Source organism: Taudactylus pleione, unplaced genomic scaffold (assembly GCF_031769625.1).
Source record: "Taudactylus pleione unplaced genomic scaffold, aTauple2 ptg000282l, whole genome shotgun sequence".
NCBI classification, from domain to species: Eukaryota; Metazoa; Chordata; class Amphibia; order Anura; family Myobatrachidae; genus Taudactylus; species Taudactylus pleione.
In genome coordinates this window covers 12,774,878-12,832,439 of record NW_028284684.1, presented here as the reverse complement: position 1 = coordinate 12,832,439, position 57,562 = coordinate 12,774,878, and the positions used below count along the sequence as shown (strand labels likewise).

Below are 57,562 nucleotides of genomic sequence, written 5' to 3'. Positions count from 1 at the left end.
TATAGAAAACATAGTGGGACTTGAATGCACAATAGCATACTATAGAAAATAATAGTGGGACCTGAATGCACAATAGCATACTATAGATTAAATAGTGGGACCTGAATGCACAATAGCATGCTATAGAAAACATAGTGGGACCTGAATGCACAATAGAATACTGTAGATTAAATAGTGGGACCTGAATGCACAATAGCATACTATAGATTAAATAGTGGGACCTGAATGCACAATAGCATACTATAGATTAAATAGTGGGACCTGAATGCACAGTAGCATGCTATAGAAAACATAGTGGGACCTGAATGCACAATAGCATACTATAGAAAATAATAGTGGGACCTGAATGCACAATAGCATACTATAGAAAAAATAGTGGGACCTGAATGCACAATAGCATACTATAGAAAAAATAGTGGGACCTGAATGCACAATAGCATACTATAGAATACATAGTGGGACCTGAATGCACAATAGCATACTATAGAATACATAGTGGGACCTGAATGCACAATAGCATACTATAGAAAATAATAGTGGGACCTGAGGGCCTGATTCAGAGCCGGACGCTCTGACCAGAGCGCTAGCTCTGAATCAGGGCCCTCCTACCTAAAAATGGAGCAGCCTCCTGGCCACTCGCATAGCTGTGGGTGACCACCCACAGCATATGCGAGCAGCCAAAAAGATGGTCGCGATGGTCAAGACCATCGCGACCATCGGGCTTGCAACGAGACCCTGCGGTAGGGTCTCGGTGACCGCAAGCCCTGGAGTGATTTTGGCTCTATCAGAGCCAAAATCACTCCCACTGACATCACTAGTGATGTCAGTGGGGCCGGACCCAGACGGTAGGCACTCCCATGGGAACGCCTCCATCTGGCAGCCACGCCCCCGACATGCCCACCAAAGGGGGCGTGCTGTCAGTCTCCATTGACAGCACGCCCCCTTTGGTGCGAGACCCGGAGCGACAGCTTGGCTGTCGCTGTCCGGGTCTCGCGCATGTGCACGACGGAGCTCCCTCCGTCGTGCGCATGCGCATTGGGGTAACATCGACACGCTTGCGAGCGTCCTGCGCTCGCGAGCAGGTCTGAATGACTCCCTGAATGCACAATAGCATACTATAGAAAGCATAGTGGGACCTGAATGCACAATAGCATACTATAGAAAACATAGTGGGACTTGAATGCACAATAGCATACTATAGAAAATAATAGTGGGACCTGAATGCACAATAGCATACTATAGATTAAATAGTGGGACCTGAATGCACAATAGCATGCTATAGAAAACATAGTGGGACCTGAATGCACAATAGCATACTATAGAAAATAATAGTGGGACCTGAATGCACAATAGCATACTATAGAAAATAATAGTGGGACCTGAATGCACAATAGCATACTATAGAAAAAATAGTGGGACCTGAATGCACAATAGCATACTATAGAAAAAATAGTGGGACCTGAATGCACAATAGCATACTATAGAATACATAGTGGGACCTGAATGCACAATAGCATACTATAGAATACATAGTGGGACCTGAATGCACAATAGCATACTATAGAAAATAATAGTGGGACCTGAGGGCCTGATTCAGAGCCGGACGCTCTGACCAGAGCGCTAGCTCTGAATCAGGGCCCTCCTACCTAAAAATGGAGCAGCCTCCTGGCCACTCGCATAGCTGTGGGTGACCACCCACAGCATATGCGAGCAGCCAAAAAGATGGTTGCGATGGTCAAGACCATCGCGACCATCGGGCTTGCGACGAGACCCTGCGGTAGGGTCTCGGTGACCACAAGCCCTGGAGTGATTTTGGCTCTATCAGAGCCAAAATCACTCCCACTGACATCACTAGTGATGTCAGTGGGGCCGGACCCAGACGGTAGGCACTCCAATGGGAACGCCTCCATCTGGCAGCCACGCCCCCGACATGCCCACCAAAGGGGGCGTGCTGTCAGTCTCCATTGACAGCACGCCCCCCTTGGTGCGAGACCCGGAGCGACAGCCCTCCGTCGTGCGCATGCGCATTGGGGTAACATCGACCCGCTTGCGAGCGTCCTGCGCTCGCGAGCGGGTCTGAATGATTCCCTGAATGCACAATAGCATACTATAGAAAACATAGTGGGACCTGAATGCACAATAGCATACTATAGAAAACATAGTGGGACTTGAATGCACAATAGCATACTATAGAAAATAATAGTGGGACCTGAATGCACAATAGCATACTATAGAAAAAATAGTGGGACCTGAATGCACAATAGCATACTATAGAAAACATAGTGGGACCTGAATGCACAATAGCATACTATAGAAAAAATAGTGGGACCTGAATGCACAATAGCATACTATAGAATAAATAGTGGGACCTGAATGCACAATAGCATACTATAGAATAAATAGTGGGACCTGAATGCACAATAGCATACTATAGAAAATATAGTGGGACCTGAATGCACAATAGAATACTATAGAAAATAATAGTGGGACCTGAATGCACAATAGCATACTATAGAAAATATAGTGGGACCTGAATGCACAATAGCATACTAAAGAAAATAATAGTGGAACCTGAATGCATAATAGCATACTATAGAAAATATAGTGGGACTTGAATGCACAGTAGCATGCTATAGAAAAAATAGTGGGGCCTGAATGCACAATAGCATACTATAGAAAAAATAGTGGGACCTGAATGCACAATAGCATACTATAGAAAATAATAGTGGGACCTGAATGCACAATAGCATACTATAGAAAATACAGTGGGACCTGAATACACAATAGAATACCATAGAAAAAATAGTGGGACCTGAATGCACAATAGCATACTATAGAAAAAATAGTGGGACCTGAATGCACAATAGCATACTATAGAATAAATAGTGGGACCTGAATGCACAATAGCATACTATAGAAAAAATAGTGGGACCTGTATGCACAATAGAATACTATAGAAAATAATAGTGTGACCTGAATGCACAATAGCATACTATAGAATAAATAGTGGGTCCTGAATGCACAATAGCATACTAAAGAAAAAATAGTGGGACCTGAATGCACAATAGCATACTATAGAAAAAATAGTGGGTGTTTCTGATACCTCACATTTATTATGTAATATATTTGTGTGGTTAGTCATATACTGGGTGGTTGCACTGTGCCATATTTGAGCCTGTGGGCCTGATTCAGACCCGCTTGCGAGCGCTGAGCACTCGCAAGCGGGTCAGTGGTGCCCTAGTGCGCAAGGCTTTGCTAGCTGAAACGCGTTGGTGACTATTCTGAGGAAGTGCTGTTCCAGACCTCAGCTGAGAGGGTGGATTCCTGAGCCCAGTAGGTACCCGGTTGTTACAACTTTATATGCTTGATGGTGTTATTATACACCGCAAAGTCTGGTACGCAGCATTATTATTTTAAACACATTGTCAGTGAATAAATTGTATCACACTATTGTGGCCCTCCTTTGTCTCCTCTTTTTCTTTGAGGAACAAGGAGGCACCACGGTGGGTGTGAGGAAATCAACAAGTGACGATTTGGGCAGACCAGTTTTATTTTCAAGAAGAGGATTTAGAAGCATGAATTTTATGTTGATATGAACATACAGTAATATCCGTTTTTCAGACTTGACCTATTTACTATTGTGGTGGTTACAAATATATCACCATACCATTAGTGATTTCCCCATTGAAGGTTCTGCGCAAGGTTTACCTGTGTATTGTTATTTGTATTTCTTTGGTGTTGGGTGTACACCTTTTAAACCTGTTGAAGCATTTCCCTCGTATACGTGAAGCGCTCGGATTATCAACCCTTTTTTTATTACGTGGGTAAAGGAACTGGTCTCTCAGGGGTACGCTCTCTCATTTCGCAGAAGGCCTCCCCACCAATTTTTCTGCCCTCAGACAGGGACAAAGCCTTACAGATCCAGAAAGTCACACATTCCTTGCTCCAAGCAGGGGTCCTAGTACCGTTCCCGTTACTCCAGAGGGGGACGGGCTATTACTCTACTCTCTTTCTGGTTCAAAAGCTGAATGGATCCCATCGGCCTATCCTCTAGCTCAAATCCCTGAACAAATTCCTTAGGGTACCTCGGTTCAGAATGGAACCCTACGCTCCATCATATTGGCTATGGAACCTGGGGATTTTATGGTATCGCTGGATATTCAGGACGCATACCTACATGTATCGATTGCTTCCTTTCACCAGCGTTATCTCCGGTTTGCTAACATTTCTAGTTTCGGGCTCTGCCCTTTGGCCTGTCTACAGCACCTCAGGTGTTTACCAAAGTTATGGCTATCATGGTGGCCCATCTGTGGGGACAGGGTGTGCGACTGCTACCATACCTGGACGACCTCCTGTTGTTAGCAGGATCTCCAGGGGTACTCTACCACCATCTGCAGCTAACGATTTCTGTTCTTCAGACACACGGATGTTTAATCAATTGGCAGAAGTCGCCCCTGATGCCATCCCAGAAGATGCTCCATCTGGGAGCCCTATTGGATTCTCAACAGCAGAGAATCTTTCTGACTGCAGACAAGATATCCAGTTTACAGATGCGAATACGCAGATGTCTCCACAATCGCCTGGTGTCAATCCACTGCAAGTTCTGGGGTCCATGTTGTCAACATTCGACATGGTGGAACATGCTCAGATTCATTCCAGGCTTCTGCAGAGACTGATCCTCTCCAGGTGGGATGGATTACCCCATCAAATAAAGGCACAGACGATGGTTATCTCTCCAGAGGTGCGTCTGTCCCTATTCTGGTGGTTGCAGATGGATCATCTCGCCAGGGGATGCCCCTTTTGGATCCCGGACTGGGTGATCCTGATGCCAGTCTCTGGGGTTGGGGCACAGTAACCGGTCCACACTCTTTTCAGGGTCGTTGGAGTCCGGTTGAATCGGCTCTTCCAATCAACATGTTGGAACTTTGGGCTATTTCCAGGGCCCTCCAGCTGGCCAGACACGTACTTCAGGGGAAAACCGTACAAGTTCAGTCAGACAACGCCACAACCATGGCGTACATCAACCATCAAGGAGGTACTCGAAGTCAGGCGGCAATGACAGAGGTGTCACACATTCTGACATGGGTGGAAGGTCATCTCCCAGCCATATCGGCAGTGTTCATACCAGGAGTGCTCAATTGGGAAGCGGACTTCCTCAGCCATCATGAAGGGGAATGGTCTCTTCATCAAGAAGTGTTTCAGCTCCTCGTGGACAAGTGGAGTCTCCGAGAGGTGGACCTGATGGCCTCCAGACACAACCGCAAACTGCCTGTGTACGGGTCCAGGACAAGAGATGCCGAGGCACTCTTGGTATTCGCTTTGTCAGTCATGTGGACCTTCCAGTTTGCGTACCTGTTTCCTCCAGTCTCCCCTCTTCCTCGAGTTCTAAGGAAGTTCAAACAAGATGGAGGCACGGTCCTGCTGGTGGCTCCAGCATGGCCCAGACGTCATTGGTACTCAGATCTTCGGAGTCTCAACATAGACACTCCGTTCCTGTTGCCTCAACGTCCGGACCTGTTGTCTCAGGGTCCTTGCCTTCACCCGGATCTGGGTCGTCTGTCGTTGACGGCGTGGCTCTTCAGACATCCCTTTTAAGGTCCAAAGGTTTCTCCAGCTCTGTAGTGAATACTATGCTCAGGGCACGGAAGCCAGCTTTCTGCTAGGATCTACCACAGAGTGTGGCATTCCTATTTTCAATGGTGTCGTCCTAGAGGTTATGATCCTCTAGTGTTCTGGATACCTAGAGTTTTGGCTTTCCTGCAGGCGGGTTTAGATCTTGGTCTCCGCCTCGCCTCACTGAAGGTGCTTGTGTCTGCCCTGTCAGTTTGGTTTCAGCCCAGGATTGCTCCTCTTCCAGATATTCGCACATCCCTGCAGGGTGTCCTCCGGATTCAACCTCCCTTTGTCCCTCCAGTAGCTCATTGGGACTTGGCTGTGGTTTTTCGGGCCCTCCAGGGCCCTCCATTTGAACCCTTGGAATCGGTGGACCTCAAGTGGATGACAGCGAAGATTCTTTTTCTTCTGGACATAGCTTTCACCAGAAGAGTATCAGATTTAGGGGAACTCTCCTGTCGCTCCCCATTTCTTATTATCCACCAGGACAGGGCTGTGCTTCGGACTCGCCCTGGGATCCTTCCGAAGGTTGTTTCTAGTTTCCACATTAATGAGGAAATTATAGTCCCGGCATTCCAACCTCCAAACCTCTCAGCAGGTGAGGCCTCGTTGGATTTGGTACATGCCCTCAGACTTTATGTGGACCGTACCAGTTCCCTTCGGAAATCAGACTCCTTGTTTGTACTCTACGGATTTCACAAGAAGGGATGGCCAGCCAATAAACAGACATTGGCTAGATGGCTTCGTATGACTATATCTGAGGCTTACACTCAGATATAGTTCTGCCTTCTGTTACTGCTCATTCTACTCGGTCTGTGGGTCCCTCGTGGGCAGCTCGCCATGGCGCCTCGGCTGTTCAGCTTTGTAAGGCGGCCACGTAGTCTTCTGTCCAGACCTTTCTAAGGTTTTATGCCTTTGATACCTTTGCCTCTAAGGATGCTTCCTTTTCGCATCGGATTCTCCTCTCAGCTCAGGAGCGTCCCCGTCCTTAAAAGGACTGCTTTCGGACAGTCCCAAGGTGTCTCCCTGTGGAGCCTATGGACCCTGAAGAAGAAAATGAGGGTTATGGTAAGAACTTACCTTTGTTAACTGTCTTCTTCGAAGTCCATAGGGTCCAAAGGGCACCTATCCTGACGCACCTGGCTTCAGATGGGCTTCGCTCTGGTCACTGGTTTTCCGTCTCCTATGTGAGAATGGGATTTTTGTGTGTTCCAGACTTCCTTCTCTCTCTTATCCTTTTCCGGCCTTTGGCTTGTTACGAACTGAAGTGCCTCTGGCTCGGGGGCAGGGTATAGGGAGAGTGGCCCAGTGCATCCTGGGGGTTGAAAATTAACTGCGTGGTGTCCGGATGTCCAAGCCATCACCTACACCCCAAGGTCTCCCTGTGGACCCTATGGACTTCGAAGAAAGAGAGTTAACAAAGGTAAGTTCTTACCATAACTCTCATTTTTTTTGCTTTACTCCCACCTCAGAATCAGACCCATTACAAGCTTTGACTATTTTCTCCCTTACATTTCTCCCATGTAATTAATTTCCTACCACCACCTGTACACAGCTCCTGTAGTTGACTTTAGTTGAAAATACATTTCCAATCACCCTCTCATGTAATTTAATCCCCCTTTCTGAAATTCTCTTACGTAATTTATCCCCCAATACAATCATTCTCCCTCCTACCCCATTCCAAATAATGAATTACAGAGCCACGGGACAGCAGGACTGTGAAATTTGTATATACAGAATCATACTATAGCTGTATAGTAGAACTTGTATTCACAGTTGCATACCATGTATAAAAAGTTTTATACCATAGATAGATGTACAGTAGCAAACCATACAAACTATATTTAAACTTGTATGCACAGAAGCATGTCATATAAACTATTATTGAACTTGAATTCACTATAGCATATAATGTAGCCGTACTTTTATGTATATACTATACTACACATACCTTAGTAATCCATTGCCTTTATCCTCTTCCTCACCTTGCTCATTCTCCTGGTTGCTGCCAACATCAGCCCTGACCCAGGCCCACCATTTGCTCATACTCCTCCTTCAACCAATCCTTTCCCACCAACGTGCACCGCCAACCTCATTGTTATTCCCCATAACCACATTTCCTTCTGTGCATTCCAGAATGCTAGATCATCTGATACAATCCATCTACATAATTTTCTTCTTCAACTCCCTCAGTCTCATAGCCCCCTTCCTCAAACACTGCTTTCTCAGCCTCTCTTTCCTATGGTAGTCTCTCACCTACACTACTTGTTTTGGAAACTGCCAAGGTGTAGGAACAGGTGTCATACTGTCTCCATGTTGCACAATGTCATCCCCCGGAACTATCTCACTTCTTTATCTTAAGTTCATTCACTTCTTTTCTTGAAAAAAAACATTGCTTGACTCTCTCTCCATCCACTTTCTTATTGACTCTGTAATCTAGCTTCTACACTTCTCTGAAACTGCCCTAACAAAAGATCTGCTCTTTGCCAAGTCAAAAGGTTACTTCACCCTGCTCATACTTCTTGAGTTTTTCACTATTGACTGCCCTCTTCTCCCCGACACCCTTGACTCCCATAGCCTGCACAGCATTGTCCTGCTCCATCTTATCAGATGCATGCTACTCTCCATTCCCTTTATCTATCAGGGTTCTTCAAGACCTTGTTCTTGGCCTTCTGCTTCTCTTTCTCTGTGATCTCACATTTCTCTAGTCTCCACTAACATCGCTATGCAGGTGACATTCAAATATATTTTTAATCGCCTGACATTTCACCTTTTTTCACCACGTGTCCAACTGCCTCTGTCCTCTGCATCCAGATGTCTTAATGCTACCTTAAACTTAACCTGTCCAAAACTGAGCTCATCATCACTCTCTACCCTGTTTTCACACCCACTTTCTCAGTGTGATCAACTTTACGCTCAGCTACACCACACATCCAGCCCCGCAAGCAGACTTGTTGCCTTCTCCTTCATAACATTGCCAGAATACTCCCCTTTATTTAACCATCACTCTAGTCCATTCACTGTCTCTCATCTTCACTACTGCAACCTCCTTTTATGTGGTATTCCCCTCACCCGCCTTTCTACTCCACAATTCATCCTGATTGCCTTGACAAGTCTATTTTCCTCTCTTACCACTCCTCATGTATTGTATAATATTGTAAATCTCTTCCCTGACTTCCCATTCCTTCTAATATTTAGTTCAATATGTTCATCCTTGCCTACAAATCTCACCAACACTTCCCGTAATACATCTCTGACATTGTGACGAGATGGATCCCAGTTCGACTTTCCTGCTTCGTGTGTGACCTACGCTTCTCCTTTTCTCTAATAACCGCATCTCACTTCTGCCTCCAAGAATAATAATAAGAATAATTCTGCCCTGTTCCCACCTTTGTAACTCTCTGCCTTGTCTGATCAGACTATGGGGCTGATTCATCATTGCATGTGCAATGCTGAACGTAGATTCCCGATTATTGTGAAACTGCGCATGCGCTGGATCAGTTCTGTGAATGTGCAGAACAGGTCTTGAGTGATTGTACCCAGCCCCTTCTATGCCTCTGCCTGATTGACAGGCAGAGGCATTTAAGGGGCGGTACGGGGATGGCTGGCGTTCCCAGAAACAGGGGCGTGTCTGGCCCGTTTCCCGGGAGTGGCAAGGCCAGGAGCTGCGTCCAACGATGTAGTTTCCTTGCCTACCAAGCCGGCCTGCCTGTGTAAGCTGAGGCTTACTCAGCTGGCCGGAGACGTCCACCATCACGACCGATGGTCGCAATGGTGATCCCAGCCTGCGACTTCGGTCGCAGTGCTGGGATCGCAAATGCAGTAGAGGATGTCATACACCTACTGCAGCATTTGCATATTTGCTTGTGTGCAGCTTTGCAATTCCGTCCTCTGCTGAATTAGCCCCTATATCCCAAACTCCATCAATCACGTCCATCAATCATGTGCTCTCTTAAAACCCAAACACTTACTATTCCCTATCCTATCCCCGTAGACTACTCTACATGCACCCCTCAAATGCCCATTCATGTTCCCTTTGTTCCTAATACACTCTCCCTCTCCATCTAACGTGTAAGCTCTAACAGGCTCAATCATCTCAAGACTGTGCCATCTTCGTCTACCTTGTATGTACCTGTGTGTTTGTTTGTTTTCTATGCAAAATTTGTGGTACCTTACAAATAACCAATGTTGATGATGAAGTTATTAATTTGCTAAATATAGTAATGAGACATTTTTAGGAACAAATTAAATGGTCAGGGCCGTAACTAGGGTAGTGCGACTTGTGCCATGGCACAGGGCACTGCAGGTCAGTGGGCGCTGTTTGGGCATGTCATTTTTCCTGTTTATTATCATTCTCACTTGTAGCTTCCTTTTCTTTTATCCCCAGCATCTCCTGCCCTCCCCTACCTCTTCCCTGGCCCTTCCCCGTGAAGCCATGGCTGTTTTTCAGGTGCACGGTCTTATGTCCCTATTTAAAAAATGGAGGGAGGGGGGCGCCAATGCTCTTTCTGGCACAGGGCACCAAAAAATATGAGATATGGTAAGAACTTACCTTTGTTATCTCTATTTCTACGAAGTCCATAGGGTTCCACAGGATACCTTGGAGGTATAGGTGATGACGTCAGGCATCGGGCACCATTGAGTTAAGTTTTCAGCCTCCCAGGATGCACTAGAGTCCCCCTCCTATACCCCGCCCCCGAGCTAAGGCATCTCAGTTACGTACCAAGCCATAGGCCGGAGGAGGAGAAGGAAGAGAGAGAAAAAAGATCTGGACACACACAAGAATCACATTCTCACCAGAGGGAGACGGAAAAACTGGTGACCTGAGCAAAGCCCATCTGCAGCACAGGTGCGACAGGGCGGGAGTCCTGTGGAACCCTATGGACTTTGTAGAAATAGAGATAACAAAGGTAAGTTCTTACCATATCTCATATTTTCTACTTCAGGGTCCATAGGGTATCCACAGGATACCTTGGGGATGTCCCAAAGCAGTATCCTTTAAGGGTGGGGACGCTCCTGTGCTGAAAGGAGAATCCGACGCCCGAAGGAAGCATCCTGAGAGGCAAAGGTGTCAAACGCGTAATACCTCACAAAGGTATGGTCAGAGGACCACGTGGTCGCCTTGCAGATCTGGACTGCAGAAGCACCACGTCGAGCTGCCCACGAAGGACCCACAGACCTAGTGGAATGAGCCCTCACAGAAGGTGGAACCGGCAGGCCTTCCTGAAGATAAGCTTCTGAAATTGCCATACGGATCCAAGCTGCCAAAGTTTGCTTTGAAGCAGGCCAACCCTTCTTACGGAAGCCATAGAGGACAAACAAGGCGTCCGACTTCCTAAATGAAGAAGTGCGGTCAACATAAGTCCTTAAGGCCCGCACAACATCCAAAGTGGCCTCACCCACTGAAAGGCCAGGTGAGTTAAAAGCCGGCACAACGATTTCCTTGTTAATATGAAACCGGGAAACAACCTTGGGAAGAAAATCAGGACGAGTGCGCAGCACTGCCCTGTTCCCATGAAAAATCAAGAAAAGGGGTCTACAAGAGAGTGCCTCTAAATCAGAAACACGTCTGGCCGAAGCTATGGCCAGAAGGAAAACAGTCTTAGCTGTTAGCCATTTAAGATCCACTGAGCCCAGTGGTTCAAACGGCGGTCCTTGGAGAGCCCTCAGGACCACAGCCAAGTCCCAAGGCGCCACAGGTGGAACAAATGGCGGCTGAATTCGCAGAACACCTTGCATAAAGGTGCGCACATCAGGGATTGTAGCAATCCTATGATGAAACCAGACAGACAGGGCAGAAACCTGCACCTTCAAAGAAGCAAGGCGAAGCCCATGGTCTAGTCCCGCTTGGAGGAAGGCTAGCACTCTAGACAGACGAAACTCCCGAGGTGCATAACCTCTCGGTCGACACCACTGGAAGAACGTATGCCACACACGATGGTATATCCTCGCGGAAGACGGTTTCGAGCTCTTAGCATGGTCCGCACTACAGAGCTTGAAAACTCCCTGGACCTTAACATGGCCGTCTCAACAGCCACGCCGTCAAAGATAGCCGAGTCAGGTCCGGGTGAAGACAAGGACCCTGTGACAGAAGGTCCGGTCGTAGCGGCAACCGCAGAGGACTGTCCACGGACAGACCCTGAAGGTCTGAGAACCAGTGCCGTCTGGGCCATGCGGGTGCTATCAACAGGAGCGTCCCTCCGTCCTGTTTGAATTTTGGGATTACCCGCGGAAGAAGGGAAAACGGGGGAAACAGATAAGCGAACCGGAACGTCCACTGGATGGACAGAGCATCCACCAGAGACGCCTTTTCGTCTCTTGTGCGAGACCCGTACACCGGCAACTTGTTGTTGTGCCAGGACGCCATGAGGTCGATCTCTGGAAGACCCCACCTGTCCACCAGCAGTTGAAAAACGTCCGGGTGCAGGGACCATTCCCCCGGATGAACGTCCTGGCGACTGAGAAAGTCCGCCTCCCAGTTTAGCACTCCCGGAATGAATACTGCTGATATTGGCTGGGAAATTGCACTCCGCCCATACCAGGATCCGGGACACCTCTGCGAGAGCCGCCCGACTTCGGGTTCCTCCTTGCCGAGTTATGTAGGCCACGGTGGTAGCGTTGTCCGACTGAACCTGCACTGGGTGACCTTGGAGAACCCGATGTGCCTGCTGGAGAGCATTGAACACCGCGCGAAGCTCCAAGATGTTTATTGGAAGCTCCGTTTCTGCCTGAGTCCACCTGCCCTGGAACAAGTGTGGACCCGAGACTGCTCCCCAGCCCCGAAGACTGGCGTCCGTCAATAGGACCCAATTCGCCACCCAGAACGGACGACCCTTGTTGAGATGGGTCGTCTGCAACCACCAGGCTAGGGACAGGCGAACCTCCGGAGTGAGCACCATCATCTGGGATTTGAGACTCTGAGGCAGTCCATTCCATTTGGACAGGATCAGGTGCTGCAGAGGTCTGGAGTGAAACTGGGCATATTCCACCATGTCGAATACCGACACCATGGAGCCCAGTAACCTCATCGCCGAGTGCAAAGACACCCGGCGGCTCTGCAGACAACTGCGCACCCTCAACTGCAAGGCAGCGATCTTTTCCCCCGTCACAAAGATCCTTTGCTGTCCGGAGTCCAATTAGGCTCCGAGGTGCAGAATCCGCTGAGACGGGATCAGGGTGGACTTCTGCCAGTTTATTAACCAGCCGTGCCGTTGCAGTACCGCAATGGTCAGGTCCAAGTGGCGTAGAAGGAGCTCTGGAGATCCTGCCACCAAGAGAAGGTCGTCCAAGTACGGTAACATGCGGACTCCCTGCAGCCGCAGGGAAGCCGCCATGACCGCCATCACCTTGGTGAAAACACGTGGTGCTGTCGCCAGGCCAAAAGGTAACGCCCGGAACTGAAAGTGGTCGTTTGCGGATTGCAAACCTGAGGAACTGTTGATGACGTAACAGAATAGGGACATGCAGGTAAGCGTCCTGTATGTCCAACGACACCATGTAGTCCCCAGGTTCCAGCGCCAGAATGATGGACCGTAGGGTCTCCATCCGAAACTTCGGCATCCGCAAAGACTTGTTGAGAGCTTTGAGGTTGAGTATCGGACGATACGACCCATTGGGTTTCTGCACAAAAAGGAATTGGAATAGAAACCCTGGCCCCTCTGGGAGAATGGAACAGGCACTATAACTCCAGCCTGGAGCATAGTGTGCAAGACCTTCCGCAGTTCCAAGGCTTTGTTCCGGTCTGATGGCAGACCCGTGGTGCAAAATCGAGACGGGGGTCTGTGCCGGGAGAGGGCGTACCCGTGAGAAACCACCTAGAGAACCCAAGTGTCTGTCGTGGTGACTGACCAACACCGGGTGAACTGCAGCAGGCGGCCTCCCACTTTGGGATCCCCCAAAAGGAGGCCCGGACCGTCAGGCCGCAGGCTTGTCATCTGGCTTAGGGGCCGGACGTCTGGTACTCCAGGCCTGCTTCCGGGGCTTGGCTGATTTTTTGGGGCCAGCCTGTCGGGGAAAGGACTGCGGCTTAGGCCTACCCTGGGCCCTATAAGGCCGAAAGGACGACGTACCTGAACCGGAAGGAACTGCAGCAGACGGGAGACATGCCGATTTAGCTGCCGCCAGTGTGGCTACTATTTTGTCCAGTCCAGACCAAATAGAACTTTTTAAAAGGCAACGCTTCCAAGCCCTTTTTGGAATCTGCGTCCGCCTTCCAAGATCGCAGCCATCAGGTGCGACGAGCAGCTACAGCTGCCGAAGAAATCCGAGACGCCAGAGTGCTGATATCCAAGGCCGCTTCGTTAATATAAGTGGCCGAATCCCGGAGATTGCCGATCAACTCCGTCTGTTCAGCCGAACAGTCGGAATCGAAGGACGCCTCCAAAGTATCAGCCCAGCGCTCCATAGCTCTGGCAACCCAACAAATGGCCATAGCCGTCTAGCTGCCCCCCCCCCGCAAGGGAATAAACGGACTTTAGGCAGATCTCCACCTTGCGGTCCGTAGCATCCTTTAGGGAAGACATGGATGGCATGGGTAATGTGGCACTACGGACTAGGCGTGTCACAAGAGAATCCACCTGTGGAGGGGATTCCGACTTACAAAAATAATTATCCGCAAACGGATAAGCCACCGCCAAACGCCTCTGCGGCTGATACCGTTTGCCAGGCTGTTTCCAGGCCTCCTCTAAATGGTCCACCAATTGACCCCAAAGAGGAAACACTGTGGCGTCACCCTTAATATCCTTAAAAAAGGCATATTTATTTTTGGACACCGGAGGATCTTCGTCCTCAATCACCAAAGCTGTGCGGACTGCTCGAATAAGTCCAGGAATATACAGCTTGGACCTAGCGTCCGCCTCTTTAGTACGGAGAGGTTCCTGGTCCAAAAGATCCAGAATCTCCCCATCATCAGACGTCACGTCATCATCCTCATAAGGAGCAGACAGAGACGCCACCGGCCGTTTATGTGGCCGCAACACAGACTCCCCTTGTAACACATCCGACAAGTGCTGTACAGAACTAGTCAGGGAATTAACCCACGCAGGCTCCTGAGAGACCTGGGGAGGGGAAATAGGGAGACTGTGGGGTACCATCAATTGTCTCGGGAAACCCTGCATGGGTGACGACACCACTGATTGCTGGGACAATCCCATCTGTGAGAACGCAGGCTGCGGAGCTAACTGGCCCACCAGGGTTGTAAGCGCTTTGGCAAAACAAGCCCAGGGCGGCTCCTGTACCGGTGCTGTGACCGTAATTGGCCGCGCCAATAAATAACACTGCCGGCATAGCCCTTCCACGCTACCCTCCCCCTCCACTATAGGTACCTTACACGTAGTACACTGAAGCTGGAGAGGAAAGTCACTCTCGGACATGATGGAAAGTATGTGACCCCTCTCACCAATACTTAGTTAGTATAGCGAGAATCACCCTGCAAGCACCGCACCGCAAGGGCTTTAGCAGAAAGAACAGGGACAGTGATAAGGCTGACAGTAAGAAAGTAAAGTACAGGCAGCAGCGCTAGCACAGTCACATACAATGCACAGAAAATTAAATCCTGCACTATCAGCGCTGATACTCAACTACGCAGACACAGAGTCTGGTAGGACACAGCGCTGCATACACAGACCTGACCAAGCGGAGAAGAGGTATGCCGGGAGACCCAGACCACGATTCCTCCGTCTAAGCCTTCCAGCAGCGTTCACCATGCGTTACTGAAGATGGCCACCGAGGAGCATAGAGGAGGCTGGCCTGGGGGAGGAGCGCTTCCACAGGGCCAGTCGGCTGTTATTGAGGTCATGCAGGCCTATGAATGCTCATCACTCACAGGTCTTGATGCCCAAGGCATTGTGCAAGGACATCATGGAAGCCAGCAGGTGTGGCCAACACCTACTCTATCAGGAGAAGCTGCCAGTACTTGTCACTGTCCAGCAATTGATTGGTAGATTGGATTGTAATAGGATATATCAATTACAGAGAAAATATTAGTGGCATAAATGTTCCTCAGTGAGATTATAGTGTAGCTATCTCATACAATTGTCATGAATTCTTCACTTAGTGGAAAAGATTATGCAAGCCATGACCTAGTTAGTGCATACATATTGTCACTCAAGAGTATTCTTGTTAATTTTCCATATACCATTTCCAGAGCCGTAACTAGACTTTCTACTTCAGGGTCCATAGGGTATCCACAGGATACCTTGGAGGTATAGGTGATGACGTCAGGCATCGGGCACCATTGAGTTAAGTTTTCAGCCTCCCAGGATGCACTAGGGTCCCCCTCCTATACCCCGCCCCCGAGCCAAGGCATCTCAGTTTCGTGTGGTGCCCGGCCGGAGTCGTATGCACCTGCTAGAGGCTTAGAAGAGCCCCTGAAGTTTTCTTCATTGCAGCTGTGGCTGCACATCTGGAAATACAGCATGGACAGTCAGTACTGACGTCCATGCTGTCTTCCCTATACCCCCGCCGGTACCAGAACGCCGGTACCGATCCGGGGATGCTGGTAAGCATCTGGGGTCACAGCTAGCGGTGACCCCAGATGTTCTGGGCCATGGCCGGATCTAAGGGGGACTACAGGTAAGCAGCAGGGGTCCCGCGGTGGGACCCTGCTGAACGTGGTCCAAAAGTCCCCAGGCAGGGGGCTCCCTGGGGACTGGCCGCAGCGTAGAGCCAGGTGTTAACCTGCGCTTCCACTACCCCCCTGGGACAGTGGACCGCGGCAGAGCGGTAGTGCTGCGGCGTCCCAGGGGTTAAATGCATGCCAGGGGAGCGCGCCTTCCCTGTCTCACAGCCGGCGCCTCCCCCGCTGCACACAGCCCTCTCTGCACAAGACTAATGCACACTCATCAGTCCTAAATGACCCCAGAAAAATGAAAGAGCATGTGTACGTACCAAGAGACTGCATGGAAAGTTATGGAGAGGCTCTCTATACTACAGGTGGTAGGGTCTATGAGCCTGATTCAGAGCCGGACGCTATTTGCAGACGGTCGTTCAGGAAAAGGGGGTGGCTATTCAAATGAACCGTTTGCTCTTTGCGATCTGTTCACGCCTCCATGTCTGAACGAGCGAACAAATCTTGCGGTCGTTTTTTGGATAACTACGCCCACTGGCCGTTCGCATCCTACGTCATGTCCGCTATTTATTAGATTAATCGAGTACATCGACCAGCGTATGAACTGCTCGCTATTCTTGTGGTTGGTTTTTCCTACCACAATCTTGCGAACAGTACTATAAAATAACCCAGTGACGTGGTCAATGACGCTGCTGTATTAATTATGCACACCCATAAAACGCCCGTTTTGACCTTTAAGCACACCTGCGTTCTGATCTCCACTCCCCGTTTTCAAGCACCTTCCCCTGTTACCACCCACATACGCCTCCTCCTGTCACTCAAAATTGCAGGCATTTGCTATTTAGCGAACAAACGATTTTCGGCCACACTGACTGGTTCGCGCATGCGTATTACGATCCGTACGCATGCGCAGTTGGGCAAACATCGCTCGGAACGAACGAGCGGCCACTTACGAGTTCAATAGATGGCACAGACTGTAGAAAATAGCAACTCCATGGGGTCTATTCAGCAATTATTTTTTACCTAAAAAATGCAGAAATCATTTCCACATTTTTTATGTAAATCCCCTATTCAGCAATGATAACGATAACGCAATTATCTTCTCCACTAATTTACATCTCACAGAGTACCGCGCTGTAGGGATCAGCCATTGACCTCTACAGTGCTTTAACGCTTTTTGCTATTCAACAAAGCAAAAAGCGTTAAATTACTCGATAAATCATTACTTTATATAACGCCATCTCAGAATGGCGTTATATGAAGAAAATGCATTAAATTGCCCGAAAACTGCAGGGACAGAGGGAAATTTTCCCATAAGTCCCTGCAGCATCGTGTAACACAGCCCAGTGTCCGTCTCTGCTTCCCGATGACTACTGGTAAGTAAGACCAATTAGAGCCTGTTAAACCTGCCGAAATTGATTGACATTTGTATACATGCTTTACATTAGCCTGTATACATGTACAGTAATGGCCAAAAGTTTTGAGAATGACACAAATATTGGTTTTCACAATTAGACCTTTTTGTCAATTACATTAAGTTTATGCAAAGAGGCAATATTTGCAGTGTTGCCCCTTCATTTTCAAGACCTCTGCAATTCGCCCTGGCATGCTGTCAATCAACTTCTGGGCAACATACTGACTGATGGTCGCCCATTCTTGCCTGATCAATGCTTGGAGTTTGTCAGAATATGTGGGTTTTTGTTTGTCTACCCGCCTCTTTTTACCACACATTCTCAATGGGACTAAGGTTTGGGGAGTTTCCTGGCCATGGGCACAAAATGTTGATGTTTTGTTCTCCGTGCCACTTAGTTATCACTTTTGCCTTATGGCAAGGTGCTCCATCATGCTGGAAAAGCCATTGTTCATCACCAAACTGTTCTTGCATGATTGGGAGAAGTTGCTCTTGGAGGATGTTTTGGTACCAGTCTTTATTCATGCCTGTGTTCTAAGGTAAAATTGTGAGTGAGCCCACTCCCTTGGCTGGGAAGCAACCCCACACATGAATGGTCTCAGGATGCTTTACTGTTGGCATGACACATTTGGCCATGGCTGTATATTTATGTGCTAATATATTTACCATTTATATAGAAATGTTAAATATAAAAGCACATAAATATACATGTATACATGCTAATATAAAGTCTGTATACACATGTCAATCACTTTGGACAGGCTGTAATTGAACTTACCCGTCTGCGGTCAGCTCAAAGCCCGGACAGAGACTGTTCGGAAAGGCATGACTGAGCATGTGCAGTAGCAGAAACAGAAGGTATTGTTTTCGGAAACCGATAACAATGCCTTCTGTAACATCGCAGGGACAGCGTGTTACTGCAACCGCTGTCCCTGCATAAAATAATGCTGAATAGCATCCATAATTTTTAATAATTCTTAAAAAATCGTGACGCTGTTGCCCAATAATATTCTGGGCAACCTCGTCACTTTTGCTAGACCCCCATATCTAAAAACTCTGAGCACCCATTTTGTAAAGTATATAAAAATTGTATAGCTATTCATCTGTGTTACTCTAAAACATTTTAAATGGTTCTAGGTACTTCCCTGACTGTAGTTTGAATTTACAATGATGCAGACTTGTTTACTTTCTACATGTCCTATAGATCTGTAGCTTGAAGGTGATGACTTGATAAGAATATTTGATATTAGCATGAAAAAGACAAAACATGGGTCACCACAGTATGCTCTGGGTGTTGCAGCAAGCAGGATATTTTATTTAGGAAGGGGCTGTTCTTCCGGTGCTGGGAGGAGACGGAAGGTTGGGCTCAGTCAGCCTCATAGATTGTATCACAGTACAGATACAGAGAGCAGACACAGAGAATTCTGGCTGTGGTGTAGCTGAAAGAGACGTCTTCTGTTGCCATCTGCTCCACCACATCTGCTGCTGGGACATGGATCGCCTGCGATCGAAGCTACCCTGGTGTCTCACGTTCCTGCTGCTGGTCTCAGGGGCGCTCTGTGCTCAGGCTACCAGGAACCGGGGACATGAGAAGCAGAACAACTCTTTCCGCAAAGCAGCCACCGGCTTCTACCAGACCATGAGTAATACATTCGGCGAGGACAACGTGAGAGCGGTGCAGAAGGTGGGACATGATACTGCCTCTGGTATTTTAAGATAAATGTAAAATCTGGTGCGTTAGGGGAAGGGACATGGCAGGTACCGTGACAAGCATATGTCTTTACCCTCGTTCATTTACATTAGGATGCATCAGCCATATCATGGGCATTGCAGACCGTTTATTCTGCATATCGTGTGAAGAAGCCTTCCTCCATTTCCTATACATTAGGTGACATGCACATCATCGTGTGTGAGTAATTGGTGTGCACACGCTGTATGCTTTCTTTGGCCTTGATGCAATAAATACATAGCAATTGTGGAACTCTGTATTTGCATGTTGTAATTGCCTAGTACTATAGGGCATGATTCATAGTCAATGTAAATCGCTTACTTGTACTTTTAATTTATCGTGTATGTGATGCTGATATATGTATAAACTACAGTATTTGATAGATAACCATAAATGGTGAGTACCTCAGTTCACGCTCCAGTGTTCAGTGAGTGCATTACACAGAATAAAACAAGTATAACTATTATGGCTGTTAGACATTTGTGACCTGTATAAAAGCATGGCCATTGATTTCCCCAGTGACTTACAGGAGGTTGTCCAATTAAATGTGACTTTTTGTTGCAACAAGCCCAACATCGCTAATTTTACTGCACTCTCCTATGAGGTAAAATAAGTGATGTTGCAGTCACAAAGTGTCACCGTTAAGTATCGCCTTGCTGTTTCAACGGCACATAACCAACAATGCGTTTGATCAACCCTTCCCCAATATTAGCTTTATACTTTACAGAAGAGTGTACATTATTCCGCATATATGGCCTGATTCAGAGTTGTTAGCTAATGCTGCTGTGTGAATATAGGCAAATGTTGCAGACGCGGAGGAATGTACTGAGACACCCACCTGCGTCTTTGCATCCCAAGAATCTGTGTCCAAACATTGGTCGCAGATCCTTCGAATATCGGTCTTCTGAGTAACCCTATGATTGTGCATAATGGCCGTGGGACTAAGACGCTGGAGGTGTTTTTATTGTGTATGGAATCGCAGACGCAGGATGTGACACTCCCCACCCCCCCCCCCAAAACTGTTGCAACATGCTCACGTTCTTTTCCGCCACTCCCAGTTACCTCCCGCAAACACTCCCTTACTGCCAATAACGCTGCGAGTAAATGGTCACTGCTAGCGTCTACGGTAATGTACTTTGACACATACGCAGTTTACCTATAATTGCTAAATCCGTAAATATCGGCACTAGGGAGGGAGATTAGAGTTAGGGGGAGGGGAGGATTAGGGTACTTACCCTAGTAGGGATCTTCATCTGCCGGCCTTCCGATGTCGAGATTTCATCCGCCGGGCTTCGATCCGGCTGTATTACGTACCAATTCTCTGTAGCTTCAGAGCCCAAGGATGCTACAGTTGCAGTAATAACATGGAGGGGGCAATATTACAGCTTCCTGTTGGCCACATCCGTTGGTTTAAGTAATGCTGCTGTCATAATGGAAGTGAAGCTCTAATTACTCTGAGAATAGTAAGTGTTGGTAGAGAGGGTTAATGTATGTTAGTGTGTGTTTCAGTCACTGTTATTGTAGATCTGTGTGCACTTTGCATCTGTTAATGTAAATCGGAGTATTAGTGTGTGATAAAGATTCATTTATCCTCTAGTGTGAAATATTACACATTAGAGGTAATCAGTGATGCCAATGTCTCCTAAAATACATTCTGCAGCTTATGATTTAGGGATTTCTCTGTTTAAATGATTAGCTCGGAATTTCTCTAGTGCTATTTATCCATTTACTTTAAAATATTTGTTTAGGACAGTGGGCCTGAAAAATCATGTTCACCAAGAGGACAGACTCTATTCAACCCTTGCCTGACAGTGCATTTTCATAACTTTTTTCCTGTTTGTGCCTTCTATGTAGAAAAGCCTTTGTTGATATGACGTGCTTTTTTTTTTTTTTTTTTTTTTCAATTGCATGTAATATAAAATAGTATGTGAGTAACAGGCTGAACGTATACCAGTTTGTGTGACATACCTTGCATGAATTAGCTCAGCTCACACAAATGTGAGAATCCGAATCTCTCAAAGACTAGATAGGTTGAATGGTGTGTGACGCAGCGTTCTTATATAGGCAAAGCCCAGTAAAGGCATGTTCCAAAGGCATAGGTGGAGCATGGGAAGTGCTCCCACTAACGCAGTGTTTCCCAAACAGTGCCAGTAGTGGTTAGTGCCGTGTATGGTTCAGTAACAAATTATCGTGGCCGACTTCTTTAAAGCCCCCTGCTCTACACTCCATTCACCACCGCCTCTATTCACTTTCATTTCCGCTTGGCTTCCTTACAAATGGAGTCCTCACTAGTCCCTGACTCCACCCCCCCCCCTCCCCCCTAATGTCTGCCCTCTCATCTGTCTCTTTTCAGCCTCTGTCTTTGTATTGATCTCTCTCACTCCACCACGTATGTGTACCCGCCTCTCTGTCTTACCATATGTGCCTTCCCCCCCCCCCCAGCTTTGTGTATATGTCTTCCATTAGCCTCCAATCCCATACATTCCCCATCTTTCTCCCATATGTTCACACAACTGATTGCCCGCTTACACCACACCTTCTCCCCTCCTTGTGCCTTTCTTTCCTCCTCTGCTTCTCGATGTGATTGACAAAATCATTGCTGGTAGGTTGGGGTCCCAATCCCACAATACATTTTTTTAGAAACCTTGGAGTTAATTTGCTTACCAGCGGCTTCTAAAACCCGGCACTTCTGATCATGTCATGCCTGAAATTTAAAAGGGCAATGAATTTACTAGCAAAACACTGCTTCTAAAAACATTGCTCTTTTAAATTTCGAACATAAACACGATCAGAAATGCTGGGTTTTAGAACTTGACGCTTAATATATAAAACCCTTCATGTTTTAGGGGCCCAGGACAATGGCACCCTGACACTTGGGTTCCCTTCTAAAAGAAAATATTACTGCCACTAAGGCCATTGACACCTTGATATTAAAGAAATTGTTTCTGGTTTCCTTAAAAGTAAACTATGTTGGTGATCTTAACTGTGCTGTTGTAGTGTGATCAGACACATGTATGTGTATTGTGTATAATTGAGTACTGTGCACTCATTAGAAAGAGAAGACTTGCTTCCGCAGGTAGTGTCTGGGACCCCCGTGGATGCCCTATGTGGGTCAGATGACTACAGCAGAACTCGCACAGCTAATCGTACCTCCTTTAGAGCCAAGCAGGGATTCACTCCTTTGTTTCCTCCATGGGAGTTACGGAAGCCACGGGAAGCAACATTGCTCCTCCTGACGTCTGCGATTTTCCCCCTTTGGCCTCCGTGTCACTGGGTGACCAGAGTGTGGAAAGGTGGTTGGACCAGTTGAATGTGGTTCTGGATTCTGACAGTCATAAATTAAATTTGCTGATGATGGCGAAAGCTGCTATTTTATATGGAACTTTATTGGGCCAGAATTTCAGTCTCCTCATGCTGTGCAATAGTTTCTTTCGTGCCGCTAAACTTTATAAAGCCTGCGGAATCATTTGGTCTGGCCTTCTGAGCTTTTTTTCTGCTTGCCTCACCTGGCTAGCAGGGTGCCTAGAATGACACCCTGCAGCCAGAATCTATGCAGCAGTGCCACCTGGAGTGTCCTTAGGACGCGTCAGACAGTCATACCACTGCCCTTACAGCTCCCCGGAGCATCCTCCAGGATGCTCCGGGCATTGTAATCACTGGCGATTGTGGCTCCGCCCCTGTGTGTCACATGGAGGGGGCGTTGCCTGCACCGGGCCCACAAATGTTATATGTAGCAAAATGCCCCCCCCCCCAATTTAGTGCTATAGAGAGCTAAACATGCTTGGACACTTCGCTGACCATCTCTACAAAAACTGTTCAGCACAACAGGAGTGGGTGGCCCATCCGAGTACTGCTGTGGTGGGGCCACGTCTGCTTCTCTGCCAGGACCAATGGTTTAATTCCACCAGAGACGCCTGAGTGTGATGCATTGACCATTGTGGATATAATATACATCTCCTGATGTATACACACAGGCACTTTTTCACAGGTCCTCCCATAGACAAAACAAAAACTTTGCCCTGTGGAAACCATCCGGTCCTTTCTGTAGAAATACAATAGTCACTCAAGTCCCGAAACAGCTAAAAAGTTTTGAGTTTTTAATCTAATCTTTATGTCCCAGAAACTGGGGGCGCCCCCCCCCCCCCGGAAAACCCTAACCCCGCTAGACTCAATAATCCAAACCCAACGCCCCCCCCCCTGCGTGGCTAGCGCTATGCTCGACCCAAATTTACCTTCGTTCGGGATGTCGGCGTTCCAGCGTCGGGATTATGATAGGCGTCGTTTTTCAACGCCTATCATAACTCCCTAGCCAGCATTCCGCGCTCGGGATTGTGAACGGCGGACCTGACTACATCCTAATGCCAATAATGTAGCCAGTATGTTGGATCACATAATGACTTGTTCCTTTTTAATCAGTCTAGCGAAACCTATTGGTTGGTTGCACATGTAACAGCTGACAGATAGTCAGGTGCATAAATATTGGGACATTAACAGATTTTTCATATTTTGGCCTCTATTCACCACCACAATGGCTTTGAAATGAAACAAACAAGATGTGCTTTAAATGCAGACTTTCAGATTTAATTTGAGGGTCATTACATCCAAATCGGGTGAACGGTGTAGGAATTACAACGGTTTATATATGTTGCTTCCCACTTTTTAAGGGGACAAAAGTAATGGGACTATCAACTCAAAAGCTATTTCATGGACAGGTGTGGGCTATTCCCTCGTTATTTCATTATCAATTAAGCAGGTAAAAGGTCTGGAGTTGATTCTAGGTGTGACATTTGCATTTGGAATCAGTTGCTGTCGACTCTCAATATGAGATCAAAAGAGCTGTCACTATCAGTGAAGCAAGCCATCATTAGGCTGAAAAATCAAAACAAACCCATCAGAGAGATAGCAAAAACATTAGGTGTGGCCAAATCAACTGTTCGGTGCGTTCTTTCTTTTCAAGAATGTTCCAGAGAGCTCAGCAACACCAAAAGACCCGAAAGACCACGGAAACCAACTGTGGATGATGACAGAAGAATTATTTCCCTGGTGAAGAAAAACCCCTTCAGAACAGTTGGCCAAATCAAGAACACTCTCCAGGAGGTAGGTGTATATGTATCAAAGTCAACAATCAAGAGAAGACTTCAAAAGAGTGAATATAGAGGGTTCACCACAAGATGTAAACCATTGGTGAGCCACAAAAACAGGTAGACCAGATTAGAGTTTGCCAAACAACATCTAAAAAAGCCATTACAGTTCTGGAACAACATCTCATGGACAGATGAGACAAAGATCAACTTGTACCACAGTGATGGGAAGAGAACAGTATGGAGAAGGAAAGGAACTGCTCATGATCCAAAACATACTACCTCATCAGCGAAGCATGGTGGTGGTAGTGTCATGGCGTGGGCATGTATGGCTGCCAATGGAACTGGTTCCCTTGTATTTATTGATGATGTGACTGCAGACAAAAGCAGCAGAATGAATTCGGAAGTGTTTCGGGCAATATTATATGCTCAAATGCTTCAGATCTCATTGGATGGCGCTTCACAGTGCAGATGGACAATGACCCGAAGCATACTGCAAAACCAACCAATGAGATTTTTAAGGCTAAAAAGTGGAATGTTATGCAATGGCCCAGTCAGTCCACTGACCTGAATCCGATTGAGCATGTATTTCACTTGATGAAGACAAAACTGAAAGCAGGAACTGAAGACATTTGCAGTAGAGGCCTGGCAGAGCATCACCAGGGATGAAACCCAGCGTCTGGTGATGTCTATGCGTTCCAGACTTCAGGCTGTAATTGCCTGCAAAGGATTTGCAACAAAGTATTAAAAAGTGAAAGTTAGATTTAGGATTGTTTAGTTTGTCCCATTTCTTTTGGCCCCTTAAAAAGTGGGAGGCACATATAGAAACCGTTATAATTCCTACACCGTTCACCTGATTTGGATGTAATTACCCTCAAATTAAATCTGAAAGTCTGCAGTTAAAGCACATCTTGTTTGTTTCATTTCAAAGCCATTGTGGTGGTGAATAGAGGCCAAAATATGAAAATTCTGTCAATGTCCCAATATTTATGCACCTGACTGTAGTTGGAAGGTTGTTTTTTGTTTTTTGTTTTTATTTCAGTTTTAAATATTTGATCTGCCATATGTGCAGCAGTTCCTAGTCATGTTCCTAGTTCCGGTTACGCTGAACAGGGAGCTTTTGCATACATGACTGTGAATGTTACAAAACGCCTTTTTGTATTGTTTTACCTTTATTGGCATAACATGAGTTCTACAGCGAAGCGTTAAAGTGGCTGCAATCCCTTCAAGGAATTCTCGCCTTTAAACTGTTGACAGATTAAAGGCTCTTACTGAGATCCGGTCCGTGTCAAAATAACACCCTGCAATGCTACTAATTCCATAACTACCAGTCTGACTTGGCTGCCTGAGAAAATCCATATACAGCCAGATTGTTGATACTTACTTTCCTCTCTGCCTAATCCTCCTATTTTTGCTGGAGGCAATAGCAGTTTCATAGACTGCTGAAACTGTAGTTACGCCCTTGATTAACTTGTATTGTAGGTTTAGTGGTAATTTAATAGAAGCAGTAAAGGAAACAATGGGGGCGATTACATCTTTTAGCTGTCCTGTCTAAAGTGAATGGGAGCTATTAAGTTGTTTGCACAACTTGACCGATGGCCGCATTCTCACGGCCTAATGCACTGGATTAGCTGTGTTAAGCGGCTTCTCCCATGCTAAGTGGCAGTGAAGGTACACCAAGCACTCACAAACAGCCCCAAATCCACAATTACTGTAGCATCAGGGCTGGTCGTCCAAAACAATTGAATAGCCCCTGGTCACTTGAGACTGGAGCTTGGGCGCGTTATACGATTGAACCGCCTCAATGAATATAGCCATCATAGGGTTAAACCCCTTGGTACGGACCTTGTGTATTAATCTTAAAAATGTGAGCCTGCATCATACTAAACTTTGCATTTATTAGGGAAACTTGTACATGCAAAATAATAAGAAATTGCTCTCAAAAACACAGTATTTGTTTATTTTTCTAAAATCGAGTAGGAAGGATGGGACTATAGGTAACTAAAAGGGGGAAAGGGGGTTGTGCAGGCACATAACAATACACTGACAAATTTGAGTATTAACAAATGAGATCCGCATCATGTAGTGTAAATGGGGAATTAACATACCTAGAAGAGGTATATCTCGTATGATATTAGCAAGGTCCCGTAAGGTGGTTTCAAACATGTATTATTGGACATTTACAAACTTGGGTTAAGATGGTGAATGCACCCTCGGTGGGTGTCGATGAGGACGATTTTCTCTAAATATCAAGGCCCTTATGGTATAACATTTAGGTTGTTTATCATGAAGATAATGATACTTTCCAAGCCTGCTCTGTTCCAAATGGAATTTTCGACGGCAGAAAGAGGTTCCTATGGCTCCCAGTTTTAGCCTATTTGAACCTTTTGTGTCTGTAATTATACCAACATTTTAGTATGACTACTCATATCTTGTGAGGAAAGAGAGCAAAAATGTCAGCCTGTATCATTTTAAGTGATTGCTTGTTTCCTTTCACAGTTCTTTTCACGACTGACAGAGAGGTTTGTGTATGGAGTAGATGTCTTGGTTGACACAATATGGAGAATATGGACAGACCTCTTGGATGTACTTGGAATGGATGGTGAGTAGTTTTCTTTTTTTTCCAAAGCATCTGTTCTTGGAAACCCCATTAGCATACCCTGGATAAGGCTGCATAGAGAGCTGACAAATATTTCTGAAAGGGGATTTTATCCTGCCTCTAATTAGTAACTGAGAGAAGGCAAGTTCAATAGTTGGTAGATTATTTAGATGCAAAAGGGAATTGGGAAACTGTCTTAAATGGATTCAGTCATAAAATTACTCTATTAAATGAAGTGTAATATTCTGCAATCGTTGCTGCATAAATAGGATTATTGTGTCTGAACAAGATTCTTGCACAGTCTATAGACCATTGGTAGGCGACCAGCTGCTGTGGAACTACACATCCCAGCCTGTCCAGTTTTAGCATGCCTGAACAGAACATCTGCGGCAGGGCATTCGTTCTGGTAAGTCTAGATCCACTGCTGCTGGAGTGCCACATGTTGCCTACCTCTGCTATAGACAACAATATCAATTATTATCGAGATGTCTTTTGTTGTACAGTATTTTGAAAGGTAACAAGCCATAAGTGTCTGCGATTCCAGCCAGAGGTTTACCAAGCTCCATTTATTCACGCTATAAAACAGTAAAATAAAGGGTTTATTACAAAACTGCTTATGGTCTAATTGTCTTAAGTGTTGTTACATGGGCAGGAAATGCAAGAGAGACTTCTCCTTTCAATGTTCTTTCACACACTGAAGAATGACGGCACTTTACTAAATAGTAAACTCTGTAAGCAAACTTAATAATGCTACATAAAATTGTCCCAAATAGGACAGGTTCCTGTTCTGGGATCTTCAGTGATACTCCAAGCATTTATCTGCATGCAACTTCTGCAATTCATACAGAAGATGGGCCAGTGTAGCGTAATAGAGCAAAGTAGAACTAACATTTAACACACAACATAGATGAGGAACTTTGTTTTAGCACATATAGTGACTTGCATTATGTATCAATTCCGTAAAAAGTCAACAGATCTGTCTGTGTTCCAAATGACACTTATACCCCTTTCAGACATAGAACCCGGGAAATTTCCTGCTCAGACCCGGGAATTTCTCCTGTGAAAAATCCCGGGTATTTGGTCTAGACCCCCCTTTCACACTACACTGTCTACCCGGGAAATTCCCGGGTAGACCCCTTTCAGACAAGAGCAGGGTTTTTGAGAGTTTTAGACAGTTTTATTAAAGTGGACGGTAAGGCGCAGAGGTACAGGTGGGGAAAGTGACAGAGGGACAGGTGGGGAAAGTGACAGAGGGACACTGTACCTGTAGTTTCCCAGCGCAGCTCCGTGCAGCAGTGAAAATACGGGGAGGCTGTAATCTCTCTCTCCACTTCTGCCTGGTGACAGCCGGAAACTTCCCGCGCTGGGGCTGAGCACAGAGGAGCCGCTGATCTCAGTGCTACCGACGCTGAGTATGGGAAGGGGGGGAGGTGCTGGCACTGCTACCGCTGGTAATTTTAGGGACAGGGGGGCGCTACTCTCAGTGCTGCCGGCGCTGAGTATGGGAAGGGGGGGGTGCGGGGCACTTACCAGCGGCGCTGCTACTGCCGGTAATTATAGGGACAGGGGGGGCTGCTCTCAGTGCTGTTGGCGCTGAGTATGGGAAGGGGGGGAGGTGCGGGCGCTGTTACCGGTGGCGCTGCTACCGCCGGTAATTACAGGTACAGGGGGGCCGCTGCTCTCAGTGCTGCCAGCGCTGAGTATGGGGTGCGGGCGCTGTTACCGCCGCTGGTGCCGCCTCCTCGGTGGCTACGTCGGAGCCAGGGCCAATCAGAAACTGCCTGTTGCAGCCCGGGAGTAAAATCCCCGGGTTGCACCATTCACACTAGAGCAGGGTAGTCTTTCCGGGACTTAAGTCCCGGGAAATACCCTGGTCGATTGCAGGGGCGGCTACCCGGGAACGTGTTCCCGGGTAGCCTCCCCTGCAATCGACCAGGGTATTTCCTGGGACTTAAGTCCCGGAAAGACTACCCTGCTCTAGTGTGCTCTAGGTACCTTTCACACAGACATGAGACCCGGGAATTTTGGCCAAGGCAGGCCAAAATCCTGGGAATCTCAGTATGTCTGAAAGGGGTATTACATGGAATGTTCCATTGAAGGAGGCCTTAAAGGGGGAAAAGGGATCCAGAACATCTTTGTGAATCAAATCTTAAAAGTACCTTTTGGCGCAAGTTCTACAAATTTCAGGAGTTAATACCACTTTGTCAAAATAAGTTTTCAGTTTTATTGACCGTTCACTCACTTTGCCCTTGATTTGCACAGCAGACGCAACGCCAGCACTTTGGCTGTAAAGGGCAGCTTGTATCATTGCAGCACCAAGACTTGATCTTCCAAGAATATTGGCATAAACAAGTTTGAGGTAGCGGGCAGCCTACCCATGAAATGCATTACATGTTTATGCAAAACTCCTACCACGGACCGCTTATTGATTGATGGTTTCCGATTAATTGTATTGGGATATTGGATTTATGCAACTCCACTTGTGATGAACTTTTAATAAAATTAAAAGCCTATTTCAATGAAGTGGTATTACTCTTCCATTGGTAGAACCTGCGCCAAAAATAACTTTATGCATAATATGGTCCCTACAGTATTTGTGTTGCAGTATATTTTCAAACTCGTAATCCATTATTGTCAGCAGATCAAAAAAAACAACTAAATAAAACAAATGGAAAATGCTGCTTGTATGAGTGGTCAACCGCTGCAGACTAGCGTGTTGTAGAACCGGCTTTTGCCACAATAACATTCTGTTGGGGTAAGTTTCTGCCACTGTTTGCATACTGTTTGGGAGCGATTTTTGCTCATTCTTCCTTGCACATTTGCTTCAGGTTGGATGAGGCCTGTCTCTGATGGACTGGGATCTGGACTAAAGCTGGGTACGCACTATACCAGAGGTTTTCAAATTCTGCCATTGCAGTCCACGTTTTAAGGATATCCATGCTTGAGCACAGGTGACTTACTACTTCAGTCAATTTCACTTAATCATCTGGACTCAAGCATGGATATCCTTTAATACCTGGACATTAATGGCAGAGTTTGGGAACATCTGCACTATGATATGTTGGTCAATATTGCAGTCTGCAATGGATTGCAACAGCCATCGTATAATGGGTATCCCCCAGTTCATCATTTTGAATTGTGTGGTTGCATACTCTCCGATGCAACAGTCAATGCGGTATAGTTACGTTAAGCATGTTACGATATATATCACTTTGTCGTACAGTGGATCGTGCAGTGTGTATGGCAATGTGATATGTTTATATATTGTGTCGCTGGGTCGACACATCGTTGCGGTGTGTACTTCGTTTTAGACTTTGCCATTGTAAAACATTTTACTTCTTTTTTTTTTTTTTTTTATTCACCAGTGTTGCTTTGTGCTTGAGATCAAGGTGAACTCCCAAGCTTTAGTTTGTTTTTGTTTTTTTAGCAGACTGACAGGCTTATTTATCAACGAAACCTAATTCTTATAACTACCGTTCGCTTTCCCTACCGTTTTCAGTGCTAATCTACTTTTTTCTTGCTATTTATTAAACCCTTACCCAGCGAGTAAAAACAGTAAGTTAGTTGGTGTAATGGTTTTTGTTCTTCATTTTCACTCCTAACGAATCAGGGGATTTGTGGGTGTGGCCCTGCTGGAGCATGAAGGTTCAGGCATGCACTGCAGTAATGGGCAAAGGAGACACAGGAGGATAGGGGTCACCTAGAGCAGGAACAGCTGGCATGGGACCGGTGACATGGGCTTTAAGGAAGTGCAGGGAGCGGAGATTTGGGCTATAGCTACCTCTGGCAGCTGCTCCCTGTCTCATGCAGGCGGATCTCTTCAGAAGCTACAGGGGGGCCCGCGCTGATACCAGCAACCAGAGAAGACACAGGTGGAGAGGAGAGACACGAGCATGATGAGTGCGCAGGGAATGGAGACAAGGGCAGAGCAGGATCAGGTGGGTAGCAGAGACATGGGCAGAGGAGACACGGGTGGAGAGGGGAGTCAGGAGCAAAAGCGGCAGGCAGTGAGCAGAGACATGGACATGTGTAGGAGCAGGCAAGGAGAACAGACATGGGCATTGAGGAGGTGTGGGCAAGGAGCTGAGATATGTGCTGTGGAGACAGGAATAGAGGGGAGACAGTCAGGAGCAGCGGGCAAGGAGCGCTTACATGGGCATGAGATGGAGCAGTCAGGGAACTGAAACAAAGTTCATGAGACATGCGGGGAAGCTATGCACATCAACTTCCTGCTTCCTTGGTTGCCCTGGCGACAGACTCTCCACAAAGAATTGTGGGAGCTGACTGATGCCAATCACTACTTGCCGGGTGACCATCGCTCGCCAATGCTAGTTTAACAGCTGCCTGACCAGGCGAGTCCACAATAACGCTACGAGCGGTATTCTTAAAATACAGCTCGTTGATAAATGGTTCATATGTAACAAATATGTAAACTCAAGCCTAACGGTAATATACCTTAACTATTGTTTTGGTTGAATGATAAATAGCTGTCAGTGGTTTAAACATTCGCCACGAACGAAAAACGTCTTATGTTTGTTTAACAATTGAGCCTGTGAGGCAGGCTGTCTTGCAGTATCTTCTTGTATTTTGCACCATCCGTTTGGTTCTTCTGACTAAAGGCATCCCTACAACTTGATGCTGCCACCCCCTATACTTCACTGCTGGGATGGTATTTGCTGAGGAATGGGGCAAAGTGTTTGGTTTGAACCACATGTAGTGTTTTAATTGAGCTACATTTATGTCTCGTATGACCACAAACTTTATCCTGAATTTTAGATGCTGGGTCACTCTGATGTTTTCTGGCAAACTTCAGATGTGCTTTCATGTGGAGTTTATTTCAGTAGCGGCTTCTTTCTAGCCACCACACCGGGCAGTTGTATGCAGAGCTCTTGATATGGTTGATTGGTGCCCGATCACTCCAGTCTCAGCCACTGAGCACTGTAGCCTGAAAGTAAGAGCTGGCCTTTCTGTGGCTTCTCTTACAAGTGTCCTCCTTGCGCTGATGTGGAGTTTTGAGGAACGGCCTTGTCTAGGCCAGGGGTAAACTATTACCGACACTCCAGCTGCTGTGATCATCCTTCAGGTTTGGGATACTGTAGCAGGGCATTCTGGGTTGTGTAGTTCCACAGCAGCTGGCATGCCCCATGTTTGTTATTCCTGATAGGCTAATTGAAAATCAATTGTTTGGGCAATATCTTTCATTTGTGTAAACAAAAGCTTCTACAGCAAAGGGGTTGAATACTAATGTTAACCGCTTTCTTTCAAGTTTAGTGGGTTTTTTTTGTTTTTTTAAATCTGCAGACAAATTGATTTGAGTTTGAAAATTTGTTCCTATTGGCTTACAATAGAAATAGTCTGGAGCAATCTGTAATTTGCAGTACAGCCAAATCTGACTTGTTAAGGTGTTGAATGATTTTGCAAGCCACAGTTTAATGATGTGCAGTACTTATACCGTCTCCTTCATTTCAATAATTAATATGGTATCTTGCTGCAGCATACTGTAACTCTAAACAGCAACAATGAATGTTATGTTTGCTAATAGTGGATCGTATAATCTCAATCTCTCTCTCTCTCTCTCTCTCTCTCTCTCTCTCTCTCTCTCTCTCTCTCTCTCTCTCTCTCAATCTCTCTCTCTCAATCTCTCTCTCTCAATCTCTCTCTCTCAATCTCTCTCTCTCAATCTCTCTCTCTCAATCTCTCTCTCTCAATCTCTCTCTCTCAATCTCTCTCTCTCAATCTCTCTCTCTCTCTCTCTCTCTCTCTCTCTCTCTCTCTCTCTCTCTTTTTTTTGCAATTAATACTTGCACTTCTCATTTTGTTTTCCAGCATCCAACCTCACTCACTACTTTAATCCAGCGGCGGTTGCCAGTAACCCCACCAGGGCCCTCATACTGGTGGTGGCTGTCCTGCTGGCCTATTGGTTTGCTTCTCTCTTCCTGGGATTTTTCTTCTACATTTTGCATGTGGTCTTTGGACGATTCTTCTGGCTGGTCAGAGTCTCCCTCTTTGCACTGTCGTGCGTTTATATCCTGCAGAAGTATGAAGGAGAACCGGAGCATGCTATGCTACCCCTTTGTTTTGTGGTAGCAATTTACTTCATGACCGGGCCTGTCGGCATTTACTGGAGGAGGAACAGCAGTAACAACTTGGAAGAAAAGATCGACCATTTAGACAATCAAATAAGACTATTAAATATTCGTCTCACGAGAGTCATAGAAAGTCTGGATAGAGCCAATGACCAGTAATCCTCATGAGTTCAGCATTTTACACCAGCTCCCTTTAGCACATAAAGCACTCTTGTTCTTAAACCCAGATCTTTGATGTTTGATCTGTAATGCAATTGGATTAAGGAATTCTTTGCAAAGAAAAAAACAGCTAATGTAAATGCAATGGGTCAAAACAAATACTGTTTTAAAAACTTTACTGTTCAGATTTCACAGTAAACCCTTCAGATATTTCTGGTCTTTAATCTACATTATCTGGGTTTCTTTCAAAGATTTCCATAATCTGAATTTGCTGATACACAAGCAAAAACAATTAGGCTGCAGATCTGTGATCCAATTAGTGCCATCTACTTATTATTGAACATACTGGCAGATCACAGTCAATCGGCAACTAATCATTCCCAACACTGCTTGTGTAAAACCTCACATGCACACAGATATTTGGGCACAGTTTGGTCTAAAATGTCTTTATTCCCTGCTCAGATCTCTTTTTGCATGGACAGCTTAAAGAATAACTGCACCTAAAACTAAAATTGCAGCTTTGGGTCAACTTAGGCAAAGTAAATAATATAATAAAGCTCATATACCTGCAATCGTCCTGAATTATCTCAGCAGAAGAGCTTCTCAGCTACATTGTGACAAATCCACAGCGTTTTGAGGAACTCATTCCCAGGCAAGAGGCTATCGCCTGCCTAGTGCTTTAGGAGACAGGGAGGAACTTCTCAGATCATACAGAGTAGATGTACTAAGCTGTGGAGAGAGAACGTACCAACCAATCCGCACCTGTCATTTTTCAAACAGCCTGTAAAGCGGCAGGAGCTGATTAGTTGGTTCTTTATCTCTCTCCAAAACTTAGTACATCTCCCGCCATGTATGGGGGGGGAGGGGTGTGACGTATGCAGGTAATTGAGCATTTGCTATTTTATTTACTTCACCTAACTACAGCCAAATCTACCTTTCTAGTTTTGGTCAATGTTGTATTGCTGCCAAATCTGTTGGTTCATTCAGTAGAATACAAATTCCTCAAGTGGCTGTTGGGTTGATTATTTTTTATTTTTCCTTTCTCAGGTTTGGTGGCATTTTAATTTCTGACCGGAATAAAATAGATAAATATATTTGAGGGTATATTTTATGTGCGTCAATCAAAGCAACTCACTGCCTAAAAGTATCTTTCATCTGCCAACAATATCATTATATATCATCTCTGTTATCTAAAAAGTATTAGATGTGCTTTGTTTCGCTCTATATGGAACTTAAGTTGGCAGGTTTATTATTTTTTTAAATGAAGTATTTAGTTTCAAGTTTTTACATTATGTAGTTTACTGCTTGTGCAAAGTGCTTTCTACACAGTACGGTGTATTACATAGAGTACATATTTAGTATTTAAGTATATTATACGGACAATTATGTGCTGTAACTACTGTGGTCTATGTTGTGCCACTCTTTGTAAAATTTCAGGTTTATTAGAAAAGTTTGTACTGAATTTTTAATACAATTGTTTTAGGTTGTGTAGTGGAATTCATTTTCATTTACAGGTTTGACTTAGAATATTAGCAGCTGGATGTTAGCGCACCTGTTGCTGCTTAAATCTTTCTCAGGGTTTGCGAAGTGGTAATAAACCAGTCATGTATAACATTTCTAGCTTGTCTACAGTGAGATGGAGAAAACTTTATTTTATTTCCAGATTCATTTTTGTTTCTTGGGACAACCCTAAATGATCTAAGCCATGTCACATGTATAGGTTGTGTAAATTTAAGTGAGCAGGTTTGAATCAAGTACTTGGTTATGTTCAGAATTTAATTAAATTCCTATAAACCTCATGCAAAATGGTTATGCACTGATCCCTATAATGTGCTGCCCATACAGAACACACTAAATTATACAGTACAGAAGAGAAAGCAAGGAAATGAAGACAATAACTTGCCAAGTTCTATTTGTACCATGTATGAGAGATCTGTTCATGTTGACAGCACTGTATAGAGATCAGTAGATCATGACTGACAGCACCTTATCAGCGGTTCACTTTCATAATATTCCGCTTAAGATTTGACTGGTAGTTTACTTGTGATCCAAGTCTAGATGAGCTTTTAGGCTAAAGGTATGTACACACTGCAAAGATATATCTGTAGATGATGATCATTCATATACACTGAACGACCAACCTCTTCCACGCACCACAGGTCCTGCATGCCGGGGGTCGCGCCACGACCCCCTCCCTACGGCTGCATGTGTACGGGCAATCGGCTGATCACCCGTAAAATCTTGCCGATGGACAGATATATCTGCCATCGGCTGTGCAGCATAGCTGACTGGATATGTCTCTGAACAATGTCGTTCACAGACATATCGCTGGTACACTGGTCCACAGGCACCAGATATATTGGCCGATCAGTTGATCAGCCAATATATCTGTCAGTGTGTACCCCAGTTTGAAATTACACTAGTATCTTTGTACAGGAACAATACACATTGTCAAATAGCCACTGATCAGGTGGTATTCTATGGTCAATCTCACAAGTACAGGTGGGGCACCAGTCATACGAAGGTCACTTGGTGCATTGTCCTAAAACAGGGTTTCCCAAACTGTCCATAAGGCACCCTAACAGTCCAGGTTTTAAGGCTATCCATGCTTGTGCACAGATGATGTAATCAAATTGACGGAGGTACTAACTGAAGAGGTGTTATCTTACCTTTAGAAGAAACTGAGCTATTAAGTTAGAGATAAATTTGACATGAATTTGACATTGCACTTTTATCCACAAAATATATCAGTAAATAGACTACCAACATTTAATATAACATTGTTACTATGATCCCTAGTCCATAACTCCTTCATCTATTAAAAAAAGAAGTAAGAATTTTCTGAAAAACTAAACATCTTTATGGATATTCTTGAAACCTGGACTGTTATAGTGTCTTGAGGACCGAGTATGGGAACCACTGTCCTAAGACATAAACCACCAATCTGAATATAAATCATAGTGATATTGTACACATCGGAGTAGTCCTATTTTCTCATCAAGCCATTATAAATGTCATCTGGTGCACTTCACTTAAGTTGTAATTGTAACTTACTTGTTGTGTGTATATAGTGAAGTATAGATATGCCTGTTTGGTTTTGCAGCCCTGGGGGGACAAGAGTAGAGGAAATCATAATCTAATAAAGCTATTCACTCTTTGATTACAAGGTTGTGGTGGGAAACCATATTTTACTTACCAACTGCACATTATTGCATAAGTAAACAAGTGGCAATAATGAGCAACAAAAATAGATCTTAATGATCAAGTATTAAAAACTATTTTAATTTTATAGTTGTTAAGACGGTTTATGGAAATTAAAATATTTTAATTTCCAAGTACAGGTTTCCTTCTAAAGTATTTTCAAGAGTTGTATTGTAGTTTAGAATGGAATAATTATACATTGGTCAGTATCTACAAATTGTTTAATATCACAGTATATTTCTCCAGCACAGTAGTAAACTCTGAACGAAGTATTTCTGCACATTCTGATTTTTATTTCAATATTTGTTTGTGTGGTTCCAGCAACCGGGTTATTGCCGTGTTATCCCTGGTCGCCACTCAGTGGAAAAGGCTCCCGGGTCTTGAGCAGGGTTTTATGCATCTAAGACCCAGGTAGGGCTCAGAGAACTCTGGTATCCCGGGTCCCATTCACAGCATAGGGAGAGATGCATTTCCTGGGGCTTGGTGATGATGTAATCTCCAAGCATCAGCAATATCCCAGGTCCATCCTGCGGTGGAAATGGGGTTCAAGCTGCTGTGACACCGCTTGAAACCTGTGTCCCGGACTGGACCTGGGATTTTGGTGGAAAAGTGGTATAAGTGTCCAGTATCCATTACATTTGTTGATTAAAGATTGTTATTGTACTGGAGCGCTCAAACCTGTGTGGATTGCTCCCTTTAAATTATATAATAATTGATATAGTGTTCTTTGTCCTGTTATATGTGGTATCTAGCATTAACAACAACAAGCCGGCTGCAACATAGGGAGCACACACTACATATACTTTAAATTTAATTAAAATTAAATGTAACAATTTTTTACCATATGTTAAAATTAAGATTTTAATAAAATGAAACACTTTATGAAGATTTTCTGACTGCATAACTTTATTTAAAGTGAACATTCCACACAGGTTTGAGCGCTGCAGTACAATAACAATCTTTAATCAACACATAATCTGAGGGTGGTCACCTCCTGTACCTATAGCCGCTCCCACCACAAGAATAAGAGGTTTTTAGAGCGCTTGAGCACACAAAAATACTTGATCTATTACATTTGTGTTTACTCTACTCTGAAACTACGAAGACAAAATTAGGGATCTTATGATGTATTGGGATTTAAATAGTAATTTCATTATTTACTTTCATGTAGTAAATGCACTGTGTGTTTAAGGTGTAACCGTTCCCTTAACACAGTTGAGGCAGCCATTTTGTTACTAGAATGCAGCCCAGTAACTTAATAAGCTACGACATCCCTGTCTTGTGTTTTGGTGATGTCACAAGCCCCTAGGTATTGTCTATATTTTTATAAATATTGTCTCAACCCACAAAATGGCTGCCTTCACAGTATGTAGACAATGGTAACAGTTTGTGTAACCTCAGGGAAAAATTAAGTTAGTATGGTCTCTAATTTTATTTCATGTTAAAATTCTTGACATGTATTTTATGTAGATGTAAGTATTGGGTATTGACATCTTAAACATAAGATCATATTCTTTACTTGCAATTACACTCAAACTATTTTGATAGTTGTGCTATTATAATTCAGTTTATGATTGTGTGGACTGTAAGCATGATGCTTTGCCAGGTTTATTTACCCATAGGTCTAATCACATTGCATTGATTTCTATTTGGAACACAACTTGAGAATTCTGCTCGCTCCTAGGTAAGCTAGTACACGAAGAATAAGACAGTGTCTGTGATTGGTCCTGCACTTTTGTAATGTAAGGGGATGGTAAGTTATTTTCATGCACAGAAATTAGCAGTTAACTAAAGCAGGCTGTCACTTTATATGACCCTTACAGTGAGCAATAATGATTTTCATACAGTACCCAGTGAATCATTCTGTTAAACATCTCCAATATGAGTATTTGTTTTATTTCCTGAAATCAAACTTGTCTAAGCACTGCATTACAATGACGCGTGTTAATATTAAATCATTTTAGTTCTATGCTTGGTTTGTGTGAATGTTATTTAGGTGGTGTATTTTAATAGTTAATCTTGTCATGTATAATTATTGAATAGACTATGAATTGGCACTGCCTTAAAAGGTCTGTGCAAAATATCCAGTCAATGTAAATGAGTACAAGCCACCCTTTCTCTTATTCCTCTATAGCAGGGATGGGGAACCTCAGGCCCGGGGGCCGCATAAGGCCCTCGGAATCATTTTGGTCTGGCCTTCTGAACTTTTTTCTACTAGCCTCATCTGGCTAGCAGGGTATCTAGATGGCATCCTACAGCCAGAATCTATGCAGCAGTGCTGCCCGGAGAGTCCTTAAGACGCTTCAGACGGTCACACCGCTGTCCTCAGGATGCTCTGGGCATTGCTGTAATCATTGGCGATTGTGCCTCCGCCCCGTGTGACACCACATGAAGGGGCATGGTTGGCACCGAACCCGCAAATAATGTTATATATATATATATCAAAATGGCCCTCGGCAGAAAAAAGGTTCCCCCACCCTTGCTCTATAGTGTGGCTGTTTTCAGTGTAAGTTTCAGTTTTTAAGCTCATGGCATAAATATGTCCCATAAAATTGACAGTTTGTTTGCTGAGTGTATTCATCCTGTTGTAATTTATTCTAGGGTACACTGGGATTTTTTATTTTTTTTTGTATACTGTGTTCAACTGGTTCACTTGTTATGAGACTGACACCACCTGGATGTTCAGTTCGGCAGTTTAAACAAATATAAAACATATAGCATTGGATTAAGTTTAAATACAGGTAATGTGCCTACATTGCTGAAACACAATGGAAATAGTGCCTCATTCTTCGATGATGCCACCCAGAGCCGTAACTACACTTTTTGGGGCCTTGTGCCAGAGAGAGCATTGGTGCCACCCCCCCCTTCCCATTTTTTCAATAGAGACCTAAATCTGAAAAAGGACCATGGCCTCATGGGGAAGAGGTAGGGGTGGCCAGGAGATGCTGAGGATAAAAGAGGAAGCTACAAGTGAGAATGATAAACCAGAAAATTGTCAGGCCCCCTGCCCTGTGGTGGCCTGTGTCATGGCACAGGTCGCACTACCGTAGTTACGGCCCTGATGCCACCAGTCACTAATGAATTGATAGGCTGAATTTTCAGATGCATTGAACATTTTGTAGATGGTGAGTGCACTAATTCCTGTACTAATTTCCGCCTCTGGTTTATTGTCTTCATTTCTTCATGTATATAATCTTAAATGTGGTGTTGTGCTTGTACAGGTATTTGTTTTATTTCGCAATTACATTTATTCTAAATAATTTAACAGTGCCATGGTGACAATTTTTTATTTTTATTTTGTACAAATGGTTTCAGTAGATGAAAATGTGCTTAAATGTTGGAAGTATTTTGCTTTCATAGGTTTCTCTATAGATCTGTAAGAGCAGATTTTGGGATATACTTGGTAAATTGAAAAAAAAAAAAAAATTCTCAAGCATTTTAGCTGGAGAAAGGAAATTTTCTTTCTGTTTACTCCTATATTTATATATTTGAGAAGTGCGGAGAAATCGGTGATTTTTCCACCCTCCTGTCTAGCTCTTTCAGCCCCCGTAGGTTTTAATGCGGGCTGCAGTGGGATGATATTTATATAAGAGAGAACAAAGCATCTCTCTTTTTTTTTTTTTTTCAGACACACCTAACGCCATCTATTGATGGAGTTATATGGCACTAGCTGTGGCTATGTGTACCAGTGTCTCCCAGGCTTACCTTTTGGGTACCAGCTTCATGTTTTCCGGGTCTAGGAACTCCAGGGCAATGAAGATGTTTTCCAGCTGCATATAGTAGAAGGTGCAACTCTGGTTGTACTTGCGACACATCTTAGCACCTCAAGCAGCGCAAACAACTGCAGCCCATTGCTCAAAAGCGCTTGTTGATGTGCTCTGAAGCTCTTCTCTGTGGCCGGCATCTCTGCTGCTGGGTCCACCTCGGGAACGGCTCCTGCTGCCGTGGCTCTGCTATGTGCTTTGCTATGAAAACCATTATGCTGACTTTCGCATTGTTGAACAGAGGTAAGGAAAATCCTCGCTGAGACAGCTGCCCCAGCATATGCTTTCATATAAATATGCTGCTAAATAAAGTTAGATAAACGGAGGTAATTATCTCCACATATTAACATTTAGTAAATCTACCCCTTTATAACGATTACTGAGACATGTTTTGTTACTGTGCGTACACACGGTATGATTAAAATGGACTATATGAACAGTAATGATATCGATCATATCGTGCAGTTTTTACCCACCAACGACCTGTGATGCGCAGGCACGTATGGTTGATCATCCATCGCCCGTGCATGCAGGTCAACCTGGTCGATATCGACCAAGTTACTATAGGGACCCGCGATCGTTATAGTCGTTGGTGGGTACATGGTGTGCTGGATGATCGATATCGATCGTCCAGCACACCCGGGAGATCGTACAACGATACCGTTATTGTTGATCGTCCGTGTGTACGCACCATTAGACTTAATATTTATGTACACAGCCTCCCTCTAGTGGCTTGTGAAGGTTAATGTTGAGGTCTATCTTTTTCCGTACAAAATGCAGGTAAGTGTGGATGGAAGCTGGAATCAAATAATTGTACCCATTACTTTAATATTTGGTGTCAATAGCCGCATGCTTCAGTTCACATAAAATAGTAGACATAAACAAAGTGTAGGAAAAATAAGCTAACTTATAAATGCTAATTTACTTTGAAGCTTTAAATCTACATGGTGACATAATCTAATATTTATACAATCAATCAATGCATGTTTGTAAAGTCTCCTGCATCCTTAAATCTCATTAATATGCCTTACTAGCGATACACCCTGGCTTCGCACGTGAGCAATTTTAAATTTAGTCTTTTTTAACTTGTGTCTTATGAGATTGTCTTGTAGACAACATTACTCGTTTTTCCTCCTGACGTCAACAAGAAAATATTTAGTTTTGACGTCACTCACAATAGGGCCACGTTGTCTATGAGAAAATCAGTCTTCACTTAGGTCAACTCCAGCTACGTTAAGTTTCTGTCCCTGTGCTTTATTTTTTATGATGCCAAAGCAGCCTCTTCCCGGGAGTTGGACTCGTTTGGTATTAAAGTATTGTTTTTCACATAATGAAATAGGAACGGTAAAAACTGAAATTTTATATCGGTAAATAGGGCCACCATCCATTTTTCTGGACAAACCGGATAATACATAATCTTTTACATGGTATAAAATAAAGTCTATCGTTGTGAAATATCTTTTATGGTTTAGGCAGCATGAGCCAAAAAAGCACTTGGGCGTTTAGACTTTCGCTAAAATCATGACTGCTCGGCTCCCTTTTTTCATACATGAATGGTTTATACACCGAAACCTTCCTCGGCAAATGCTCTATAGAATAGAGAAAACTGCATCAAAATCCGTCCCAACAGTGGTTCTCAAGATTAGCCCGAACACACAGATGGATGCCTACCAGGGATCTTATTTTATGCTATTTATAGATATGCTTTCCATTATAATGTATATTTGCCTATAACACATTACTGTGAAAGAGGGATGCAGGAGAGCGTGCAAATGCAGCTTTAAATACCTATCCTATTATTTAAATCTGTGTTGGAAGTACCAGCCAGCTATAATATATAAATAATAATAAGTAACAATCTGGGAGTACAGGGGTGTGGAGACTGGAGAACACCTTTTAATTTGTACTGGAAAAATCCTGGTCTTGTCTCATGTCTGTTTCTTACACTAATTGTCACAAAAAACACATCATGACTTTTATGTATGCTAGGGATAACCAAATTCTGGTTCTTCAGCTTTTGCTGCTAAAAACAACTGAGGCCCTGTACTAGGACATGTGCACCAGGTCTAGGCTAAAAAGTAACCAGATGAGCGCTATAATGTATGTAATACATGATGTGACAAGAAAGCCATATGAAACCTATGAGATAAAATGTTACACTTGATTGCAACAGAATTACCTTGAACTGAAACAATGGCTAAGATTTTTTTATGAAATGGTTGAACCTGAGTAAACTGCAACTGGGTATATACGAGAAGAGGTGATGCAGGTTTGGTCCTCTGGCTTCTTATTGCGTCGGTGGGTCCTTCTCCCTGCTATTGGCTATTGCTAGTTCCATGCTATACCAGGAACCGGAAGTGACCGAGATATGTTGATGCAGGGGGCCGAGTGATCTGTAATACTAGTCTGACAGCTTCAATTGGACATAGCAGCACTGAGGTTTTGCTTCATGAGTATGTGATCTAGCAATAAATACTTCATTCAAATATTCAATATATTTATAACTTGTAAAATTGAACTGTTTAATTTTGAAACCATCTCCCCTCATTCGAGAACCAGCGGAGAGCATGGGCTCTCTACTCTTGCGTATGACATGTATGGACAGTAATGGCATGTATCACGCACATACCCGAGAAATGTGGTTGCTATGCATTTTAATATTTAACGTGTTTTTGCATTGTTACATAGACTTGCAATACATCAAATTGTATAATTTGTATTAGCATCATTTGTATAATCTGTTAAACATGATGAACTGTTTAAGGACATTTATTGAACAATATTTTAAAGGGTGTGCTGTATTGCCCATGCTCACACACCGCTCCCAACTATTGTTTGTTTATATTCTCACAGTTAGTGTACGGCTTCAGTAGAGAGCTCTGGGGGTAAATTTATTAAGCAAGCCCCCACTGCTTGGCATGTTTAACAGGAAATTTAGAACAGCAATAAAATTCAAAGCAATACATGCGGGTTTAAATTTCCTGCTTAAACAAGCTGAGAAGCAAAAGTCGCTTCTTAGTAAAATTATCTCGTAGTCTTGTGGTTATAAGGAAAGTATCTCATGATCTGTAGGCAGTGGTTTTAAATCTCTGATATTCATACTGTGGTGCTTTGGTCATGGGGCATGAGTGTACTAATCATACCAGTCATACAAATAAGAAATCTTTGTTATTACTACTAAATAAGAACACTGGTCTACTATTTGGGGAGAGCATAGACTGGTATCATGCTGGGTACACACTGGCAGATATATTGGCCGATCAATTGATCGGCCAATATATCTGATGTGCGTCGGCCAGCAATATGTCTGTGAACAACGTCGTTCAGACATCGCGTCGGTTCTGCTGCACAACCGATGCCCAATTTATCTGCGGATATATTGGGGCATCGTGCTGAGTTTTTACGGGCAGTTAGCAAACCGTTCGTACACTTGTACAAGAGACCAGATGACACATGATCGTTGTTCAGTGTGTTTCTCCCAAAGATTGTAGTGTCCATGTTTAGCATAAATATTACAGCTGTATATATTCTAAGAAAAAAATTATTCTGCTAAATAGTAAAGAAATGGAGCTCATGTTTAGATGGTTTATCATTGAACTACTGTACTGCCAAAAACAATGGTCAGTTGTCCTGTACATAACACATAACAATACTTTTCAAGTGTAGTGAAAGAGCAATTGCATAAGCTTTCATCTTGCGGGTCCCCAACATACATGCTGACATGATCACATGTGTGAAACCGCAAATCTGCCGGCAAAGGAAGACTTTAAGTAATAGCAAAGGAGTAAGTATATATTGCCATTTACAAGTTGTTACTGTTAAGATGACAATCTTAGTGTATGCCAAGCAATCCTACCTTACTATAGCGATGATGATAGTCTTTCAAACATGCCTACCACCCCCTCATAGCTCAAATACTTCCTTATTGCTGGAATTCAAGTTTAGATTTCTCATAGAGCTTGTTCTATAGATCCATGGATAATCTGACTATTTACTACCTAGGTACTGTGACTGCAAAATACAATGTATGTGTATGTTGAGTATTTAACAAAGTATTGGCAATTCCTTGCATGCACATTGTTTGAAATTTGTGTTCTTTTCTACATATGTTTGATGTAACCACAATCTTTTGATGTAGTCCTTGGGTAAAATACTACATTTATTGCTGTATAAATATGGTGCACTAAAAATCTATTTTTAAGTGGATACTTCCCATTCATTACTTTCTATCCATAGCTCAAATTGTTGTAGTGAAATAATTTACATTTAAGATGGTATTAATAAATACTGTAACTTATATGGTATCCATGCCTTTTTGTCTTATGCTAGAAGTGCATACCTTTTTAAGAATAGTATTAGGACAAATTTTTTACTACTCAAAGAAACAAATCTGTATTTTTATATCTATCTATACTAGTGGCCTGCTGTGCTTAAGGGCCTAATTCAGAGATGTACACAATCCCGATGGTTTGCATATATCTCAGATGGTTACTGCTCTGTGCATCCGCAGGATCTGTACTGCACGTGTGCAGCTCTTGTACTGCAATGTCGCTCACAGTGCCCCCTAAGCCATTTGAGGGCAGCAATGGGTAACTTTTTACAAAACAGGCTTGTTGTCCCCATTTTTTTGTAGGTACGCCAAGGCCGACGCAGATTTCCTGGCCCTGGTAGAGCTGTTTTGGCAGCCATTCTGAGTAAGCTTATGCTTACTGAGATGGCCTATGGTGATCCAATGCATTATTTTGCAGAATAGCAAACAACTACGAATCAGGGCCTAAGTCTTATACTGTCTGCTATGTGCAAGCAAAGTTCAGAGTTTCTGGTAAATAACCTTGCTCCTTTTTTATGGCGTATAGTTACATGCTGTACACATTTTTATATTATCTTTATTACATTGATAACTATTGCAAAGCTGACTATGCTTACACAAGTTGGAATTAAGGGCCAGATTCAGAGATTTACGTAAATTCGATATTTACATAAATCTCTTATGTTTAGTCATTTGGGCAAGGGCATGTGCAGAGCTGGTCCTGTGATGTTGGCCACAGTGTCCCAAAAGCTGCAGCATGATTGACATGCTGCTGGTGTTTGGGGGTGGCAACGGGGAGTGTTCCAGACAACGGAGGCCTTGTTTTCTGGGCGTGCCAAAGCTGTAGCTGTGTCATTGAATGCAGCTTCAATGGCCCCGGCAGCATGATTTTGCCACACATCCGAAGTAACATGAGGATTACTCAGATGTCCAATGTTCACGCAGTTTATTCGATGTTCTTCGGATGCAGCAGTGGATCAGAGAAGCTGACAGTGGGTATGTGTGTTATGAATCTAGGAGCGTATTCATCTTTCACTTAAGGCAATAGTGCTGAGGATTATATAAGGGGATGGGAGCTACTGAAAAGGAAGTCCTTGTCAGGAGTGAGGCTGGGTAGCCCAAAGCTGGAGCAATAGTGCTGAGGATTATCTGAATGCAATGGGGAAAGCTGAATTGATAGTCCTTGAAAAGAGGTGAATTGAATGATCCCGGTTGCAGCCCTGAGGGCCAATGAATACTTTGCAGGGATGTGGCCTCAGGCCGAGTCGCAGCCTTGAGGGCTGGAGTACAACATGGCTAAGGTGCTGCCAAGGGACAGAGTTGCAGCCTTGATGGCTGGAGTATTTGGCTAAGGAGCGGCCTTGGGCCGAGTTGCAGCCTTGAGGGCTGGAATACTTGGCTAGGTGCGGCCTAGGAACCGAGTTGCAGCCTTGAGGAGAGAGTCCACACAGACGCTAATATGCGGCTGAGACAGCTTAAATGTAATTTGCAGAAGATGTACACAAATGCAGGAGTGCAGGTGAGACTGCAGAAATGTCATATGCAGATGTGGTACAGAGCGCAGGTGTGAGGCTGAGAACTGGGATGTATCATATGCAGATGGTGTACACATAGCAGGAGCATGGCTGAAAGAGCTGAGATGTTATGGCTACCGGAACGCAGCGTAGGAGTGTGGCTGAAACTGAGAACAAACACGCGTGGAGGCTTGAAAACTGGAACAAACACAGGAGCGAGTATCCCCACACAGGAACCGGAAGCATGTACAGGACGCGAACACTGGCATCTGGGCAAGGACCAGAAAAAGGAAGAAGCCAATCAGAGCAGAGTGGAAATGCCTGAGAGCCAGGTAAGAGGATCTACAGAGAGACGGTCCCATCTGCCAGGAACAACCCCGCGGGAACCACCCGGAGCAGCGCCGTCCAACAAGATGCAGCAGTGGGCCGAGACAGTGTGGTTTTTACTTAAGACTTCCTTCAGAGGGAAGGTACCACCTCGTCATAGATTTAGCTATAAATATTTGTTTCATACTTCTACAGAAATAATTGTCTGTCCGGGTAAATAAAACAGTCTTCGACAGTAAATCTAAAGGTGCAAGTTTTGCCCATTCAAGCCGAGTCATGGCAAATGTAGTCTAAACCTGCCTAATTCTAAATTTTGCCCTAACAGGAACTCCGGCACAGTATACCCCACATGTATCAGTGTGTGAACATCAATGACTAGTTAGCCTAAGTAGCAGCCAGACAAACAGCAAACTCTGTGTCAGTTTGCACAATAGAGAAACAAACTGCAAAAGAGTCGGCGCTATACATATGCCACCTTCCAATCAATATGAATAACAATGACATACTGAATAAAATTTAAATAAAATACAATTTATGTTTCCTAAAAAAAAATAAAATAAGAATAATGGCAAAATAAAACAAAATAAGTGATTAAAACATACTAATAATTGACCACACAAAAAAATGACAACTAATTAAATTCTAAAAAGATACATAAATGTATATAATCAAATATTTCACACATGGAGGTATAAGTAATGAGCCTAGTCCGAAATGTCGGCAGAAACTAAGTAAGTTAGATGTTAAGTAGCAAACACTTAATCGTAACATGAAATTCACACATGGAAGGGCTAGGCTCATTACTTATTCCTCCGTGTATGAAATATGTAAATGTATTTTTTTTTTTTATATTGTCATTATTTGTGTAATTTTTATGTGGTCTTTTTTTAGTATATTGTATCACCTATTTTGTTTTATTTTGCTATTTTTTATTTTTTTAGGAATACATTTGTATTTTCTTTAAATTTTATTCAGGAGGTAACCTTGTTATTCACCAAGAAGAATCTGGCACTAATTTGATGCAAACACAAGCAATTATAAAAATAAAATATTCATTATTAAGGTAACTACAGCAACACCTCAAGAGCCTGTGTTGCGGAAATACCTAAAATTATGATGTGCTAGTATTATATAAAAAATAATAAATTCTAACAAGTTGGTATGGCAGAAATAATGCTGGACACCTTCCTTATGTTGAAAATATTTTTATAGATCTAAATTTAATCAAATTCACATGGATCATAATATAAATATTGCACATCGCTGGCCTACACATATTATAACAATTATGAAACTCTAACCATAATTAGAATGGCCTATGATAAATAAAAAATTGTGAGATACACCCAGTGCTAATGAGCCAGTCTGAAATGTTGCTGTAGCAATTACAATGATGACCTGTATCAAATCAGTGATCAGCAGTTTGGAACATTCTGATAAAAAATGAACGTATCAGTCTTAGTCAATGCACTTAAATAGACAAGTAGCAGAATGAGTGATGTCAGAAATTGTATCTCACTGCACACATATACACGGTTATGTGATTACTGCTCACCTGTCTCTTCCCACCACAGAGCGACGTTCCGCCTGTCGGTGCTATTCAGACTCGTCCGTACTGCTGTAATAGTGAGGATAATGGTGCTTACACACGATCAGATTTTTTCTTCAGATATGGACGATAACGATTTAAAAATCGTTCAGTCGTTCATATCTGATGGAAAATCGTTCATATCTGACATGCCTGAACGATGGACGATCAACGATGCGCGTTCCCGTTTGTCAGATAACGATATCTGACATCTGATGGGTTTGCAGTCAGACTTGGACGATTCCATTCATTTTAATGCAGTCAAAAATCGTTCAATCGTCCAAATCGTTTAATCGTTCAGTCGTTCATCTGACAAATCTGACAAATCTGACCGTGTGTACGCTCCATAAGGCTCACTTGTCTCTTTCCACCATAAAGAGGAACCCTGCCTGTCAGTGCTTTTCAATCTAAGTCTGCAAATAGTCGATACCAGCCATGAACAGTTATTGACTGGCCAACCACACCACCTGTAATAGATGATAGCGGTGAGCAGATGCCGACCCAGCACAAGGGCACCAAGGTATAAGGTAAGTATACAAACCCTGACGCGTTTGCTTCATAGACGGCAGCTTTATCAAAGGGTGACATCCTTAAAACCTGCTCTCCTTTTATACCTAACTTAAATTGCACACACTCAATTGATTAGCACCTGTTGCTCCAGGTGTGCTCGATTCAGGTCTTCTTAATTAGATTACAATAGACTTGATATCAAAACTAACCAAAAAAATCTTCTGTTAGAAACCACAACACATTCCTTGACATGCATAGTTGGAACAAGTAAAAAAAATGGGTATACATTAGGGGTGTGCACCGGCCACTTTTCGTGTTTTGGTTTTGGATCTGGATCTTTCTTCGTGTTTTGGATCTGGATTGGTTTTGCCAAAACCACCCTTCCGTGTTTTGGGTTCTGGGTTTTGTGTTTTGGATCTGTATTTTTTTGAAAAAAAGCATAAAAACAGCTAAAATCACAGAATTTGTAGGTTTTTCTGCTCCTATGCTATTATTAACCTCAATAACCTTAATTTCCACTCATTTCCAGTCTATTCTGAACACCTCACACCTCACAATAGTGTTTTTATGTCCAAAAGGTTGCACCGAGGTAGCTGGATGACTATGCTAAGCGACACGAGTGGGCGGCACAAACACGTGACCCATCTAGGAGTGACACTGCAGTGGCAGGCAGGATGGCAGTTAGAAAAACTAGGCCCCAAACTGTACATAATGCAAAGAAAAAAAGAGGTGCAAGATGGAATTGTCCTTGGGCCCTCCCACCCACCCTTATGTTGTATAAACAGGACATGCACACTTTAACAAATCAATCATTTCAGCGCCAGGGTCTGCCACACAACTGTGGCTGAAATGATTGGTTCGTTTGGGCCCCCACAAAACAAGCTGGCAATTAATGTGTCCCTGCACAAACTGGCTCTACGGAGGCAAGATGTCATCCTCATCCTCCTCATCCACCGATTCCTCACCCTCTTCAGTGTGTACATCCTCATCCTCACAAAGTATTAACTCGTCCCCACTTGAATCCACCACCACAGGTCCCTCTGTACCTTCTGGAGGCTGGTCTCCCTGGAAGAGCTGATAATTCATTTTGATGAACATCATCTTCTCCACATTCTGTGGAAGCAACCTCCTACGCCTTTCGCTGACAAGGTTCCCGGCTGCACTAAACACTCTTTCGGAGTACACACTGGAGGGGGGGCAACTCAGGTAAAATAGAGCCAGTTTGTACAGGGGCCTCCAAATTGCCTCTTTTTCCTGCCAGTACAGGTATGGACTGTCTGACATGCCTACTTGGATGCTGTCACCGATGTAATCCTCCACCATTCTGTCAATGGTGACAGTATCATATGCAGTGACAGTAGACATGTCAGAAATTGTTGCCAGGTCCTTCAGTCCGGACCAGATGTCCAAACTTGGTCCTGCCTGCCCTGCATCACCGCCAGCGGGTTGCTTAGGATACCTAAGTTTTTTCCTGGCAGCCCCAGTTGCGGGAGAAAATGAAGAAGGAGCCGTTGACGTGTCACGTCCCGCTTCAGCTGACAGTGTGTTCACCAGCAGGTCTTTGCACCTCTGCAGGCTTGTGTCGGCCGGAAAGAGAGACACCACATAGGCTTTAAACCTAGGATCGAGCACGGTGGCCAAAATGTAGTGGTCTGATTTCAACAGATTGACCACCCTGGAATCCTGGCAAAGCGAATGAAGGGCTTCATCCACAAGTCCCACATGCCGAGCGGAATCGCTCCGTCTTAGCTCCTCCTTCACTTTCTCCAGCTGCTTCTGCAAAAGCCTGATGAGGGGAATGACCTGACTCAAGCTGGCAGTGTCTGAACTGACTTCACGTGTGGCAAGTTCGAAGGGCTGAAGAACCTTGCACAACACGGAAATCATTCTCCACTGCGCTTGAGTCAGGTGCATACCCCCTCCTTTGCCTATGTCATAGGTGGATGTATAGGCTTGTATGGCCTTTTGCTGCTCCTCCATCCTCTGAAGCATATAGAGGGTTGAGTTCCACCGCGTCACAACCTCTTGCTTCAGGTGATGGCGGGGCAGGTTCAAGAGTGTTTGCTGGCGCTCCAGTCTTCGGCACGCAGTCGCTGAATGGCGAAAGTGGCCAGAAATTTTTCGGGCCACCCAAAGCGTCTCCTGCACGCCCCTGTCGCTTTTCAGAAAATTCTGCACCACCAAGTTTATTGTGTGAGCAAAACATGGGACGTGCTGGAATTTGCCCAGATGTAATGCCCGCACAATATTGGTGGCGTTGTCAGATATCACAAATCCCCAGGAGAGTCTAAGTGGGGTAAGCCACTGGGCGATGATTTCCCTCAGTTTCTCTAAGAGGTTGTCGGCGGTGTGCCTCTTACTGAAACCGGTGATACACAGCGTAGCCTGCCTTGTAACGAGCTGGCGTTTCTGAGATGCTGCTACTGGTGACGCTGCTGCTGTTGCTGCGTAAGGTGATACATCTACCCAGTGGGCTGTCACAGTCATATAGTCCTTAGTCTGCCCTGTTCCACTTGTCCACATGTCCGTGGTTAAGTGGACATTGTGTACAACGGCATTTTTCAGGACACTGAGGACACTTTTTCTGACGTTTCTGTACAGTCTCGGTATCGCCTGCCTAGTGAAGTGGAATCTAGACGGGATTTGGAACCGGGGACACACTACCTCCATCAATTGTCTAAATCCCACTGCACTAATGGCGGATACCGGACGCACGTCTAACACCAACATAGCAGTCAAGGCCTCAGTTATACGTTTTGCTTCAGGATGACTGCTGTCGTACTTCATCCTCCTCGCTAAGGACTGTTGGAGGGTCAATTGTTTAGTAAAAGTAGTGGTGTTCCTACTTCCTCTCTGGGATGATGAACGACTCCCAGCAGCAGCAGCAACAGCAGCAGCGGCAGCAGTAGGCGTAGCAATGCAGGATCCTCCGGAGGAATCCCGGATAGGAGAGTCAGTCATGCCAGTGATATGGCCTGCAGGACTACTTCCGATCCTGACTAAGGAGGAAATTGACGAGGAGGGAGTTGACGGTGTGGTTTGCAGGCGCTTGGATACAACAGGACAACGGGATTTAGGTGTCCCTGGACTGCTTACGGTCTGAGCCAAAGTTTCTGAACTTGACAGTAACTTTTTATGAACGCGCTGCAGGTGCCGTATAAGGGAGGATGTTCCTAGGTGGTTGACGTCCCTACCCCTACTTATTTCACCTTTACATATGGTACATATGGCAAGACAGTTGTTGTCCGGATTTGGATAGAAATATTGCCAGACCAAAGAGGTGGAATGTTTGGTCTTCTGCCCAGGCATGACCGTGATGGGCTTTTTCATCCCACGGACAACAACTGTCTCCCCCGGAGCCTGATTTAAACAAACCACATCACCATCAGAATCCTCCTCGCCAACTTCCTCCTCAGCGCCAGCTACACCAGTATCCTCATCCTGTTGTACTTCAACAGTGACATCTTCAATTTGCATATCAGCAAGTGGACTGTGGGTGCTCCTTTCAGCACTTGCAGGGGGCGTGCAAATGGTGGAAAGAGCCACCTCTTCCCGTCCAGTGCTGGGAAGGTCAGGCATCGCAACCACCACCACACTTGGACTCTCTTTGGGGATTTGTGATATCTTCTTAGAAAGCACAGTTCTTCGCTGTGCTTTTGCCAGCTTAACTCTTTTGATTTTTTTAGTGGGAGGAGTGCTTCCATCGTCATGTGAAGCTGAACCACTAGTCATGAACATACTAGGGATCGACCTTAGCCGTTCCTTGCCACTCCGTGTCGTAAATGGCATATTGGCAAGTTTACGTTTCTCTTCAGCTGATTTAAATGTCTTTTTCAAGGTCATTTTCCTGAACTTTGCCATTTGGGATTGTATGTGCCCTCTACTATGACATTGGGCATCGGCCTTGGCAGACGACGTTGATGGCATGTTATCGTCTATGTCATGACTAGTGGCAGCAGCTTCAGCACTAGGAGGAAGTGGTTCTTGATCTTTCTCTATTTTATTTTTATCGGAGAAAGTTTGGTCCTCCATTTATGTTATATCGATTTGATATATACGTGCGGCTAAACACAGAAAATAAATTTTTTTTTGGTTCGGACTGGAGTGTACTTTGTGGGTTACAGCACCCTTTAACGGTCAAGCCAGCCGGCCCTTTACTTATGACACAGGCGCACGCTTGGCACTACTTTGTTGATGCACGTGCGGCTACTGCGCACACAATTCACAAACACAGAAAATAATTTTTTTTTGGTTTGGACTGGAGTGTACTTTGGGGGTTACAGCACCCTTTAACGGTCAAGCCAGCCGGCCCTTTACTTATGACACAGGCGCACGCTTGGCACTACTTTGTTGATGCACGTGCGGCTACTGCGCACACAATTCACAAACACAGAAAATAATTTTTTTTTAGGTTTGGACTGGAGTGTACTTTCGGGGGTTACAGCACCCTTAACGGTCAAGCCAGCCGGCCCTTTACTTATGACACAGGCGCACGCTTGGCACTACTTTGTTGATGCACGTGCGGCTACTGCGCACACAATTCACAAACACAGAAAATAATTTTTTTTTTGGTTTGGACTGGAGTGTACTTTCAGGGGTTACAGCACCCTTAACGGTCAAGCCAGCCGGCCCTTTACTTATGACACAGGCGCACGCTTGGCACTACTTTGTTGATGCACGTGCGGCTACTGCGCACACAATTCACAAACACAGAAAATAATTTTTTTTTTGGTTTGGACTGGAGTGTACTTTCGGGGGTTACAGCACCCTTAACGGTCAAGCCAGCCGGCCCTTTACTTATGACACAGGCGCACGCTTGACACTACTTTGTTGATGCACGTGCGGCTACTGCGCACACAATTCACAAACACAGAAAATAATTTTTTTTTGGTTTGGACTGGAGTGTACTTTCAGGGGTTACAGCACCCTTTAACGGTCAAGCCAGCCGGCCCTTTACTTATGACACAGGCGCACGCTTGGCACTACTTTGTTGATGCACGTGCGGCTACTGCGCACACAATTCACAAACACAGAAAATAATTTTTTTTTGGTTTGGACTGGAGTGTACTTTCGGGGGTTACAGCACCCTTTAACGGTCAAGCCAGCCGGCCCTTTACTTATGACACAGGGGCACTCTTGGCACTACTTTGTTGATGCACGTGCGGCTACTGCGCACACAATTCACAAACACAGAAAATAATTTTTTTTTAGGTTTGGACTGGAGTGTACTTTCGGGGGTTACAGCACCCTTAACGGTCAAGCCAGCCGGCCCTTTACTTATGACACAGGCGCACGCTTGGCACTACTTTGTTGATGCACGTGCGGCTACTGCGCGCACAATTCACAAACACAGAAAATAATTTTTTTTTGGTTTGGACTGGAGTGTACTTTCGGGGGTTACAGCACCCTTTAACGGTCAAGCCAGCCGGCCCTTTACTTATGACACAGGCGCACGCTTGGCACTACTTTGTTGATGCACGTGCGGCTACTGCGCACACAATTCACAAACACAGAAAATAATTTTTTTTTAGGTTTGGACTGGAGTGTACTTTCGGGGGTTACAGCACCCTTAACGGTCAAGCCAGCCGGCCCTTTACTTATGACACAGGCGCACGCTTGGCACTACTTTGTTGATGCACGTGCGGCTACTGCGCACACAATTCACAAACACAGAAAATAATTTTTTTTTTGGTTTGGACTGGAGTGTACTTTCGGGGGTTACAGCACCCTTAACGGTCAAGCCAGCCGGCCCTTTACTTATGACACAGGCGCACGCTTGGCACTACTTTGTTGATGCACGTGCGGCTACTGCGCACACAATTCACAAACACAGAAAATAATTTTTTTTTTGGTTTGGACTGGAGTGTACTTTCGGGGGTTACAGCACCCTTAACGGTCAAGCCAGCCGGCCCTTTACTTATGACACAGGCGCACGCTTGGCACTACTTTGTTGATGCACGTGCGGCTACTGCGCACACAATTCACAAACACAGAAAATATATTATTTTTTTAGCACTTGGGGGGAGCACCCCTGATGGACAGAGCACCCCCTGGACAACACTACAGCACCCCTTTAGGACTGGGACACTGCACAGGACTTTGGAGTGGACACAGCCCCTATGGAGAACTGACTGCACAACACAGTCCAGCCAGCCCCTATGGACTTTGAAGTAGTGGACACAGCCCCTATTAACAACAGCAGCACAGCACAACACAGCCAGCCCCTATGGACTTTGAAGTAGTGGACAACAGCAGCACTACACTACACTACACTACACAGCACTAACTCCCACCCTCCCTCTTCACTGTCCACAGCCGAGTGAGAAAATGGCGCCGACGCGGGTACCTTATATAGGATCCAAAACCCGCGAGACTCGGAAGGCGGGATGATGACGTTTTGCCTCGATGTCAGATCCGAGTCAGGCGGGAAAAGTCGAGCCTGACTCGGATCGGACTCGGATCGGGGGGGCTCGGGGGGGTTCGGATTTCAGAAATCCGAACCCGCTCACCCCTAGTATACATATATAAACCTATAAATACAGGAAAGCATCCCATACAATAAAAACTATTAAATATATCTATAAAGCCCCTGTGGCCTCATTGTAGGCCCTTTATGCCTATTCACAAAGAAGTGCATCATTGAGCCTCTCGCCTCTACTACACCAGTTTGAGGGCGGGCTCTATTTACTTTATTATGGTTCAACATTTTACATTTTCTTAGTATATCTAAGCAAAGTTAATAGGTTACTTATTGTAATACTTAAATATGTCAGATGCCCCTGAATATTTCCAGGGTCTCTTTATTCATTGTTGATGATGTTTTATTGGTTATATTTTTGGACACTTGCCGTCCACTTTGGACAACACTTGTCCTCATTTCTTATTGGTAGGAAAATTGAAAATTGGAGTATTAGGAAGCGAAACACTGTGCATTATTTTCTTTCTGTTTTTGTTTAATGTATATGAGTTTTGTTATGTTGAGTGTCCAGTGCTCACCCGTATAAATTCTCCCTATTCCCCTTCCCCTGGGTTGTGTATCCTAAAAAATGCCTTTTGTCAATGTTTTAAATGCCACAGGGATAACTTATCTACACCAATAACAAATACGGCTTCCTCCCGTAGCCCGTTTCAGCTGCGTCTTGCCTCGTGGAATGTTGGGGGATTGAACTCGCCCATTAAGCGCAAGAGAGTACTTGCCCATCTTAAGAAATTACATCCTGACGTAATGTTTCTACAGGAGACACATTGGCGAACAGGGGATACTGCGACTTTACGTGCCCCCTGGGTGGATTCATGTATTGCAGCTCCATTTCGCACTAGGTCCAGGGGTGTTGCCATTTTGTTCCGAAAGGGTTTGCCATTCATTATTTTAGATCAGATGGAGAATGCTCCCTTCTCTACTAACTTCACTACATCTATCTGATCCTTGGCGCCTTCTGAACCCCACCGACTGGTCCTATACACACCTCTCTGCAGCGCATGGTTCTCTATCACGTATCGACTATCTTTTATCTGATGTCTTGATGTCTCGCCTTCACAATATACGCTTGCATGACATCATGATCTCTGATCATGCTCACATCACTGTCACACTCATTTCCCTCGGATCCCTATCGAGATAACATGGCGCTTTCCAGCGTATTTCGCTTCTGCAGATTTTCACTTCTTTCTTAAGTCAAAATGGTCCAAATTTATAGATGATAATCTCCAACACTGGGACAACCCTGGGCTTATGTGGGAAACCTCAAAAGCAGTGTTACGGGACCACATCATTGGTTATATGGCAAAGCAGCGACCACTTGTACATCATTACGAGCATCTGTTGCCCAAAACTTTACTACATATACTCTTGATCCATCCCCTGATAATTTGCAGCAATATAAGCAAGCTCACCAGCTGTTAGAGGACTTTCTTCTTTCGCAGGTGAAACGAAGTCTGGAACTTTCCAAACATAAATATCACTGGGGCAACAAAGCCGGACGTTTTTTGGAAACTATAGCTAATTCACGAAAGCCTAGGAATCACATCTCTGCAGTTCTTAATCCTTCTACTTGTTTCCCTGCCACTGACTCACAGACCATTTTGTCCCTATTTAATTCCTATTATTCAACATTATATTCCCCACAGCCAGTCGACTTAGAACATCAGAGACTTTTGTTAGATGAGGCTTGCCTGCCTAAACTCACTCAAGACCAAGGTGACACCTTAGACTTGGCGATCACTGAACAAGAACTTTGTGATGCCATTAAGTCCCTGCCTGCTCATAAAGCCCCCGGTCCAGATGGTTACTCAGGAGAGTACTACAAAATCCTCCAAGATGATCTCTCCCCACTTCTTCTAGATTTATTTTGCCATATTAATTGTGAATCTTCCTCCCCCCCCTTTCGGGCTTTCAACACCTCCCATACAATTCTACTACCTAAGCTGGAGAAAGATCCTCTTCTTCTCGGTTCATACCATCCCATTACATTGCTGAATGTAGATTTTAAATTACTTTAAAAAATCATGGCCACTCGTCTGCAGCAAATCTTACCCACTCTTTTGACTGAACATCAGTTAGGATTCGTGACAGGAAGGCATTCAGTTAAAGGCATCCGTACCGCTTTGGCTGCTATAATTGCCTCTCATCAGGACCCCCATGCACAGAACATGCTTCTGAGCCTTGATACACACAAGGCAATTGATACAAGGCAATCTGGCCTCATGTGTTTGAGGTCTTGAGTCGCAGAGAATTTGCTCCAAATTTTATCAAACTGCTCCACTTTTTTTTAATCATTCCCCCTCTACGTCATTATTGATTAATGGATTGCGTGGCACTCCTATGGAACTGGGATGGAGCACTCGGCAGGGATGTCCCTTCTACCCTCTCCTTTTTAATCTTGCCATCGATCCTATTCTCCGTATTCTGCAACAATGGTCTAGCTTTCAGGGAGTGTGTGTAGACACTCGTAGTATCAAACTCACGGTGTATGCAGATGACATTCTTTTATACATTAACGACCCTCAGCATACACTACCACTGATCATGCAAAAGTTTGGGCAGTTTGGCAACATCTCTGGTCTTGGTCTTCAAATCAACGCAGACAAATCAAGGGCAATGTTTC

General features: G+C 44.5%; 1 protein-coding gene across 1 annotated transcript; it reads left to right on the top strand.

Annotated features, from left to right (window-relative positions):
* The first annotated feature begins 18,950 nt into the window (after window positions 1-18,950).
* Window positions 18,951-44,507, top strand: BRI3BP (BRI3 binding protein). Its single transcript, XM_088482122.1, has 3 exons — window positions 18,951-19,275; window positions 26,901-27,003; window positions 32,827-44,507. The coding sequence occupies exons 1-3, from the start codon at window positions 19,084-19,086 to the stop codon at window positions 33,243-33,245; spliced, it is 714 nt and encodes a 237-aa protein (XP_088338248.1). The 5' UTR covers window positions 18,951-19,083; the 3' UTR covers window positions 33,246-44,507.
* The last annotated feature ends 13,055 nt before the right edge of the window (window positions 44,508-57,562 follow it).

Coding starts and splice junctions, on each gene's coding strand:
- BRI3BP (XM_088482122.1), top strand. CDS start 19,084: ATGGATCGCCTGCGATCGAAGCTACCCTGGTGTCTCACGTTCCTGCTG. Junction 19,276..26,900: donor ACGTGAGAGCGGTGCAGAAG/GTGGGACATGAT, acceptor TTCCTTTCACAG/TTCTTTTCACGACTGACAGA. Junction 27,004..32,826: donor GGATGTACTTGGAATGGATG/GTGAGTAGTTTT, acceptor TTTGTTTTCCAG/CATCCAACCTCACTCACTAC.